Below are 72,089 nucleotides of genomic sequence, written 5' to 3' on the forward strand. Positions count from 1 at the left end.
TACTTAGAAACGTGACATTCTCCGAAGGTGAGACCTTAGTTAGAGGAACATCCTTTAAGCAGGTATACCTATCAGCTGACTTCAATGTAGAAAAGGTGCAGCTCTAATCTCAACTACTACAGGAAATTTTCCATGAGTGATCCCACCACCATCCACTATACTGTCACCTATAAGCATTGTCAGTCTCCTTTTCCAATACCTATCGAGGTGCAGGCCATGCCTAGTGAAACCTGATCTACAGATAGACCCAACTGACACCACTGAAATGTGATCCATGCCGTTTGCCGTCGTTCTGAACAATACATTGCAAGGCAAAATGGTTCAAATGGCTCTGAGCACTACGGCACTTAACATCTGAGGTCATCAGTCCCCTACAACTTAGAACTACTTAAACCTAACTAACCTAAGGACATCACACACACTTATGCCCGAGGCAGGACTGGAACCTGTGACGGTATCAGTGGTGCCGTTCCGGACTGAAGCACCTAGAACCGCTCGGCCACAGCGGCCGGCGTTGCAAGGCATCCCAGATATACTCAGTAATGTTCATGTCTAGGGAGTTTGGTAAGCAGCGGAAGTGTTTAAACTCAGAAGAGTGTTCCTTGAGCCAGTCTGTAGCAATTCTGGACGTGTGGTGTGTCGCATTGTGCTGATGGAGTTGCCCAAGTCCGTCCGAATGCATAATGAACACGAATGGATGCAGGTGATGAGACAGATGCTTACGTGCGTTTCACATTTCAGAGTCGCACCTAACGTATCAGGGGTCCCATAATACTACAACTTCGCACGCCCCACACCATTACAGAGCCTCCACCACCTTGAAACAGTCCCTTGCTGACATGCAGGATCTAGAGATACTTGAGATTCTCTCCATACCCGTACACGTCCATCCGCTAGATTCAATTTGAAACGAGACTAATCCGATCAGGTAAAATGTTTCCAGTCCTCAACAGTCCAAAGTCTGTGTTGACAGCACAGGCGAGGCGTAAAGGTTTGTGCTGTACCGTCATCAAGGTTATGGAAGTGGGCCTTTGACTCGGAAAGCCCATATCGATGATGTTTCATTAAATGGTTCTCACGCTGACACTTTATGGCCCAGCATTGAAATCTGCAGCGATTTGCGGAAGGGTTGCACTTCTGTCACGTTGAACGATTCTCATCAGTCGTTGTTGGTCCCGTCCTCGACGAATCTTTTCCCGGCCGCCGCGATGTCGGAGATCTGATGTTTTATCGGAATCCTGATATTAACGGTGCACTCGTGAAACGGTCGTACGGGCAAATCCCCACTTCATCGCTACCTCGGAGATGCTGTGTCCCATCGCTCGTGCGCCGACTATAACACCACGTAAAAACTCACTTAAATCTTGATAACCTGCCATTGCAGCAGCAGTAACCGATCTAGCAATTGCGCCAGACACTTCTCGTCTTATATAGGCGTTGCCGACCTCAGCATCGTATTCTGCCTGTTTGCATATCTCTGTATCCGAATACGCATACCTATACTAGTTTCTTTAGCGCTCCAGTGTGAGAAGTAGATGTTTTTCAGAATTTTAGTACTTTGTTATCTTGTGTATATTTCAATTGTTACTAAAAAAGAAAAGCAAAACAAAAAAGAACACAAGATACATTAAGTAAAATTTGGTAAAGGACGAAAAAAAATTTTTACTATATTCTTACGAAGAAAATAATACACGAAAGAAAACATTTAGATAGCAAAAAAGGTCCCTTTACCCAGACATTTTAAGTGTGAGGGCTTCGACCTGTCTCACCCAAAGCAGGATATTCATTGTACTATATTTACTACTATACTGACGTATGTTGCGATATTACCTCTACATGATTTGTGTCTAAGGCATGACACTACTATTTGCTACTGAAACTGCTTTCTCCGCTTAACCGCCCCGTAAGCGGAAGAGGAGACTCGGTAGGTGATCTCGTGCCTTGTCTCCCCGAAGGGCGCTTCGTATTTACGTTGTGCGATTGTGTTCGTGTATTTACGTTTTATTATACTCAATGTGTACGTTTAGGCACAATCTTATAAATTTCACATGTTTTACAATCTGAATGTTACACATTTTGCAAATTATACGATTGCATTTTTGAAAATAATGACCCTAAGAACTAAATAAATGCTTGTTTTACTTGTACAATGAGGAAAATTCATTATTTTATTTCTAGTGCTAACTAATGTCTAAATTCCATGTATGTATTACTTGTGGTACTGTTGCAGTCGTGTGATCTTCTACTATTCCGCATATTTATCTGTTGATATTTGAGTGTTCATGTCATCATATATGTGTCTATATGCCCAACTGTTTCCATATCATTGTTTGAATCTCTGTCGTCCCGTGCATCATGTTGTGGTGTATGGTGTGTTTCGGGTCGTGATCTAGCATATGGTGGTTCCTGGTTATAAGTCTTGTGTAGCGCTCATGACATTTCATCAGTCATGCGGTTAAGCATGCTGCACTTACTTGGGTCTCTTAAAGCTTTCTCTACGTCTTCGATTTCTGACACCCGTCTTACTTGTGTGAACGTGCCACATTTTAGAGTAAAGTGTAAGGGGGATCCATGTTGCCAACATTAACAAATATCACTTTGGCGAAGGCAAAGACTGTGTAGGTGTTTAGGCTGATAGCATTGCCCATCTGGAAATGAACCATACCGTCACTTGGATAAAGTGATTCCCGGACGTAACGGAAGAAGGAGCAAACACGACTGCCATTGTCGGATGTTTCGCATTCTTTTTGCCCATTTCTCAACCTTCCAAAGAATTAATTGGCGTTTATGTGTAAAATGCTGCCGTGCTATGTCATATACATTGTCCAGTCTTCCTCTTTTGAGCCAGCATGCTGCTGCTCTGTATCTAATGTTTATGTCAGTAGCGTATGTTTCAAGTACAACGCATTCGGCTTCCACGGACGTGGTGCCGAATACCCCTGATATTCTGAGCAATACATCTCTTTGTCCGTGCCTCACAACGGTTTTGTGGTTCGTGAGTTGACAGTCGATGTGCCCATCACCTGTTGCGAAACACATTAAGATTCAAAGAGGGCTGTATGATACATTCTCAGTGCGTGCTATGGTAATCTGTAATGAACTGAGTTTAGTGTGGCGAGTCTGTGCATTAGTCTTGTTGCTTTTTCAGCTGTAAGTCTTCTGTGCTCGTTGAAAGTCAGCAGTTCCTCAAGGCGCAACACTAGCTATCTCGTTGTTATTATCCTCTGTATGCTAGTGTTGTTCAGTCTAATGGTGAGGTTTCTCTGCAAGACCTCTTTGGCCAGTAAATGTACTGACTTGTTTGCAGCAGTTGTGAGCTAGTTATGGCTGCACTAGTAACTTATTTTTATAAGTAGCTGTGCAGCTTTGCTTTCGAGTTACATTCTCAAGTTCCAGGTATTACTACTAGGACGTCGTCAGAATAGGCTACGATACCCTTCACCCTATCATCCCCCTCCACATTGTTTAGGAGCGGTTTTATGGCAGTATCCCAGAAAACTGCCCCACACACTGACCCTTGTGGGCATCCTTCTGTTATTTTCTTGATAAGCTTTTGAATTTCTGCTTGCCACTGCACCATCCTAGTTTGCTAGTGTATAAGATTGTTCGTGTCTGCATCTCTCGTAGCCTTGCGAACAAGGCAGGCCACCAGAGACTGTCGAGATTCAGCAATTCGGTCTAAAACCATACTGATGTGGACTAAGGCCGAAGAGCGTCCTGTGCGACTGTAGTCGAATACACAGGAGCCTCTCCTGCATCTTAGCCCACAAGAAGTAGATGGGCCTATAAGTCTTTGGGTCTGTTGGGTCCCAATCCTCTGATTTTTTGATGATTACTACATTCATTGTTTTCCACATGGGACAGATCCTACCTTGCAGCAGCGCTTCATTCACTAAGTCTGCTAGAAAGGGGATAACCTGTGCAACAGAATTTTTTAGTGTTTCTGAGTGTATGCCACCTGGCCCGGGAGTCTTCTCATTCTTTAACTGTTTTATTGCTAATGCTACCTCTTCTTGGGCAAATGGGACAGTAACAGTGTCTTGTGTTGGTGTCATCCATTTGTCCTCTTAAGTGTGTGTGATGCTGCTGGGCATTCGCCTTTTCGTCAGCAGGGAGAAGCCTGTTCGGCAGGTACTCCACTGAACACCATCAGCTTCTTGTGGTTGTGCCGTTTGTGCGCCTAAGTGCTGGCAATACTATCGGCGCCGTTACCCAATCTCTTAGAAATTTAAATCGTTTCCACAATGTATTGTTTTGTAGGTCAGTCTGGACAAAAATTTTCCAATGATTCTCTCTCGTCTTGTTTAATTTGTTTTGAGGTTTTTGCTTTGTATCACGGTTTAGTTCCAATCTTACATCCCTCTGTTGTGCTGTTTTTTGCTTTTTGGTAATGCTTCCTTCTGTCTCTAGCCTCTTTCCTTAGTTTTATTCTCAGCGAACCAGGGAGTTTCTGTTTCGGTTCACGGTCGGTCTTTGGGATAGCTAATTGTTGTGCTTTTTGAAGCAGGTCCACCAGAATGTAAGCTTCGTAGTCTATGCTACCACTGACAGCAGGGATGGAAAATTCTTCAACGACGTCCCTTAACTTTTGGCTGTCAGCCTTGTTTAGAATAAGTCGTTGTTTTTGTTGATGTGAAGCCTGTGTGTTCGTGTTTGCGTATGTGTTTGTGTGGATGAGTATGCCGCAGTGGTCATTGTGTGCGGCATTTTCTAGTACTTCCTATTTGTTGACGTATATTATGGACTTTGCATATGCTAGTGAGATGTCAATATTGCTGGTACCTCTTGCATTGTTGCTGTACATAGGTGTCTGTCCTGCTTTGTTTAGAACAAAGAGGCTGCTTTCATTTATTGTGCCTCTATTGTCTCTTCTGTCTGCGTGTCACTGAGTCGACCGTACATTGACGATACTACGCATGAACAATCTTTTGTCTCTAGAAAATTGTGCTAAATTTCTTATTGTTTCGGCAAAATTCTCTATGTCGTATAAATACTGTGCATTCACGGATGGGGTAATCCAAGATTCTCGTCCATGCGTAATTTCACTGTGGCTACATGTTCAGAACATAGATGTTTTATTTTTGTCTCTGTGTAATTTACGTTTACTAATAAAATTGCAGCCTTCGCATTTTGGTTGTCGGCAACAACTGAAGCCGGTAAAAAGGAATACAAACGTCTCAAAAATGATACCGACAGGAAGTGCAAAATGGCTAAGCAGGGATGGCTAGAGGATAAATGTAAGGATGTAGAGGCTTATCTCACTAGGGGTAAGATAGATACTGCCTACAGGAAAATTAAAGAGACTTTTGGAGAAAACAGAACCACATGCATGAATATCAAGAGCTTTGATGGAAACCCAGTTCTAAGCAAAGAAGGGAAAGCATAAAGGTGGAAGGAGTATATAGAGGGTATATACAATGGCGATGTACTTGAGGACTATATTATGGATATGGGAGAGGATGTAGATGAAGATGAAAGGCGAGATATGATACTGCGTGAAGAGTATGACAGAGCTCAGAAAGACCTGAGTCGAAACAAGGCCCCCAGAGTAGACAACATTCCATTAGAACTACTGACAGCCTTGCGAGAGCCAGTCCTGACAAAACTCTACCATCTGGTGAGCAAGATGTATGAGACAGGTGAAATACCCTCAGACTTCAAGAAGAATATAATAATTCCAGTCCCAATGAAAACAGGTGTTGACAGATGTGAAAATTGCCGAACTATCAGTTTAATAAGTCACGGCTGCAAAACACAAAAGCGAATTCTCTGCAGACGAATGGAAAAACTGGTAGAAGCCGACCGCGGTGAAGATCAGTTTGGATTCCGCAGAAATGTTGGAACACGTGAGGCAATACTGACCCTACGACGTATCTTAGAAGAAAGATTAAGGAAAGGCAAACCTATGTTTCTAGCATTTGTAGACTTAGAGAAAGCTTTTGACAATGTTGATTGGAATACTCTCTTTCAAATTCTGAAGGTGGCAGGGGTCAAATACAGAGAGCGAAATGCAATTTAAAATTTGTACAGAAAGCAGATGGCAGTTATAAAAGTCGAGGGGTATTAAAGGGAAGCAGTGGTTGGGAAGGGAGTGAGACAGGGTTGTAGCCTATCCCCGATGTTATTCAATCTGTATATTGAGCAAGCAGTAAAGGAAACAAAAGAAAAATTCGGAGTCGGTATTAAAATCCATGGAGATGAAATAAAAACCTTGAGGTTCGCCGATGACATTGTAATTCTGTCAGAGACAGCAAAGGACTTGGAAGGGCAGTTGAACGGAATGGACAGTGTCTTGAAAGGAGGATATAAGATGAACATCAACAAAATCAAAACGAGGATAATGGAATGTAGTCGAATTAAGTCGGGTGATGCTGAGGGAATTAGATTAGGAAATGAGACACTTGAAGTAGTAAAGGAGTTTTGCTATTTGGGGAGCAAAATAACTGATGATGGCCGACGTAGAGAGGATATAAAATGTAGACTGGCAATGGCAAGGAAAGCGTTTATGAAGAAGAAAAATTTAACATCGAGTATAGATTTAAATGTCAGGAAGTCGTTTCTGAAAGTATTTGTATGGAGCGTAGCCATGTATGGAAGTGAAAAGTGGACGATAATTAGTTTGGACAAGAAGAGGATAGAAGCTTTCGAAATGTGGTGCTAGAGAAGAATGCTGAAGATTAGATGGGTAGATCACATAACTAATGAGGAGGTACTGGATAGAATTGGGGAGAAGAGGAGCTTGTGGCACAACTTGACTAGAAGAAGGGATCGGTTGGTAGGACATGTTCTGAGACATAGAGGGATCACCAATTTAGTATTGGAGGGCAGCGTGGAAGGTAAAAACCGTAGAGGGAGATCAAGAGATGAATACACTAAACAGATTCAGAAGGATGTAGGCTGAAGTAGGTACTGGGAGATGAAGAAGCTTGCACATGATAGAGTAGCAACAAACGGCACTGATTACGTATTAGTTTATATGTTCAGATGTGCTAAGAAAACAAACGTGGTTTCATTTTAAAAAACGTAGGTTTATGTTAAAAAATATACTTCCGTGCATTTTTGTATGGCTTGTATTAAACAATTACACTAGCCCCTCTCCTCACGTTCTGTCTGTGGAATTGGTTCGTCAGTATTTGATGTGGTTTACGAAATATATCCAGCGGTAACGTTATGTGACTCAGCCTGTATACCATTAAAAATTTTCTTACTAAATTATTGCCAGCTTCATTCGTGACCCTCTATTACTAACTTAGCATGTTGATGTCTTTACAACTGAAAAGCGCTCTGCAACCTGCGTTGGACTCTTTCTACGTGACGTTCATTCTACTGTAAGCAGAAATAGCAACTATCTTGCGCTATCGTTGCGAGCTTAGTTGTAAGTTTCCAGTAACTGCAGTGAGCAGTAACTTCTAGCATAATTTTACAGAGCTGAAGGTAAGTCTATGTAGCCATTCCAGAAAAGGCTGCCATCCTGTCACTTTACGTGTAACACAATCACTTGTGTATTTGAATTATGAGATTTGTAAATAGGAAGGTTCGGGTAAGAGACTGGGCGACACTACCGCGTGCTGCCACTAGTATGCTACGTTTGCAACATGATTACCCGTATCCGCTAATTAAAAGGCTTTAACACGCAGGTATAGAGGCACACAGATACAGCATGCTAGGTTTCCACAGTCGGCAGGCGAACATGAGAGGCGCCAGATCGTCGCACTGCTCATACGCAAGCGCCAGAGGGTGAACATCATATTTGCCGCACAAGGTCTTCCACGCGGTGTACCAGCAGTTTGATGTCGACACAGAACACGCGGTTGCAGCCGTCCTGGTGAAGTCTGGAAAAGCACAGTGATGATGATGATGATGATGATGATGATGATGATGATGATGTTTGGTTTGTGGGGCGCTCAACTGCGTGGTTGTCAGCGCCTGTAAAAATTCCCAACCTTTGCTCAGTCCAATCTCGCCACTTTCATGAACGATTATGAAATGAGGAGGACAATGCAAACACCCAGTCATCTAGAGACAGGTAAAAGCACATTGGGACGCTCACTCCGCTATGAAAGGCGCCCCAAGTAACATTCAGGGCAGTTCACGTCCAGCTTCGGAACTGGCTTCTTCATACGACGCAGCATTCGCCCGCAGCGTCGGGTAAGATTATGCATCAGCTAACTTAATACTTGTAAAGTTAATAAGGTTTTGTTTTTGGTGAAACTTGTAACAATTTGTGTGTTTAGACTAGATGTTCTCTAGTTCGTAACACTGCTGTATGTTGACACTTGGTAGTCACACTTGGTAATACATTTGTTTGTTGAGACTTGGTGGTCTGTCTGTTAAGAGTAACAAGTTAAACTGCACTTCTCAAGTTGTTTACCGCCATAGGGCGACTGATGGAGTTCTGTGTGAACACTAAAGCCGTTCTCAGGCTCACATAATCTACTAAAACTTCTTATCTTGCTTTGACTAAGGAGAATATGGACTTCAGTGTAACTTTGCTTCGATGTTGCATTAAATTTCAATATAAACCCTGATGGTTGACTTGTTTTCTACCCCTTGAATCTTCTCGTATCCAGACAGAGACCCAATTCAGTTCAAAATCTTCCAGCTTATAGTTTAAAGTTTCCCTTTAGCTGATAGAAGGAAGAGCTTACAGTATCTCTGCCAAGAAAATTCTGAAACCGCTCGCAGAACTGCAGAGGATAGTCGTTTAGTCCCCTTCACCTTTGCTGCAGCGACGCAGTAACATACACTCAATGCGCGTGATCTGGGTATAAACCGCGTTACTTGCTAACTGTTAACGTTAGGCCATGTGTTTACCATTACTTAACATGTTCGTGGAATTTAGTCTACTTCCTATTTTATGCTTATTAACAGTAAGTTGTTCATGTATCATACATTGTTACAGGGTATAGTCAGATAGCCTATCACACGATTTTATGGGTCTACATCTTGTAATACGGCCTCTATTCATACAGGGAATATTCTCTGATACACTCTTGCATGTAATCCGAATACGAAGCGAGACAAGGAGCTTACGAGTTCTTATTACGGAAGGAGCAATCCGCTCTAGAGATTACCCCGTAACTTCAGAGACTAGACGCAATAGTTTTGTACTGCATTCTGGATTATGTTGAAAACTGCGATAGAGTATACATTAAAAATGTTCAAATGTGTGTGAATTCCTACGGGGCCAAACTGCTGAGGTCATCGGTCCCTAGACTTACACTCTACTTAAACTAACTTATGCTAAATACAACACACGCACCCATGCCCGAGGGAGGACTCTAATCTCCGGCGGGAGTGGCCGTCCGATTCGTGACATGGCGCAGAGTATACACTGAGTTCATGAAGTCTAACAAGCAACAATAATCCATGCTGTTGCCAAGTAGTCATATAGAATGATTACTTTCATTTGTATCTCGCTGCATTTACAGGAACTCATTTCACTAAATCAGTGAGTCTCCTTACAAACCCTCCAAAATGACACCATTCGGAGGGCAAACCCTATCTCCAACGACAAAATTTCACAGTTTCTTGAGTTATACATTCTGAGTATTTTGGTACAAGGGACACATTCTCGCCAGTGGCTCGTTATAATACATTTTGTATTCCCTCTAGCGGACATTCGTACCAACACAGATGACATTGCGTAGGTCTCGCCGCGGATTAGTGCGGAAAAATACAACGGATGGCACGCGTTAACCATCATTCTGGGCAGAAGCGCTTCCCCACAATGTTTCCTTGCCGACGGCGATGGGCCGGGCCAGTCAGTTCTTATGCACAGATCGACAAACACGGTCGTGGCCTTCGATTCAGCCTGTGCTCTTGCTTCCGTATGCTTGTGCTTTCCTCTTTGCCATTCTCTTCATGGTCTTCGTACTCTCCACTCCTCAGTAGTTTGAACTGCATGTCGATTTTTCCTCTTCCCAGGTTTCTGGGTCGAGCAACCACTGTTGGCTGCCGCTGTGTCATTTGTGATGACAGGACAGCTGCGCGACACTGCGACGTGTGCGCTTGGCACCAAGCCCTACGTCAAATGTATTCGGAATTGCGAATACGGACAACCATCTTCAGTAGAATGGAATGAAGACAATGAAAATTTGGGCTGGACAGAAACTCGAGCCGGGATATCCAGCTTATCGCCAGCGGTCATCTTATCACTTGGCAATCGGTGCACGACTCACGGCCACACACAAACTTCCATTCGCCGTCAACCATGTGTCGACAGTCTGTAGTCGTACATCCAGTACGCATATACCCGTAACGCGAGACATGTTACTTGAAAGTCGTTTGTCCGGTGTCGGCGGATAAATACGATACTGGAGTTCCTGCGTTATTCTGAATCACGATGCAATGTTCCTTTAGACATGCATGCAAAGGAGCTTTGCATCGCAAATCAGAATAACACATGCACTCAAGTATCGTAATACCATAAGAGCCGCTGTGGTGGGGGAAGTCGTGGAGTTGGTGGTAGCCCGGCCAGAGGAACTTGTCATCTTAACCTTGCTGCAGCCGGCCGGAGTGACAGAGCTGTTGTACGCGCTACAGTCTGGAACCGCGCGACCGCTACGGTCACAGGTTCGAATCCTGCCTTGGGCATGGATGTGTGAGATGTCCTTAGGTTAGTTAGGTTTAAGTAGTGCTAAGTTCTAGGCGACTGATGACCTCAGATGTTAAGTCCCATAGTGCTCAGAGCCATTTGAACCATTTTGAACCCTGCTGCAAGCAGACAGCTCCCAACTGTCCCTCATGAGAGAGCAGATGCAATAAGTACGCGGATTTCATCCCTGGACGAAGTTCGTTCAGCCGACGCTGCTACCATAATTCGTCGATCTTGACGTGCGTGTGTACTATGGGGATGTCCGGAACCTCGTTTACAGGAGTGGTAATATACCACAGAGCAATGTTTTACGGCCAGTACACTGTCCACAATAAGAGCAACAGTTCGTGCAGGCATCTCGGAGGCCAACAAAGACAATCCATCCAAATGGCTTAAGCTGTTCAATTGGAGTAATTATCGTCGCTGGGGTACGGTTGTAGCCTACGATGAATAACGCAAACGCCGCTCAACTTTAAGCTCAGAATAATTGCTGTCTGCAGATTCAAAACAGTTGATGCACGGATGGGCCACCTGAGCGACATCTGATCGCCGATGTCAGTGGCAGAAGAGTCACTACAACCACACTACACTACACTACACTACACACACACCATACTACGACCACACAGTGCGCACGTATTATGCGCTGGTGCGACTGAAAACTGTCCTTGAGGGTGTTATATTCTTTCCCGGCAGTGTAATTTACAGAAGCACAGTATGAGGTGCTGTGACAAGATTTATCGGCATAAAAGGAGTTGAAAAAAAGAAAACAGAGCAGGTGGAAAAGGTGATATGTGTGACTGAGTTCGAAGGTTCTGGGTCTGCCTATTGATCAGAACATGAATTGGTTCAAATGGCTCTGAGCACTACGGCACTTAACTTCTGAGATCATCAGCCCCGAGAACTTAAACCTAACTAACCTAAGGACAGCACACACAACCATGCCCGAAGGAGAATTCGAACCTGCGACCGTAGCGGTCGCGCGGTTCCTGACTGAAGCGCCTAGAACCGCTCGGCCATACCGGCGGGTGGGGTAACTGACCGAGGGGGAAAGCATCACTTCAGAGAATTAGCTGGTAACTACCTCCACCACCTAGACACTGTTGTAAGGCGTCACAGTAGAAGGTGGCCACAGAAAAGCATGTCTTAGAAGAAGCAGAAAGTTTGATACTTGCTTCTGAGAACCTAAATGTCAGTGGGTGTACACAGGTTGGTGTGCTACCGCAGCAACCCCCCCCCCCCCCACCCACAAAAGGACTGAGGGCGGGCCAAGTGACGTAAAACAGCCTTGTTACTGGCCATAATAGCAGTGGGAGTTACGTTTAGCTTTCTGCTGAATGCTGTTGATACCAAACTTGGAGTTTGTTAATGTAAAATCCAGAAGCATCCCTTGCTATCGAGTACGAGTACTGGAGGAGGCGCCTCGGAGGTGCAGAACGACTCGCCAGATTGGCCGAAGATTGTTTAGTGCCGGTGGATTGGTGGGTCGATTATAGGAAAGCAGAAATAATACGCAGCTATGATTCTTTAAAAACCCACGTTCTTGTGTTCATAGAGGAGTTCTCAGTCAGATCGCTGGGGCGCCGACTCCGTGTCGCTCTTGGCCAGAGTCGGTAAGCTCCGACATACCTGTTTTTCTCACTTGGAGAGCTGCTCTAATGTTAGTACTTAACGAGCTGTTAGTGTTCGGTACTTCTGTTATCACCCATCCTGTCACTTTAGAAATGACTTCTGTTGTGCAACCAGTTTTCTCCATTGCTTTTTATAAAGTTTAGAATGAGACTTCATTGTCGTACTTAGTCTCATTGCAAATAAATAGAGTTAATCAGACCCCTGAATTCCATGAGTCTCCTACTGCAACCACCCTATCGAGTCCGAGAATCCGCGCCTCTCTTAGGTACCCTGAAAATGTTTGCCGCTAATCCAACTCATTAATCAGTCTTTCTGCATTTCTCCTCAATGCTCGGAAATTGCAGACTGATCTAAAACTTCCTGTCTTCGAGCTGTGTCAGAACACGAGACATACATACCATAAGGCGTCACAGGTAAATAAGTATAATCTTCCGACTTGCATCGCTAGCAGTGTTCTGTCTATAAACGAAGAAAGACAGAACAAAAGGGAAGAAACAAAAATTAAAACAGTATTTCCTTGGTTACAGCGACGACTATATTCATGTAACATACACGTTTACAACAGATGACGTTAACGAAAGGTGTTCGTAAACAGAGTAGCCTAGCGGAGTGATGTGTAGCGTTGCCCCCTACCAGCGAGAGTGGATGGTAGGATCGACAGGCCGGTCGCTACTCATGTGGCGACGTACGTCCTCTAGTAATGTCACATGGTCAACATTTGTCATTTACTTCTGGGATATTAGCCGAAATTTGCAATCCCATATGTCTTCTATCAAATCACTTGTCTCAGCGTGATCTACGACACTACTGCTCTTGCTTGTGAGGGCTCGAATCGATATTTCACAAGCGGGCCGGTTCGCGGATCTAGCATAGAGGATTAGCTGGTTGGCTGGTGGTACGATAAAAGTCCGAGAGACGGCGCGAGTAGTATGTCTGCAGCGAGAGACGCCATGTGATAAAGAGGGGGCGCCGCGCTTTGAAGAGGACAGGTAGATGCGGTGAGTGGGGTATGCGGAATCGGGGAGAGGGACCATTCCCTTGTCGGCAGGGTTGCTGTCTTCGTGATGGCGCGTGTGGTGTTTGGACACAGATATCACTGCTGGGAGGATTGACAGTCTTCAGGTGCTGATTTCCATCCAAGACTTCTTGGTAGCCGAGTGGTCAGTTGCCGCTTCCGAATCTGGTGAGACATGCCGTCTGATATTCACTTGTAAAGCAAAAGGTCTTACGCTACTTAGGAGCTCTAGTGGAGCTTAAGGACAAGAATGCTACCAGTTTTTGAGGTGTAATAAGCCACCACATAAGCCAGCCAATGTTCCAAATCAGTCATAATCAAAATGTTATATAAACGTGACTGTTAAGACATATCGCTATGCCTTTATAAGCCTAGAATTCTACCTTGAGTTCCGTGACCCTTATCGATGTCCTGGGAACAATGTTAAATGCCTGACTTGTGGTTGAGCTCCCAGTTTCTCCTAGCTTAAATTCAAAACCATTCCTAATGTGCATATACACTATTTGCGTGGACCAATGTAGAAACGTCACTCACGCTTCCCTTAAGTGGAAGTGGTTTGTTCCAATTTCAAATAGTTCATCCTTCTGTTCAATAATTGTTTGATTTATAGTTTTAGTCTGTTGTAGTTAATTCCATTCGTTGCCCTGGGTCAGCTCCCCGGTCAGTGGCGGAGAGCTTAGGGCAGGTTTCCGCAGGCCTGGTCGGCCATGCCTCTGAAACCACCCTGTCAGGGACCGGCTCACCGACCGACGTGCCGATGCTGGAAAAGCCAGGGGTAGCTCATGTCGGTCTGCTGGCGGTTCGAGGCCGGATCTGTAAGACAACAGTAACTCTATTTGATTTATCAGTTCTGATGACCGTTTACATTTAACTTTGTAGCTGACTCGAACACTCCTGTTGATAATTTACTAATCATTTGTTTGACGCCATGGCCCGTTTTGATCTTAAATTCCTTGTAACCTCAATTGCTATCATCTCAAGACTTAGTGAGTGCAGTGGGGCATTTTTCTCAATTACAGTAGTTGATTGGAAGGTAGTCAACAGAGTTTGGTCCGTCCCAGACGCGCATTTTTCTAGAGTTGTGCAAATCACTTCAGTTATTTTGAAAAGATAAGTTGTTATTGATAGATGGTTTAGTAACTGCCCGGTGCGCACTTTTTCCTGAAATTAATATTTAATCTTTAACCATTTTGAACAGACAAATTGTTGCTGACAGATAATTTAGTAATCACTAATCACATATTTTCTTAAATCTAAAGTTTTTTCAAATTCTTACGAACATCTGTGTTTCTGAGTTTTGCCACGTACTTTTCTTAACTATGGTTCAAATGGCTCTGAGCACTATGGGACTTAACATCTGAGTTCATCAGTCCCCTAGACTTAGAACTACTTAAATCTAACTAACCTGAGGACATCACACACGTCCATGCCCGAGGCAGGATTCGAACCTGTGACCGCAGCAGCAGCGCGGTTCCAGACTCAAGCGCCTAGAACCGCTCGGCCACAACGGCCAGCCTTTCTTAACCATAAATTGTTTACTGTGTAATCAGTAATCCGTTTGAGTTTTCCATGCAGCAAGAAATTTGCTGAAAAGTGTCCATGCACTCATTGGTTAAACCACGCATGAATGTCCGAAGGAACATCGCATTGAAACTCCGAAAAACACAGGCACTGCATTATCGTATTTATCCGCCGACATCGGACAAACGACTTTCAAGTAACATATTGTGACGCTGCGGGTGGATGGTAGCAGGACAAAGATATGAGATATAGGAATATTCACCGTCTTTTGCGAGAGCCTGAAAGCTATTTTTGTAGTGATGCAGAATGCAGTGGAGGATGTACTGAGTATAGTTCCAGTCTGCAAGTCCCCAGTCTTTTTTTGTTCACTGAAAGAAATGTTTGTACTCTCTGTTTACTCAACGGGATCAGGAACTGTGATTATAAATGAAAGTTTTGAGTTCTAACTGATCGATATATTTTATAAAATTTCACATTCATAATGTAATAACATTTCTGATAATAATGTCTCTGTCTTAAACCGCAATATGTGTGGTTTACAGGCGACCTCTCCGGTAAGGTCCCAACAAATGTTCTCTCGCCCTGACTTTTAATAATCGAAGTTAATTGCTCGCCTCAAAAGTGGAAAATGTCACCACTTGCCACGTGGTTTCGTTAACATTACGGGCGGCACACAAACAGTCACTTCCGGGAAATCTAAGCTATCCAAGGCGTTGTACAGTCCTCACCGTTTCACTTCCTATTTGTACCTAAAACAAGCGTTTAGTTAAGGCCTTGCTGTGACGTCACCCAAGGCAGCGCTTAAACCGGCGTTTGACTGACGCGGACCGATTGATAGCTGAGTGCGAAGTGAAGTCGTTTGTGAAATTTAAACGATCCAGGACGGTCTACAGTCCTCGGCAGCTCACTTTCTGTTATTACTGAAAACATGCGTTTAGTAACGGCCTGGTAGTGACGTCATCCGAGGCAGCGCGTAAGCCGGCGTTTGATTGACGCGGACCGTATGGTAGCTGGGTGCGAAGTTAAGTCGTGTCACTTTCAGGCCGTGTTTATATGTGGGCGCAGCGGATGGCCGGAAGGAACACCTGCCGTCATCCGCTCTATACCCAAGTAGCAGCATATAAATGGCCGCTTTCTCGGATACGTATCATTTTATAACACCGTTGTGTATCGATTTGAAATCTTCGTGATTTTTGTAGGAATGAAGTGCAGTAGGCTTTAATCACAGAAAAAGTTTTATCTCGCCTCCATATAAACTTTCCCGCCTACAATATTCAGAAAGGAACTGACAGTAGAACATGACTTCTGAACTACTACCTTAAGAAACTTTTATTGATTGTTATTTACATCAAAATTTAATAGATGTAATCCCGTGCTGTAGTCAGAACTGTCTATTATTACTATAACTGATACTTAATCTACTACAAATAAGGACGTTTTGTACCAATTTTAGTTTTCAGTCAAGTGCTCGAAAACTATTAGAGGTAGCTTAATGGGATCCCATAGTTAATGTTTTTATAACCAACTGAAGCTTATACGAACTTTTGCTTTATTATTTAGCGCCATTTCTTTTGTATACAAGACCATGTATTTAGAGAACACACACACAAATGATTGAAGCGATTTCATAAATTCACTGTAGCTCCATTCATTGACATATGGTCACGACACACTACAGATACGTAGAAAAACCCATAAAGTTTTGTTCGGCTGAAGCCGCACTTCAGGTTTCTGCCGCCAGAGCGCTCGAGAGCGGAGTGAGGCAAAATGGCGACAGGAGCCGAGAAAGCGTATGTCGTGCTTCAAATGCACTCACATCAGTCAGTCATAACAGTGCAACGACACTTCAGGGCGAAGTTGAACAAAGATCCACCAACTGCTAACTCCATTCGGCGATGGTATGCGCATTTTAAAGCTTCTCGATGCCTCTGTAAGGGGAAATCAACGGGTCGGCCTGCAGTGAGCGAAGAAACGGTTGAACGCGTGCGGGCAAGTTTCACGCGTAGCCCGCGGAAGTCGACGAATAAAGCAAGCAGGGAGCTAAACGTACCACAGCCGACGGTTTGGAAAATCTTACGGAAAAGGCTAAAGCAGAAGCCTTACCGTTTACAATTGCTACAAGCCCTGACACCCGATGACAAAGTCAAACGCTTTGAATTTTCGGCGCGGTTGCAACAGCTCATGGAAGAGGATGCGTTCAGTGCGAAACTTGTTTTCAGTGATGAAGCAACATTTTTTCTTAATGGTGAAGTGAACAGACACATTGTACGAATCTGGGCGGTAGAGAATCCTCACGCATTCGTGCAGCAAATTCGGAATTCACCAAAAGTTAACGTGTTTTATGCAATCTCACGGTTTAAAGTTTACGGCCCCTTTTTCTTCTGCGAAAAAGAACGTTACAGGACACGTGTATCTGGACATGCTGGAAAATTGGCTCATGCCACAACTGGAGACCGACAGCGCCGACTTCATCTTTCAACAGGATGGTGCTCCACCGCACTTCCATCATGATGTTCGGCATTTCTTAAACAGGAGATTGGAACACCCATGGATCGGTCGTGGTGGAGATCATGATCAGCAATTCATGTCATGGCCTCCACGCTCTCCCGACTTATCCCCCTCAGATTTCTTTCTGTGGGGTTATGTGAAAGATTCAGTGTTTAAACCTCCTCTACAAAAAAACGTGCCAGAACTGCGAGCTCGCATCAACGATGCTTTCGAACTCACTGATGGGGACATGCTGCGCCGAGTGTGGGAGGAACTTGATTATCGGCTTGATGTCTGCCGAATCACTAAAGGGGCACATATCGAACATTTGTGAATGCCTAAAAAAACTTTTTCAGTTTTTGTATGTGTTTGCAAAGCATTGTGAAAATATCTCAAATAATAAACTTATTGTAGAGCTGTGAAATCGCTTCAATCATTTGTAATAACCCTATATATATATACACTCCTGGAAATGGAAAAGAGAACACATTGACGCCGGTGTGTCAGACCCACCATACTTGCTCCGGACACTGCGAGAGGGCTGTACAAGCAATGATCACACGCACGGCACAGCGGACACACCAGGAACCGCGGTGTTGGCCGTCGAATGGCGCTAGCTGCGCAGCATTTGTGCACCGCCGCCGTCAGTGTCAGCCAGTTTGCCGTGACATACGGAGCTCCATCGCAGTCTTTAACACTGGTAGCATGCCGCGACAGCGTGGACGTGAACCGCATGTGCAGTTGACGGACTTTGAGCGAGGGCGTATAGTGGGCATGCGGGAGGCCGGGTGGACGTACCGCCGAATTGCTCAACACGTGGGGCGTGAGGTCTCCACAGTACATCGATGTTGTCGCCAGTGGTCGGCGGAAGGTGCACGTGCCCGTCGACCTGGGACCGGACCGCAGCGACGCACGGATGCACGCCAAGACCGTAGGATCCTACGCAGTGCCGTAGGGGACCGCACCGCCACTTACCAGCAAATTAAGGACACTGTTGCTCCTGGGGTATCGGCGAGGACCATTCGCAACCGTCTCCATGAAGCTGGGCTACGGTCCCGCACACCGTTAGGCCGTCTTCCGCTCACGCCCCAACATCGTGCAGCCCGCCTACAGTGGTGTCGCGACAGGCGTGAATGGAGGGACGAATGGAGACGTGTCGTCTTCAGCGATGAGAGTCGCTTCTGCCTTGGTGCCAATGATGGTCGTATGCGTGTTTGGCGCCGTGCAGGTGAGCGCCACAATCAGGACTGCATACGACCGAGGCACACAGTGCCAACACCCGGCATCATGATGTGGGGAGCGATCTCCTACACTGGCCGTACACCACTGGTGATCGTCGAGGGGACACTGAATAGTGCACGGTACATCCAAACCGTCATCGAACCCATCGTTCTACCATTCCTATACCGGCAAGGGAACTTGCTGTTCCAACAGGACAATGCACGTCCGCATGTATCCCGTGCCACCCAACGTGCTCTAGAAGGTGTAAGTCAACTACCCTGGCCAGCAAGATCTCCGGATCTGTCCCCCATTGAGCATGTTTGGGACTGGATGAAGCGTCGTCTCACGCGGTCTGCACGTCCAGCACGAACGCTGGTCCAACTGAGGCGCCAGTTGGAAATGGCATGGCAAGCCGTTCCACAGGACTACATCCTGCATCTCTACGATCGTCTCCATGGGAGAATAGCAGCCTGCATTGCTGCGAAAGGTGGATATACACTGTACTAGTGCCGACATTGTGCATGCTCTGTTGCCTGTGTCTATGTGCCTGTGGTTCTGTCAGTGTGATCATGTGATGTATCTGACCCCAGGAATGTGTCAATAAAGTTTCCCCTTCCTGGGACAATGAATTCACGGTGTTCTTATTTCAATTTCCAGGAGTGTATATATATATATATATATATATATATATATATATATATATATATATATATATATATATATAGGGTAGTCAGAAATTCACGTTGCAGACTTCTAGGACTTGGAGAGGGGAGAGAGTACATCGTATTTTGAATAGGTACCCATGTCCGGAAACGTCATCCAACGAGACTACAGAGCATCAAATTAACAGGCTCGAGCGTCTGTAAATGTACGTATACACGGGGTGATTCCGTGACGATGTTACAGACTTTCTAGGATGATGGAGAACGACAAATGTATTAATGTGAAGTGAGGATCCCTGGACCGGAAACAAATGAGTCGAAAGTTCTAAACGAAAACCGTTCTGATACCTCTGACAGTTGAATGCATGTACCGGTCCTTGTGTTGCGAAGAGTGTAGGTTTGGTACCTTACAGTGGTGGTAGTGTGGACAAAAACGAGAAAAAATGTCCAATAAACGTGGGATCTAAATTGCATACCTGAGGAGCTATGACCATTCGTTCATCTTCGTTAATGTGAAACACATCTCCCCTACTGAGCAAGTGTTCATAGCTGTTAAGTACGTACTTTATAGCTCACGTTCATTGGACATTTCTTCTCGTTTTTGTCCACACTACCACCACTGAAAGTTACCAACCCTACACTCGTCGCAACACAAGAACCGATACATGTATTCAACTGACAGAGGTATCAGAACGATTTTCGTTTATAAGTATTGCCTCATTAGTTTCTGGTGCAGGGATCCTTACTTCAAATTAATACATTCATCGTTCTCCATCATCCTAGAAAGTCTGTAACATCATCACGGAATCACCTCGTGTATACGTACATTTACAGACCCCGCGCCTATTTCTTTGACGCTCTGTAGTCTCGTTAGATGACGTTTCCGGACATGGGTTCCTATTTAAAATAGGATGTACTCACTCCCCTCTCCAAGACCGAGAAGTCTGTAACGGGAATATCCGACAATTGTCCAATTCTAGATGTGTTGGATGCCGCCTGATGGTTGTGGGCGTATGATGCGGTACCAAACGCATGTAAGCGAAACACCCACGGGTGGGGCATCGCCCCAGCGAAGATATGGGCTAAAAACGGGGAAATCCATTGAGACAAGAGACTTTGACAAAGGGCAGATTACTATTAAGCAGAGCTTGTAAACGAGTATCTCGAAAACGGTGAAGATGGTCGAATATTCATGTGCTACTGTCGTGAGAATATGGGGAACGAGGTAGAGCGACAGTGATACTACCACTGGGACCTAAATGGTTGGGCGACTACGACTCTTCACAGCACGTGGGATTCGGAAACTCGTCTGCTCTGTAAAGAAGAATAGATGGTTATCTGGGGCATCTCTGCCGAGAAAGTATGATGCTAGAACACGCACAAGTGTTTCTGAGCACACCGTTCATCGTACATTGTTGAACATAGAGCTCCGCAGCAGAGCACCCTGCGTGTCCACTTGTTGACCCAATGACGTCGTCAGTTACGATTGCATTGTGCACAGGACGATGGAATTCGACTGTAGGTCAACGGAAACATGTTGGCTCTTTGGGTAAATCACATTTTTACTACACTAGGTCGATGGTCGTCTTCACAAACGCCGTTACCGAGGTGGACGGCGGCTCGAAGCGTGCAGCGCCCAACGGCTCAGACTGGTGGGAGCTATATCACGCTATGAGAGCCATTCTCCAGCTCTCACATGCGACCTGTGGTGGTAATTGAAGACACGCTGACAGCTGCGAGCAACCTGCAGCTCTTAATGTTAGGTGTGTTCTCCAATGGCGATTTCATCTTTCAACAATATGAGTGTCTGTGTGTCCAAAACATAACCGTGCTACTGTAGTTTCAGGGGCATTAGAGTGATCTCACGCTGATGTCTTGGCGACCAAATTCGCGTGGTGTAACTCCTACGAAATCTATCTGGGAAGCTATCGGGTGCAATCAAAGCTGGACAAACAAGCTATTAAGCAGATAATCATAATTTTTTGCTGATCGGTGTGTGTTTACGCTGGCTGCCTCCCTTAATAGTAGTCAGGTGCACTGTTTGCTCTGGTGTTTCACAGGATACTTGAACTTCGTTTTTTCAATACCTAAATGTAGTCGGCGCATCCGTCTGTTTCCCGTTGTAAACCACCAATCCAGTAGCAACTGAGCAGTGCTGTTGCATGAGGGAAAGAGGTAGCGTGGGCAAATCGCTGTCGAAGCATTTGTCCTCTTTCCTATTTTACTGTCTCTTGAAATATTTGTCGAAAAACCGAACTAGCCTAACTGGGAACCATTCTATCGAAGGAGCAACTAAAATTCCTCTGCACATAATAATTAGCTTTTAACGACAAACAAACCGACGGTTGTCGCTGACTTGGCATGAATGGCTTCATGGGGAATATTTACACACATCAAAAAAGTTTTTGCATCACCCCGGTTCCCAGAAATCCTGAGGATACACGTTGACTGTGAATATTGTATGACAGACACAGTACTTTGTTCATGGATGTCACTAAATCTTCCCAAAGATGTAAACAACAATGCATGAGCAGCGCCCATTAGACGGAAGGTGTCCGACAGCCTATCACTTCCAGCCATTCCACCCTGAAGGTGGTACACGGTTCGTGCTGTCTGTAGTTAAGTCATGCCTAGACCGTCAAAACCGCAGTTCGATCGCGTCCGCATTGTTACTTTGTGACAGGAAGGGCTCTCAACAAGGGAAGTGTCCAGGCGTCTCAAAGGGAACCAAAGCCGTGTTGTTCGGATATGGAGGAGATACACAGGGACAGGAACTATCGATGACGTGCATCGCCCAAGCCGTCCAAGGGCTATTAGTGCAGCGGATGACCGCTATCTACGTGTTATGGCTCGGAGAAACCCTGACAGCAACGCCACCATGTTGAATAATGCTTTCGTGCTGCCACAGGACGTCGTGTTAGGACTCAAACTGTGCGCAATAGGCAGCATGATGCGTAACTTCACTCCCGACGCCCATGGCGAGTTCCATCTTTACAACCACGACACCATGCAGCGCGGTGCAGTTGGGTCCTACAACGTGCCGAATGGAATTGGCTTCACCTTCATTTCACCGATGAGTGTCGCGCTTCCCTTCAACCAAACCATCGTCGAAGATGGTCAGGCTGAACGCCTTACACACTGTCCAGCGAGTGAAGCAAGGTGGAGGTATCCTGCTGTTTTGGGGTGGCATTATGTGGGAACGACGTACGCCGCTGCAGGTCATGGAAGGCGGCTTAACGGCTGTAGGATATGTGAATGTCGTCCCCCGACCAATAGTGCAACGACGTCGGCAGCATATTGGAGAGGCATTAGTCGTCGCGCCCCCCACCGTGCACATCTTGTGAATGACTTCCTTCAGGATAATGAGATCACTCGACTAGAGTGGCCAGCATGTTCTCCAGACATGAACCCTATCGAACCTGTCTGGGATAGATTGAAAAGGGCTGTTTGTGGACGCTGTGACGCGCCAACCACTCTGAGGGATCTACGCCAAATCGCCCTTGAGGAGTGGAACGATTTTTACCAACAGTGCCTTAACGAACTTGTGTATGCCACGACGAATACATTCATGCATCAATGCAAGAGGAGGTGCTACTGGGTACTAGAGGTACCACCACCTCTGAAGGTCTCGCTGTACTGTTCTACAACACGCAATGTGTGGTTTTCATCAGCAATAAAATGGGCGGAAATGATGTGTATGTTGATCTCTATTCCAATTTTCAGTTCAGGTTCCGGAACTCTCGGTACCGAGATGATGGAAAACTTTTTTTGATGTCTGTATTTCGGCTGTCTCCAGCTACACATTGCACATTACAACGAGGAAATTGTAGCTATATGGGTAAGCACCAGAGAAGTTGTGCCAGAGGTCTCATTAGCAGTCCCTGTCAGATCATCGAAGTTTTGTACTCTCGCATTGGACTAGTGCTTGGACAGGTGTCCATACAGGACTGCCGAGAGCAGTTGGCTAGTGGGATGCACTGAGTCCTTATGAGACCACTTGAGAAACTACTTTACTGAGCAGCAGCACCTCCAGTCAAGAAAACTGACAATGGTGGTGTGCTGACCACTTTCCCCTCCATATCTGCATGGCATGACTCCTGTCCGTTGAGGATGATATGGCTGTCGGTCGGTTCCGTCGGGCCTTCCGAGGCTTCTTCGGACTAAGAGTACACACCGCTGAAATGATGTAGGCTTATAATATTGACAAGGGGAAAAGAAAATTCAATGTATTTAAGAAAACACGAGCAGGTAAAGGTTATATATTAGTACTCTTTATTTTGTTGATTAGTGGAGAGATTTAGTGGTCAGAACGGCTCCTGTGAAACGCCCACGGCTGTGTCTTTGCTATTCCGCGGTCTGATATTGGTTCACCGTCTTCTTATTACGGCAGAATCCTGGTGAGCTTCCTTTGCAGCGAAGCTGGCCGGTTCCACCGCTAGCGCGGATCCCTTTGAGAGAATGTATCGCAATTAACGATGCCGCGCAATCCAATTAAATCCGTTCTGCGCGCCCGCTGTGGCTGCTGTAACTGAAACCAGTCGTTTTCCGGTCGATATCAGCGCTCTAGCTATAGCAGAGAGCAACTGCGTGCTGCAGTGTACAGCCATTACCGGAAGACCATAAAGCCGTAATGAACGAAGGGATTCGCGCTGCAGACTGCGTCCTGTTAACAGAGTTTTTTTTTGTGTTGCACCTCTTGGTTGCCGGTACACACTTGTTATTTCTGTCAAGTAATCTGAGGAAAACTACGTAGTTTAAATTTAATGAGCAGTAAAGAAACTGCATTGAGGGAAACGCAGGATGAACTCATTCTCACTTACTTATACGATGAACAAATGCAAGCAGATTATTCCCATTTTCTCTTATGCATTTCTCTTTTCGGAAATGTGGGTGGATACACAGAGCAGCAAAGCGACGCAGCTCAAATCTGTGGCTGAAAAAGGAGGCTATAACTTTGTGTAATCTCTCATTTCAGCACTCGTTATATTTCACTGTGCGGTACGGCGAAATTTTAATTAGTACTTCTGTATTGCTATTTCACCCTGTCATTGTATAGACTGTGATTAATGGAAAACGCCTTTGTGAGACGTAATAGGCAGTTTCAATAACAGTGAAATGATCGACATTACTGGTGAAAGGGATAAATGCAATTTTCTCAGTAACGTCCGACTCTACAAATATGACACATTCATCCAAAGTACTGTCACTGATACTATAATCACAAGAAGAGCATTTTACAAGAAGGTTATTCATACAATGATTATGGCTACGGTTTACTGTAGTTTACAAGAATGATCTGTTTCGTTGGTGATATTCGTCTGTAGCGTCATTCATAAATCCAAATTTCCCCATACAGTCACAGTTCTCAAACATAGCCATTATGGCTGAATGTAATTATGATTCAACCAGCCAAGTTGTGAAAGTATTCCGTACATACAGAAACATCAGATCAAAGTTACTTAAAACATGTCTTGATATAAAATTCTACAAAACCTTTCTGCATTATGTTAGATTAACCATAAAATAAGAAGTGCCTGGTAGCAGAGACTTGAAATAAATAACATGATAAGTCTATTTTATCGCCCACAGCAGATCAGTGATATACAAATTATTTCTTCTGCACACTGTATTTTGCATTGATAATTATATATTGAGAGCACGAGGATACCACAAATAGTTCTAACTTCACTTACTTATGTGTCTCTACGTAACTTCATTTTATTTCATTTCTTCGCAGATTTTCATCACCTGGCAATACAAGTCTTTTCAGACACTCTCCACTATATGAGACATCTTTACAAAGTTAATACTGCAGGGAGAGAGCAGTGGAAGAGCATCTAACACTGACACGAAGAAGAAATCAGCAACATTGCTTCATTACACCTCCACTGCTGTATGTGTACCTATGACACGCCTTCACAGAGGGGATCGTGTAGAGTGGAGTCGCCAACATGGCACTTGGACGGTCGAATAGCGAGCGAACGTTCTTTTCACAGATGAGTCCCGATTCGGTCTGGAGAGTGACTCTCAGCAGATTCGCATCTGGAGGGAAGGTGGAACACCATTTCTGGTCCAAAACATTGTGGAAAGAGAACAGTATCGAATAGGATTCCTAATGGTGTCGACAGGGATTATGTTGACCACCCGAACACCTCTTAATGAAACTGTACGGGTGAATAGGCAAGGATTAACTACTGTCAAGTATCGTGACGAGTTCTTCGGACGTTATGCGCAGTTGTTGCGAGATGCTGTGGGCCCAGATTTCGTACTGAAGGACGAAAATGCTCGACCTCATAGGGCACTGTCGATTGGTGTTATCTTTGAAAGGGAATATATTGCATCAATGGCGTCGCCTCCTCGCTCTCCCGATTTGAATCACATAGGGCACGTCTGGAATGCTCCAGGGAGACGGCTTGCACCACGTCAGCATCCTACAACTTTCTAAGGCTTTTGGGCAGCTCTGCAAGAAGAATGGGCGTTTCTTCCTCAACATGAGGTTGATGATCTCACTCATAGCATGCCCCGTCGTTGTCATGAATACGAGGCGCGACAATAAAGTTATGAGACTGATTTTCTTTGCAAGATGTGTCAACCCCGCAAGCTTGCGTAGGCACAATATCTTTGACCTTAGTCTATAAGTTGCTTCTAGTGTAAGCGGCACATCGGGGCAACTGCTCAGTCGTGAGTTATGCTGTAATAAGTTAACACATGTTCGTGTCTCTCCTCACAGAAATGGAACCGATTAATACTGCGCAACGGTATGCCATTTCTCTTTGCGTTAAATTGGGCGCAAAAGCGACGACAACTCACGGTAAACTTCAGAAGCCTTTTGAAGAGGAGATCCAGAGACAAAACGCCGAAGGGATAACTCAGACCAAAAAAGGCTCGGATGTCAAAGTCAAAAGTGAAATGCATGCTTGTGTGCTTCTTTGATTCCAAGGGAATCGTTCATAAAGAGTGGGTGCCTCGTGGATAAACAGTTTGAAACGTCCCCTTTGAACAATTATACAGGACTGTGCTTAACCTGACACACAATATTTTTAGCGCAACGCAATCTGACTTTCAAAATTTCCTACTAAAGAATGGCCCTGACAAACATTAAACTATACCTTTCACAAATCACTTACCTCACAAAAATCTTCGCTGCTCAAGCTACTGCAATACAGCGAGCGCCACTACTGCCAGCTAAATAAAAGATTCAAACTATGGAAGGCACTAACTACTGATAGGGATAGTTAGCAAATGAAAGATATTAATAGAGAACAAACAATGTATTTACCTTGATATCATCACAAGTCATAATATATATATCAGTTCATGACAAATTAAAAAACTCCGCCATCTCTCTCCCCACATCCACCACTGCTGGCGGCTCACCTCCAACTGCGCAACGCTACGCGCTGTTCACATCCAGCTGCTGCTGCCCAACACTACAATGGCAGACAACAATGCAAAGCAGCCACAGACTGCACACAGCACAGCCAGTGATTTTCATATTGAGCGCTACGTAACGTTGCCAATAAGAAAACATAAACAGCCTACTTACATAGAGAAAACATAAACAGCCTACTTACATAGCCCCCATGCTCCCCACAAAAATTTTTACAAATGGTGTTGGGCACTGGCCAATACAGATTTGACAAAAATTTTTCACAAGTACAGTAACAAAGATATAAAATGCGCACACTTATTAATATTATGTTGGTCAAAAGATCAAAATTTCTCACAGTCCATAAAGACAGTCCTCATTGTTCATCACAGTGAAACTGCCGTTTCTTTTCTCAAAGTCTGAGCAGTAAAGAAAATGCACACGGAAGTAGTGGATTTCCACGCAGTCTTGAAGAAGTAGTGTTGTCCTTCCAATGGAAAGACAGTGCTGACTCTCGACATGCTGACAGGTAATGGGCCACAACAGAGCAAACCCACAGCAGAGTCATTCGACGTTTTGAAGAATATTGGTAGGTAGGTCATCACAGAACAGACCCACTGTAGTCCTGGTAGAGATTACGGTATTGGTGGGCCACCAGAGGTGCAGACCCACTGCAGTCCTTGTAGAAATAATGGCGTTGGTGAGTCAGCAAAGGTGTAGACCCACTGTAGTCCTTGTAGAGATATTGGTATTGATGGATCATCAAAGATGTAGACCCACTGTAGTCCTTGAAGAGATGGCCAGCAGCCATCTGTTGTGACTGTGCTGGTGCACAATCACCACTGAAGAGTCTTGCGGACAATATAGCAAGTCCATAAACCACCACTTGTGCACTCACAAAGTTTTTGAAATTGTTCTTAGAACCAGCAATGCTGTTATCCAGTCCCTTGCTGAATTATTAACACACGTGCAAACACTAACAGTCCCTACTTCTCACATATTGTCCATATACTATGACCAACAGAAACGTGTGCAGTGAAATGTAACTAACAAGTTAATAATATCATGAACTGGTGACAATTACAATTTTATAACATGAGAATACAATTACAAAGACACAGAAAACATCATTAAAAACATATATACATAAAAAATACAGATAACATTTGTAGTACAGGCTTTACAAAAGAATAGAAATAAACATATACATCAGTGGAATTATGACATGAGTACATACATAAAAGATCACAATAATTTTTGAAACATCAACTTCACACATGAGCATTAAACAGAATAAATAATGTGTAAGCATATTTATAAGGTAAATAACATATTATTAATGCCAATTGTATCTGAGGATAAAAGTATTCCTCATCATAGTGAATGTAGCTTAATATTAAAAGAAGAAAAAATTCTATGAAACTACACAGAGACAGGAAGAAAAGAAATACACAAGGGTACACACACACATAGTGGGATAACACCAATAGGAAAGGACAGGGTTCGTTTTCAGTGTAACATGTGGTACTGCAGTCCAACCCAAAACTTCATATATCTTTCCTCTTATTTCAACATTTGTTTCCACCAAAAAAATCCTATCCCAGCATGCTTTCTGTATTTATATGTTCACATATTTCTTACCTCATTATTTATTTCCAAGAAAATCCTACCTATACCTGCTTTCTGTACGGTTTTCGTATAGATTCTCAATGCATTTCTTCCAATTCATCGCAACTCATTCTCTTCTATAGACTACCCCCTCTTAAGCTAACTTAAATCTACTGAGCTCAGATGCGAAACTAAGGGATGAGGCAATGCAGCAGCACATAAAACAATTAATATAAGCAGCAATGACAAGAAATACAGATTGGCAAAGCTAGCAGCAGCAAATGTAATAACTTATATCAAAACATGACATAGCTCAAGCAGAAAAAATAGTACACTAAAGATAACAATGCAGATAAGGGAAATGTATAATCACATCTTAATGTCTAAGTAATTAAAATGGTGCACCACAAGAAGTTATTCTACCAAAAAGTTACCAATTACTTGAAAAGAAAATTATGAATGCAGTTACTAGTTCCTTCTTATTGTTCTTTCCTTTCCAAGTGCTCCTTTTTTAAAGAATGTGGATCCTAAAATAATTATTTAATAGATCTGTTGACAGAAAGTGTTCACATTAGCAAATGCATTTTATTTTATAAAAGCAATGCTGCAACACAGCTGGAAAACAGGTATCAAATGAAATAAGCAACTATGAAAAGCAAAGCATAAAAATATCATTCAATAGTCATGTGACATTTCGTAAGTTAGTAGCTCTCAACTCTCGTAGAAAGACGCTTGTCGTAATCAGGCGTGCAGATGTACGAATATTTCCCATCAATTCATAAGCATTTCAGTAATTAGCACAAAGTGCGAGTAATCATATGTTTTCAAGTAACGAGGGTGTCGCATTAGCGATGAAAGGCACACCCTAATGGCTTGTTCTCCAGGTGTTTGACACGTCCCACGTCCCCTTTTTTTTTCTACCTGTGCCGCTGAAAAGGGCTCGCAATAATGGCTTTTTCTCCAGGCGTCTGACACAGCTGGGTGCCCGCGACGCATTACGTGCAGGTGGTCACTTAACTTTCGTACGGAAATATTTACGACAGCAGTTTCTGCTACCGTTGTAGTCTCATTTAAAAATATTTCACAGGTCAAGAATTAGCGTTGCAAATCTGTAGAAACAAAATCCTATAAATATAAGTGTCCAAAAAAAAATATTCGTCAGCATTGTGATACAGTCACACATTTCATAACTCTTAAAGTACGAATCTTGGTTTCCAACAACCTTTTTCACAAGTCAAGAGTCCCTACCCACTATTCATTACTCCTTACCTTATTACACATATACGTATCCATCGACACTCGTCAATATTTCGTCATTATAAATATGAAGCATAATCAAATAACTCATATAGCCTCAGCCTATTAATCGTAAACATACCTCAGCAGCATAATACACATCGTCGTCGTAATAATAACATCATAACACCTCAGTCAAATCTCAAAATCGTCGTAGCTACCTCCAATAATTAAAAAAATTCTCTGCTCATGTCAAAAGTGTCATCTGCCTCAAACGTACTTTAAAAATCATAATCCCTTTACCAAATACATCATTCAAAGCTCTCATAGTATCACAATTGTTCCAAAAAAATATGAACAGTTTACAATGCACAGACAAAATACAGTTTCATAAGTGTGAAGTTATCCAGCTGTGTAATTACGTAAACATCTGTCACTGACGTAGTAAAAAACATGTTTATCTCTCAGTTAAATGATCAGATAGCTGTGTAATTTGTGTGTTAGAGAAATATGGTACCGATGTGTAAAGTTGTATAAGCAAATACCATATTAGCTAGGGTTCCTTGTGGTTGCCACACACATGGTACACAAAGTAAGTGTGTACCCCCCTGAGGATTAATGTAATTATACCCTCAGGTGTTACAAATTACAGCAATGGAATGAAATGTATCACGGAAAACTTTCTTTGTAATAAAAAAATCTTTGAAAATAAGTGTTTTAAGTATAAGATTAATCACTCAAATGCGTGTCCTGTAGCGCTAAATGCGCGTCTTGCTGTAAGATAATTCTGTGGAACTGTCGTAGTTATCGTCCTCTGTAAGCAAGGTTCTGCTAAAGTCAATGTACTTACCTCATGAAACACAAAAGTGAAATGCTTTGCGTATAGATATCTTAGTTATTACGCTTATTGCCGTGATGAGGAAAGTACTGTACAGTAACGTATTGTTATGCCACGAAAAAGGCTGTCTCATTGTTGCTATATCACAAAAGTTACTACTAAAACATGTTTTTCTTCCTAGAAGAATTCAGAAAACTGTGCAGATATAAAACAGATACTCTGCAAAAGCAACATTGTAAATTGTCACTCATTAGTAGCGTCGTGATAAAAATCGTGTAGCTGTCACATAAACTAACCTCTGTGTCATCTGGTATCTCTCAGAAAGTACTTTAAATCCGGAATGTATTTTCAAGTAAACCAAAATATTGCATTAAAATCTCATGAGCAGTACCAGTACATGTTCTATGTATGTAAGCCTGATAGTCGTTACGTAATCGTGCAACTAACAAGCAAGAATGTACAAATACAACACTGTGTCGTCTGTTCACTATAACAATGCATTCGTAATTTCTGTTTTAAAAATTTCTCTTGGTTCTAGACTGGATATTTCACTTCAAACATTGTTACATGTTAACAGATTCTAAATCTGACAAAGCATACTAGTAACGTGAAGTGAAACGTTTTATGGCAAAGACAAAGTTAAAAGGCAGATTATCTGTCAATAAATGGTTTTACATGAGAAATGTGGTGTAAACCTTTACTCTTCCTAGTACGCAGAATTTCAACTTGAATGCAATTATCATGCGGTATTCGTCCGTAAAGAATACTGGAATTTTGCTCAAGGTTAGCGTCAATGTTATTTTTCTCTGAGCCAGCCGGCGCACGCGGCTGCCTGCGGTGTGAGTCATTGTCTGTTTCTTTGTTGGCGCGCGTCGTTACTGGGATTAGGAGGCCTAACTTCCACAAATTCGCCTTGCCGAGAGGGCCCAGCTCTGTTTAAAGCTCGCCAGTTCTGATGAAATTGACGTCTGTCGTTATGATCATATCGTCTGTCGTCATGTCGGTAGATTCCGTAGTTTCTTCCTTGTCCGTCACGTGGTGGAGAATTTCTCCCTGAATCGTAACTGTGCGCCGAACTGTTGCGTCTGAAGTTATTCTGCCTCCCTTGATAATATTTATTTTGGTTCCCGTATTGTCTGTTTCTCTGATTGTCTCTGTGATAGTCATTACTACGGAAATGCGATCTTTCTCTGTAACTGTTACTCTGCCAATGGTTGTCATATGGGTGGTGTCTGTTTTGGTCACGATTTGCGTTGTAAGAATAGCCTTGTCGTGTCAAGTTATTACTTCTTTCATCGCGGAATTGCGACGGATGTGACCTGTAATTGTTGTGTTCCTGGTTTCGCGTTCCGCGATTGTCAGTGTCAATTTCTAATTCTTGTAAAAGTCCCTGAAATGCTTCAATGTCGTCTTTGCAACGCCCTGCCAAAATAATATGTCGTAAATGTTCAGGTAATTTGATTATGCAAATGCGGATGAGTTCTGAGGGGCTGTATGGGTTTGACAGGTACTGATTCTTGTGCAACATGTCTTCAAAATATTTCACAAGACTGGAGAATTCAGATTGTTCGAAATGTTTCATCATTATGATGCCATGTTTTACGCGGTCTTGTGTGGCTTGAGACCAATATGCTGAGAGGAAGGCATGGTAAAATTCTCCTTCACTGTGGCAATCGTGAATTACCGATCGCATTCTTACAGCTGGTTCATTCTCCAAGTAGCCACACATAAATTCTAATCTGTGCTCCAATGACCAGTTGGGAGGAAAACAATGAGAGAATTGATGGAGCCATGCTTGTGGATGAATGTCGTTGCCAGAATTCTTAAATGTTTTGAATTTACGTGTAGTAATGAACAGCTTATAGTCAAAATCATCATGTCGTCGAGTCGCATATCGGTCATTGTTAGGTCGTGTCGGCCGTTCCATCTCAAAATTCGGTGCACATTGCCAGATTCTTTCATAACTTCCGAAATGCCCTGTGTTATTATTTTGTGGCTGTTCCGTATTTCTGTATCCCTCTTCCCGTGTTGTAGCGCGAGTGTCCTCTGAAATACGTAATTCTTGTATTAACTGTGTCAGCTGATCTTGTACTTCCCGGATTTCTCTTTGGTGTTGCGTATTAATCTGATTCTGATTTTGTTTGAATTTCCTAATTTGTTCGCACTCTTCAGTGTCAGTGAAGGCTACAGGTCTTGTGTCATTCAGATCATCATCTACCTTTGTAGATAAGTTAGTGACCTGATCCGAAAGTTCGGCTACTTTCTCCGATAGTGAACACATTTCCTCAGTGTGTTTTTCTGAACCAAGTTTCAGAATGTCCATTTGTGTTGAGATCGAATCTACTGTGTCCTTTAAGTTTTCCTGAGTTATTGCAAGTTGCGTAACCGAATCGGTAGATGCAACTGAGTCAATTTTAGCTTGCAAGGTCTCATGATTTTCATGAACAATAATTTGCAGTTCTTTTATGGCTGCTTCGTGATTCTGTAATGCATTTTCATGCCGCGAAAAAATAGGTTGAAAATGCTCACAAATTTGTGTTTTTACGTCATTACAGACTTTCTGACATTTCGATTCAATGTTATGTAACTCACTAGTTAAATCTTCACGTGTTTGTTCAAGTGTGGTGTCTAACTTTTGAAGATTTTGTTCCATTGTGTCTAACTTTTTGAGATTTTGTTCCACTGTGTCTAACTGTTGCTGTGTTTGTCTCTGGTGTTGTTCCATTGTGTCTAACTTTTCAAGCTTTTGCTGTGTTTGTCTCTGATTTTGTTCAAGTGTTGTGTCTAACTTTTGTAGCTTTTGTCCCATTTGTTGCATTAACTGTAATAACAATGCACTGGTGTCTGAAACATGTTCCTCAGTGCTTTTTGGCAGTGAATTTGCACCGGCAACATTGACATTTTGACATGCAGAAAATGTGTCTTGACTTATTTGAGAAAACGGCGAGAACCCAAAACCTGAGTCTGCAGTATTTGCAATATTGTGTCCTGTCATTCCCGATTCCTGAGGCAAGCTGTTGCCGACCGATCGATCGATAATGCGTCCCTCTTCACTAATTGTTTCACTGTCCACGCCATTGTTTGCCGCCTGCTCCATTTCCCTATGAACAGTTACCAAATTACTACTTTGAACATCAGTTAATTCATTACTCGGTGGCGCTAACACACTGCTTTCATTTTCACTGTCATTTCTCAGTTTACTTTGGAGCCTAGTATTACGTTTTTCACACGCCATAATTGTCACAGTATTTCACACGACAACACAGAAAAACACAATTTGAAGATCAAAAATAAGAGAACACATTAACGTAGCACTGAAAATAATATTTAGTTAATTGCAAGCGCAGCTGCGAAAAACTTGCTGCAAATCTACATGCATGCCACAACTGTTTTACTGTACAACAATGAAAAACTACAACTACAAAGGAAATTCTCTCTATAATTACGCGCTAGCAATAAACAAAATCTACACTAATTACACAAACTACAAGAAAAAATCAGAAGATTCCAGTGAGGTATCCTCGGCTAAGGGTCGACATATGAAAGTCCCCTTTAAACAATTATACAGGACTGTGCTTAACCTGACACACAATATTTTTAGCGCAACGCAATCTGACTTTCAAAATTTCCTACTAAAGAATGGCCCTGACAAACATTAAACTATACCTTTCACAAATCACTTACCTCACAAAAATCTTCGCTGCTCAAGCTACTGCAATACAGCGAGCGCCACTACTGCCAGCTAAATAAAAGATTCAAACTATGGAAGGCACTAACTACTGATAGGGATAGTTAGCAAATGAAAGATATTAATAGAGAACAAACAATGTATTTACCTTGATATCATCACAAGTCATAATATATATATCAGTTCATGACAAATTAAAAAACTCCGCCATCTCTCTCCCCACATCCACCACTGCTGGCGGCTCACCTCCAACTGCGCAACGCTACGCGCTGTTCACATCCAGCTGCTGCTGCCCAACACTACAATGGCAGACAACAATGCAAAGCAGCCACAGACTGCACACAGCACAGCCAGTGATTTTCATATTGAGCGCTACGTAACGTTGCCAATAAGAAAACATAAACAGCCTACTTACATAGAGAAAACATAAACAGCCTACTTACAAGTTAACCAATATTACTACAAATAAATCTTAGAAAGACTTCGTAAAAGAGTTCTTCGTGTCCGTGCCAACATTGCTGCTAATTGGATTCTGCATCACGATAATGCGCCATCCCATACTGCTCTGTCAGTACAGCAATTTTTAACCTCAAAACAAATTCCAGTACTACCACAGCCATCTTATTCACCAGATATCGCTCCATGCGACTTCTTTCTGTTTCCAAGAGTCAAAATGGCGGTCAATGGACTCCATTTTCAAACAACATAAGATGTCCAAAAAGCTGTGACAAGGGTCTTGGAGGTTATCACCGAAGATGAGTTCCAGAAATGTTACCATCAATGGCAGAAGCGCTGGAAAAAGTGCGTGCAGTCTGAAGGGAACTACTTTGAAGTTGTCGCACCTTGTATATTTCTGCCAGAGGTAGCCACACCCCATACTAAGCACATAAACCAGTTGTCGGAATGTGAAAAAAACGAAGGAAATATATTATGTATGTTGCAGTTGTCTACATTCTGTATTCTTTACATTGTTTCTACTTTGCTATCACCTATTTATACTGTTCTGTGGCAAAATAAACACAAACTTGCAAACTTTCTGCTTGTTGCTTTAATTTTGAACACCAGCATATATTCACCTCTACCTCTTCCCTTTCAAACCATAGTTACACTGCGTCTATCGTTAACCTGTCCGTGGTTGTTGTTTCTATGGTTCCTACACTATTCATTCTGACGGAAGTTATGCGAGTGTGAAATCTTATGGGACTTAACTGCTAAGGTCATCAGTCCCTAAGCTTACACACAACTTAACCTAAATTATCCTAAGGACAAACACACACACCCATGCCCGAGGGAGGACTCGAAACTCCAAGCGGACCAGCCGCACAGTCCATGACTGCCGCGCCGTAGACCGCTCGGCTAATCCCGCGCGGCGGGATGTTATGATTTTCACGACAGTGGTCTTCGTCGATTACTCTTCCTAAGAACGATGAGAAGGATTTGTCGATACTTTCCACAAATCTTTTTGAGTCATCGGGTAACTTTTCTGTAGTTCCCAAATTATATCGAAATCCGAACTTCGATACGGTAAATTAACCAGTTTCCTATACCTTGCCCCATAAAACTCTCCCTCCTGAACATAATAAATTCTCTCCAAAGACTGTTCCGTAATTTTTAGGGTCTGTACTTCTCCTAGAACTTTGATCTTAGCTCATTGAATGACATTTCTTCAGTCCTTAGGTTGATCCTCCTCCTTTCAGGATCTCTTGCTAACAATATTAATTATATTTACTATTTCCATATCTGTGAGATTATCAGGAGACAGTCTTTCACAGTTCTTGATAAACTCTACTGGTGATCAGCCACTATTTTTTCGTAAGTTTCGAATTTCCCTTAGTTCTCCAAAACTTCATTATAGGCAATCCTGTCTATTACGTATGTGCTTACAGTCTTGATTTACTTTTCAAGATCATACAATTTTCCGAGAATACCCGAAATTTTGCTATGACATTTCCTTTCATATTCTTGTACTCTTTCATTTAACATATCCTCAGACAGTTCTCAGTTGATAAAACTGTTCTTCATTGCCTATAGCAGGTGCCCTTTTTAAAACTGAAATTTTTCCTGGACTTTCTTTTCCACGATAGGTTCAACTTTCTCTAGAACTTTTCTCTATTTCAGTGAGAAATATTTCATTAATATTATTGACTTCTCCTTGCATCGTATCAGATTAGGTTGCGAATCTCTATTTTAGTGTTTTTCTTTTCAATAGTTATCAAATCGATTTTGTTGTCTGCATTTTCTAGTTTGTGTTTCATTCTGACTGCTTGTTCCTTTATATGTTCAGCTTGTGCTTTAAATTGTTCATTTATAATACTGTTAGGTTGTTTATGAATCTGCTGTTTCACATTACTTTGTTGTGCGTGATTATGTATATTCATATGACCAGTTTGTGCTACGAAACTTTGCGGTACTTAATACAAATCTATATGTATCTGTCTGTTTTGTTTGCGATTGTTTTCCTCAGCTGAATCTTAATCTTTTGAATTAAAGGTTTCTTCGTCGGTCTGTGGTGGATTCAACGCATTAAAATTTTCATTTCTCTATTCAATACCTCCACCATAAATTTGCTGCTGTATAAAAGATTCCATTGTATACTGATTACCATAGCTACATGCTGTTCCTTCTGCCCTCTAGTCTTCCTGTTGTATCTGCCTGTTCTCTTCTGAATATTCTGCGGGCCTTTTCCAGTGCAATTTTAGATGCTATTTGAACCAAATGCACTAATTTAATTTCCCACTTTATTTTCCGCCTAATTACTGCAGTAGGTTCGTGTCACTGGACACTTTGTACCTGTACGGCCTTTATACTGCATTCAGTATCATTTTATTAAAATGTGACACGTAATGCTAAATATATCATTAACGAACGCTTTGAATAAATATATAGACAGTGACCACGAAAAAATCCTCTAACGTGGCGACAAATATAATAACAGTTAACTCTTTTACACTATTATTAGTGCTGTCACAGGAAAAAAAACATATTTTACATTAAAATGACCTGTTCGACGGGCACAAGATAACACTACGCGTGAAAAACCTTCTTTTCTAAACGTGGAATCCTGTCGGAATATTCGAATCACTACCTTCTCTAAGAATTCCTGTAAAACTTTCTCCCAAACTGGATTCTGTATCTTAACCCCTTTTACAGAGATTCTAAAAGTGAGTTTGACTGTACAGTGTACTCCTAAAGGGCGCAAGTCTCAGTCTATTATTTCGTATCCCGTTGGTAGTGCTACAGGTAATCAGGGATCGAACCAGTAACCTTTTAGTTTGAGGCCTTTTATTTGGTCACGGTTTTATATGAACGGTCGCCAGCTTAATTAGGCACGAAGTTACCGTCTTTGGGTTATTCTAAAGTGTAAATGAGATTTGCTATCCTGTCTATACTTTCCTGTAGTAACAGTTTCTCATGTACAGCATAAGAGCCTACTTTGTCAGCTCTAGAGGAATTATAATACAACACCCAGTTATATTAACACTTTCCCTGTTCTTTTTGTGGACAATGTTATTGAAGTGAAGTAAATGGAAAAATCGTCCATGAGGCAGTCTCTACCATTTAGATGCGAACAACCAGTTATTACTGTACGTTAGTTAAGGAAAATTACTATGGTACGGCACTATAACAATATTAACACATACGCTGATATTATCATTCTTCCATTTACAGACGTTCTCAGCAGTTAACGAAATGGTGGCCCCCAAATGGGGCTTTGTTTGACAATGGTAAAAACTTTTATACCATCTTCACTAAACACTATTCCCAAAACAAGAGAAATTTAAATGAGTAAGTTCTCTTTAGATTATAGCACCCTTCAATTAAGCAGTTAACTCTTTTTTACAACAGTATAGCAACTTTTACTGTATTCTCTTTCAGCATACTACGTTATATTATATGATTAGGATATACTACACTCAAAGTTATTTATCAAAATAGACAGATCTGTTTTTAAATATATATGATTTTCTATCCTATTTTTGTTTTTATTAAGTAGAGCATTTGTTTCATTTCGTAACTATGAGGTGAATTTCAACAAAGCGGTAGCTTCCTGAAAAACTTAAATTTAATGCACCACGAACGTTTACTGATTATATAAACTAAAACTTTTCAAAATATTTTACTACATTAAGTTTGCAAAATTCCAGTTATTCGTAATTTTAGGAGACTCGGAATCATTAGCACTGGGATAGGATTCTGTCTACGTACATATGTCATGAAAACTACGTACTTTGAGCCATTGTATATAGCAAGAAATTATTATTTCTAAGAACATAATTTTTTTTTAGTCCAAGCTGTTACTGTAGTTCTCAATAAAGTTCTTAACCTTTTGCTGCAGACGACGGCGGTGGCATTTCAGTGTAGTGGCAACTCGACCCATGCATTAGCAGCCGCGGCTCATGACGATTTTGCGCTTAATAAATTCTTGGCGTCGATTTATGTATGTAACATAGCCCAGTTATAAATGCCATGCCACTCCATCCGCGGCTATTTAGGCACTGACTGATGCGAAAGTCACTCACCCTAAGCTTAAGATGTTGCCGCTTTCGCTCCTGCCTACAGAATAACTTTACTCTTCTTCGTTCTACTCAACTGCAGCGCGCCAAATGAAATGATTTCACATTTGCACCTTCCAGCTTTCCTATTCCGTTTGACATGGGAACTACTACCTGTTTTACATTCTTCCTATACAACTCCAATGCACTCAGGATTAATCTGTTTCAAAATTGACAATATTTCTTATAAGACATTTACCTTACTCTGAAATAAATTGTTTTCAAAGAATGTTATGCGAAAATCATTTATGATCTCATCTTATTACAACTGATACATAAATGAGCTTTATAGCAGTATTGTTCAAAGCTATTAAACTTTCACAGATAAATAATAAAATTTATCATCGAATCGGGTAAGATAGGTAGTAAAGATTATTATTATTATCATCACACACGTCCAAAAAAAAAAAGAGTTTTCCATCACCGCGGTTCCGGGAGTTCCGCAACATGTACAGAAAATTGGAATAGACATTAACATAAACATCATTTCCGAAGTTCTTATTGCTCATGAAAACCGCACATTGCATGTTGTACCACCATACAGCGAAACCTTCAGAGGTGGGGGTCCAGATTTCTGTACACACCGGTACCTCTGATACCCAGCAGCACGTGATCTTGCATTGATACATGCCTGTATTCGTCGTGGTATACTGTCCACAAAATCATCGAGGGTCTGTTGGTCAAGATTGTTCCATTCCTCAACGGTAATTCGAGGCAGATCGCTCAGAGTAGTTGGTGGGTCACGTCGTTCATAAACAGTCCTTTACAATCTATCCCAGGTATGTTCGATAGGGTTCATGTCTGGAGAACATGCTGGCCACTCTAGTCGAGCGATGTCGGTATCCTGAGGGAAGTCATTCACAAGGTGTGCCCGATGGGGGCGCGAAGACGAATGCCTCGTCAGTATGCTGCCAATGTGGTTGCACTATTCAGCGGAGAATGGCATTCACGTATCGTACAGCTGTTACAGCGCCTTGCATGACCACCAGCGGCGTATGTCGGCCCCACATGATGCCACCCCAAAACAGCAGGGAACCTCCTCATTGCTGCACTCGCTGGACAGTGTGTCTAAGGCGTTCAGCGTGACCGGGTTCCCTCCAAACACGTCTTCGTCGATCGTCTGGTTAAAGGCATATGCGACATTAATCGGTGAAGAGAACGAGATGCCAATCTTGAGCGGTCCATTCGGCATGTTGTTGGGCCCATCTGTACCGCGCTGCAAGGTGTCATCGTTGCACAGAAGGAACTCGCCATGTATGTTGGAAGTGAAGTTGAGCATCATGCAGGCTACTGTGCACAGTTTCAGACGTAACACGACGTCCTGTAGCTGTACGAAAAGCATTATTCAACATGGTAACGTTGCTGTCCGGGTTCCTAGGAGCCATAATCCGTAGGTAGGTCATCCACTGCAGTAGTAGCCCTTGGGTGGCCTGAGCGAGGCTGTCTCTCTGTATCTCCTCCATGTCCGGACAACATGGCTTTGGTTCACTCCGAGACGCCTGGACACTTCCATTGTTGAGATCCCTTCCTGGCACAAAGTAACAATGCGGACGCGATCGAACCGCGGTATTGACCATCTAGGCATGGTTGAACTACAGACAACATGAGCCGTGTACCTCCTTCATGGTGGAATGAATAACTGATCGGCTGTCGGACCCCCTCCATCTTATAGGCGCTGCTCATGCGTGGCTGTTTACGCCTTTGGGCGGGTTTGGTTCAAATGGCTCTGAGCACTATGGGACTTAACTTCTAAGGTCATCAGTCCCCTATAACTTAGAACTACTTAAACCTAACTAACCTAAGGACATCGCACACATCCATGCCCGAGGCAGGATTCGAACCTGCGACCGTAGCGGCCGCGCGGTTCCAGACTGTAGCGCCTTTAACCGCTTGGCCACCCCGGCCGGCTGGGCGGGTTTAGTGACATCTCTAAACAGTCAATGTGACTGTGTATGTGATACAATATCTAGAGTCAACGCCTATCTTCAGAAGTTCATGGAACCGGGGTGATGCAAAACGTTTTTCGATGAGTGTACTTTAATAAAACTAAGAATGCGTCAGGGACAGTTGTGTTCCAAGTGCTGCACTGTATTCAGCGACAGCAGCAACAAATTTAAGACACTGTTCGCTCCGTGTGTTCCACCAAGACGAAGAGCATATTCTGCACAGGTTTTCCATGTTCTGCACAGAAGTCTACATGTTCTAGCCGAGAGTTTTCATTCCTCACTGTGTGTCTGGCGTATTTTGCCACACCCTTCGTCTTCGAACCCATACAGGATCAGACACAATCAGACTTCCATGGTGGTGATAAATAGCACAGTATATAGTTTTGTGGAACCGTTTCGTGCTTACAGATGAAAAGATAAGAGTTTTCATTCACTTTCTGCTTCAGTGAAAATGTTGACCACCATAACCTGCGAAAGTAGGAAACACAGCAGCCATACATCACAGTCGTCATGGGACTGCCTCTCCAGGTCTACAGTTTCACACCCTTCACCGAGAGTATTTCGTAATTATGCGAAATACGATCACAAAAACTTCACGTACCTGGATATGTCAGAAATATGCACTTTCCCACACATGTGAGAACGTGCCGAAAATTTCATTTTTAAATAGGGCGGAACAACTCAGAGCTAGCGCCTGCATGGCAGAGTATTTCTTAACAATTTGATGCCTGACAAACCCCGCATGCCTAAAGATTCATTTTGTTGATTTTCTGTTAGACACGGAACCTTGTATGTACTCCTGCAGTAGATTCGGCGTGAGATGGTCCCGAAAAGTTTCTGTGCTCTTGGCGCAGCTGCTTTGCTTGTCTACAAATCGATTTGGTAGACGTCACTATGACAACGCCTCTTCGTATCCCCATAGAATGCTTTTGTTTTCGTATATGTCGGTTTGCACTTTGCAGTTGAAAGCAACCAAAAGCTTGTCAGGTGTCAGGGATTTCCTTAAGTTGACTTGACTGTAGGAGTGCGTTACTAGCAAAGAATAAATATATTAAGACTTCATACATGATGCGACATTTTTAACACATCTCAGTTTTTATCATGGCTTATCTCTTGACCTATGTCTCGTAAAATGATATATATGTGTAGGCACATTCAGCGGACTACTGTCTGCAAAATGCGTTGTGAATGCAGTTTTGTAGCAAAGAAGAAAGAAATTTAAAAGTCTTGCATGATGCGACAGTACTTCACGCATCTCATTGTTTATGACGACATATATCCTGAACTATGTGTGGTACCACTATAAAATTTCGTTGGGGCATTTAAGTGCACATGTGGATACCGTTTCCAAAATTTATTGCGAAGAGATTTAGTAGCACAGAAGTAATAAATTTAAAAGTAATACACGATCCGGCAGTTTTTCTCGTATTTCACTGTTTATGACGTCATATCTCCCGAACAGTGATAGGCACGTGGCGTATAAGGGATATGTGTACCACACTTGTATCAAGTTAGTTGAAATCGCTTCAGAGGCTTAGGAGGAGATTTGGAACATAAATAGTTAAATTCTCTCCCTCTCTCTCTCTCCCTCTCTCTCTCACACACACACACACACACACACACACACATATATATATATATATATATATATATATATATATATATATATATATATATATATATACAGGGTGATTCAAAAAGAATACCACAACTTTAAAAATGTGTATTTAATGAAAGAAACATAATATAACCTTCTGTTATACATCATTACAAAGAGTATTTCAAAAGGTTTTTTTTCACTCAAAAACAAGTTCAGAGATGTTCAATATGGCCCCCTCCAGACACTCGAGCAATATCAACCCGATACTCCAACTCGTTCCACACTCTCTGTAGCGTATCAGACGTAACAGTTTGGATAGCTGCTCTTATTTCTCATTTCAAATCATCAATGGTGGCTGGGAGAGGTGGCCGAAACACCATATCCTTAACATACCCCCAAAAGAAAAAATCGCAGGGGGTAAGATCAGGGCTTCTTGGAGGCCAGTGATGAAGTGCTCTGTCACGGGCTGCCTGGCGGCCGATCCATCGCCTCGGGTAGTTGACGTTCAGGTAGTTACAGACAGATAAGTGCCAATGTGGTGGCGCTCCATCCTGCTGAAATATGAATTGTTCTGCTTCTTGTTCGAGCTGAGAGAACAGCCAATTCTCTAACATCTCCAGATACTGTAGTCCAGTTACAGTAGCACCTTCGAAGAAAAAGGGACCAGAAACTTTATTGGCTGAAATGGCACAGAAAACTCTTTATTCCAACGTTTAATACACCACCTATCAGGAAGTTTAACGCCATACTTCGTTCTAAATGCACGCTGAACAACTGTCGTCGATTCACTTCTGCCGTACTCAATAACACAAAATGCTTTCTGTTGAGCGGTCGCCATCTTAGCATCAACTGACGCTGACGCCTAGTCAACAGCGCCTCAAGCGAACAAATGTACAACTAAATGAAACTCTATAGCTCCCTTAATTCGCCGACAGATAGTGCTTAGCTCTGCCTTTTGTCGTTGCAGAGTTTTAAATTACTAAAGTTGTGGTATTCTTTTTGAATCACCCTGTATATATATATATATATATATATATATATATATATATATATATATATATATATATATGTGTGTGTGTGTGTGTGTGTGCCATAAACAGTGAAATACGAGAAGAACTGCCGGATCGTGTATTACTTTTATGTATATATATACATATATATATATATTTATTTTTCTGAGTAAATATAACAACAGACATTGTTTGCGAAAAGAAAGTAGCTACGTAACATGCTGCTCGTTACCACATCTTTATACCGAGAAAATGCTTCTGGCAAAGCATTTTTATAGCCCGTTATGCATTACTTTAACTTAGTAAGATACATTTATAACAACGTTTCCAGAATTTTTCGGTTTGCATTACCTAATTAAAAATTTCTTGCAATTCATATGCAGCTATCTCTGACATTTACCGTAGTGGCACAGAGAGTAGCATTTTAGTCCAAAGAAATATTAACGGAGTGTTTTGTAGACATTTTCGAATTTTGATATTTCGAGCGGGCTAAATTCTAGGTATCGGAGGATAGGAGAAACCCTACATCGGATAAAGTGATCGGAGGAAAGCAAAGGCATAGCATCTGTCATGAGACTGTGCTGAGTGAAACACTATGGTGTTCAAACCACCGTTCGAGTTGCGGATTTAGCTTGCTTTAGGCATTTCGTAGCGTAGTGGGGGAAAGCAATAAAAGTGTCATCAAGGTCATTGATGTAGCCGCATAAATGCTGGAGCAGTGCTTTTCTGTTTCAAAGAAATGCCTTTAACTTGTGTAGTACACGTCTTGCACGAAATACCGGAGAAATTAAAGTTGCTGGGTCTTAAAATGAAAGCATTAAGATCGCCCTTTGATCTTCACGTGTTTGCTTTGCTTTTGTTTTTCTCATGGTTTCGTTTGAGTATTTGTTGTTTTGTGTATAGTTGCACTTTACTTCATTATACAATAAATTTATGTACTGCTAACAGATACTCCTAGTTTATTACAAGTATGAAACCCATGTGTAGGAATCAACATTAAATTTTTGAAAGCGAAATAACTTAGTCTGGATTTGCTACTGCATTCAAGTTAAAATGTTAACAGTCTGTAATTCACCTGTCTCACAGAAATGCGACAACACAAGATCATAGGTGCATTACATAAATTTATGTTTGATCTATGCACTGAACGCTGTTGGTAAAGGTGCAGCGGATTGTGCAGTGCTGTGTGGCCTAATGAATTTTCCTCCTTTTCCCCTTACATTTGCCAAATATGATGAATAGGTTGCTATACAATGTAAGCATCATTCTACAGAAGAGGCTGGAGGAGAAAATAACAGCACTTGTGATATTTCGACAGCCTTCCGTGGATCCTGCCAAGACAGGGCCATACAGCTCTGATCTGTGTAACAATATGTACAAATGGGGACAGACAAAGCGTTTAAGGTATTGCTGTCATGTCTAATCATTGTAGAAGTAAAATAAAAATAAAACTGAACTTGCAGAGAACTGTATTGCAAACTACAGTAGCAGCAATGAAGGCTTGGAGATGGCAGGTGTTCTCAAGGTTTTCCAAGAATGTGAACAGTTGAAGAAGGTAAGATTCGTCAGTTATTTGGGAAGTGGAGATTCAAAAGCTTCGAAAGGAGTTGAGGAACAAAGGCCATAAGGAGAAAATGGAACTATCATTAATCTGGGGTGTGTAGATCAAATAGAAAAGTGAATGGTTACGAGGCTGCGACGACTGAAGGGAGCATACAAGGGAAAGAAAAGAAATTGGAACATGGCAGAGGTTGGTTGGTTGTTTCGGGGAAGGAGACCAGACAGCGAGGTCATCGAACTCATCGGATTAGGGAAGGACGGGGAAGGAAGTCGGCCGTGCCCTTTGAAAGGAACCATCCCGGCATTTGCCCGGAGCGATTTAGGGAAATCACGGAAAACCTAAATCAGGATGGCCGGACGCGGGATTGAACCGTCGTCCTCCCGAATGCCATGGCAGAGGATTAGATAGTAAGAAAAGATGCACAGGATGTCTCATAGATATGAAATGTACTTTTTCTCAGCTTCTAAATGTCAGAAGTTGTTCAAAATAGCAGGATGCACTAATCTGGTTCAAAATGGCTCTGAGCACTATGCGACTTAACTTCTGAGGTCATCAGTCGCCTATAACTTAGAACTAATTAAACCTAACTAACCTAAGGACACCACACACATCCATGCCCGAGGCAGGATTCGAACCTGCGACCGTAGCGGTCGCTCGGCTCCAGACTGTAGCGCCTACAACCACACGGCCACCCCGGCCGGCCACTAATCTGTGCATTGTGCATTTTTAACACAGGGATTTTCCTGTTTTGTAAATTTCAGAGAAGTTAGAGCCTTATGTAGATAGAAACCTGTAGACGGTTTCTTATTTGAATTCCCATTTTTTACAAAGATAATTATCTTAAGATTAATCAACATTTTAGAAGTTCTTCTGTTAATGTGGTTAGAAATGTGTGACCTACAATCCATATATTTTAGAAATTCTCAATAGTTTCTGATAAAAGATACCTATCTTATGGCTAAATTTTACGTTATATAAAATAGGGATTACCAACCTGCCTGGCCCCACCCATAAGTCGTGTGTTCTTTAAAGCTCGAGTGTAAAGAATTTCAAGGAGATGTTACTGGGAGTACTGTTTTAAATGGTGGGGCAGATGGCTTGATGCGTTTCTGTCGCACTATAACAGTCTGAAGAGTGTCGAGAAGTTATCTTTTCCCAATGACGATGATACACTGAAACAGTCAAGTCAGTTCGTAGAAAACTAGAGTCATCTGAACCGTCTTTCTTAAGACTGACTTAAGAGATAGCGATGTAAACCAATGCAAATGTGAGTGGAAATACGAACACTCACTCGCAAGTTTGTCGACAAGAAATGTGACCAGGAATTTTCCAAATGAGACAACTAGTATTATCTTCAGAATAAATCATGTTCCACCGTAAAGTTTTTATTTTCACAGAAGAAGTCAATGAAACAACAGATATCTGTAATTACACTTTTATGGTATTATATACGGAGTCTGTTTACCCGAAAGAGAGAACACCAATGACTCTTCCATTAAAAATTGCGCGGAAAAAAGAACTTGTAGGTCTACACATTAATATAATGGCAGTATTATGGAAACCATTGTTGATAAAAGTTCATTCTTTGGAGTGTATTCTGAAATATAAGATTATGTTATCTAGGAGAATGTGTTTACAGTAAGATGCAGGCAAGCGTTTGATTTGTGAGATCAACTCAGTGTTTGAGTGGAAATCACAGTAATATTTGGTGGGCGATTCTGAAATCGACTTTGGTGCACTGACCTCTTTAAATTCGAATGAAGTAAAGAAAACTTTTAAAACGTGAAACACACTTTCACACAAACAGGAAAGCTACCGGTCAAACGATATTCTTTACAATATGTGATAAAATACTGAATAGAAACAAGCAGAAATCGTAAGCGCATTTTTATCATTGGATTTATAAATTGATAATCAAGTATTTGAATGTGTAAAGTGTTCCTCTTTTGTACTAGATTGATTTTTTTGAGTGGGCAGTCGATATATTTCTAATCTAGATTTCTCATTTTTCGTTTTTGAGTCATAATCCGTCTGGCTGGTTCCATGTGGCCCGCCACAAATTCCCTTTTTGAGCCAGCCTCCATGCCCTCAGTTACAAGGAGTATTTGGAAGGTTGTTTCGATTGGCCAGAAAATGTGAAAATCAAGTACATTTTATTTTCAACAGTTAGCTACAACTTCCAGCTACTTATCTAAATAGTCGCCGCCCCTACATAGACATTGTCAGAGCATTGTACCAACTTTCCAATACCATCGCCATGGATGGCAGCTGCCACTGCTTTCCACTAATTCTCTGCGCTGGTCTGCAGCTCGTCGTTTGTGCCAAAATATTGTCGTCATGGCCAGAAATTCATGTCAGCAGATTTGACACTCACTCAGTGGAAGCCAATTTTGGGCTATATTGTGAGTCATAAAACACCTCCCACCGAGCATTTTTATTGCCCCTGCAGAATGCGGCTGGGAACTGTCTGGAAGAAGGAAACACATGACAGTTACGTTATGTGGGCTGCATAGCTTCAGGCAAAATTTCTCACCAGGCCCTCATACTTGGCGGATGACACCATTTTCTAGGCATTCTTACATGCTCACTGTGCACTCAGAACTGAAAAGTGCGACGTGACACAATGTATTGGCTTACTAGAAACATTGTCTAATACATCTGCGCAAAGCTTCATCGGATTGTCAGTGAGGTTTCCATTTCGTGACCGATCGGAACTTTCTTTCCTATTAGCCCTCGTATTTGCTGGATATATTCCAATCTCTGTCTTCCTCCACAGTTTTGACCCTCTATAGCTCACTCTACTACGTTGTAAGTCATTCTCTGACGTCTTGACGGATGTCCTATTAACCTATCCCTCTTTCTTGCCAGTGTTTTTCGTATATTTCTTCCTTCATCGTTTCTATGTAGAACTTCTTCATTCCTTACCTTATCGGTCCGCTCAACTTTCAACATCCTTTTGTGGCACCACATCCAAAAAGCTTAGATTCTCATCCTTTTCGGTTTATCCAGATGCACGACACACTACCATACGGTGCTGTGCTATAGGCGCACATTCTCAGAAATTATTCCTGTGTTTAAGACCGATCTTTGGCAGTAACTGCCTTCTTTTGGCGGGGAACGCCCTCTTTGTCAGTGCTAATCCACTTTCTGTGTCCTCCACACTTCGTCTGTAATGCATAGTTTTGTTTACAAGGCAGCAGAATTTAACCTTTCTTAACGCATGTTTCTGGAATTGTAGTGCGTAAGTGCATATATAGTTTGGTAATCTTACTACGTCGGGGAAAAAAGTCAACTGTCACCCATCACTATTTATTTATATCCTTGATGCGTATCAGAGATTTAAACCTCTCTCATCAGATGGACATCTCAGTTAATGTGGAAGGTATGTGTTGTGTTATGACCTTGGGGCAACGTGTGGCAGTGTCCCCAGTGTTTATTGACTGCTTGTTAGTCCACATAAATTCATCTAATGGTGGATGGTAAACTTCCGAAACGCATTGTGGAAATAAATACTGTAAATGGGGGTTGGTAACAGTTAACTTGTAGTTTCATTCGGTATCAATATTGATCACGATAAAGATTAACCATAAACGTTCGTATTTCAGTACATATCACTCTTCCATCTAATTATCAAATTTGTTGATCTGAATAACTGTAAAACAGGAATTTACTTAGCTAATTGTTGTCGGATACAAAACTGTTCTAGTCAGGTACACAGTTCATGGTATCAGTGTATCACGGTTTCACAAAGTCTTTTCTTTATCCTTTTTTTTAGGATTGCGGTGCCTCTGCCGCATTACCAGTTATGCTGTAAAGAAGTGAAGTAATGAATATTGCAGTTGCTTGTAAATCCAGAACGTAACCATAGGTAGCCTGAACGGTAAAAGAAGTGGAGTAGAAGAGGCTTCTCAATTTTAAATATAATTTTTAATACAGAGGCGTTAGAAACGGTAGTGAGGATAAGTAATGTGAATGAGGGCCATACTGAGGGGCTGCCGGATCGCCCCTGTGAAAATGAGCGTAGCAGCATATGACACGGCGTATTTCAGAGCAAGCCGGCAGCGCCCAAAACGTATATCCCGAGTGGCCAAACAAGCCATTTTCCAGCAAGCACCCAGTAAACAAACATTGCCCGCTATTCCCCAGGTTTTCCGCAGCCTTTGTTGACCACCCCCACTCCAGCGCAACGGAAGCGTAGCGTTGCTGTAATTGGTAAATACCCACACCAGGGCTGAGTGTAGCGTTTCCGTTGAACATCCGTTGGCGCGCATTTTGACGTGAATGTAAATCTGTGACGCTGCATGATGATCATCTCTCTATTAAGTTTCACTGCTATGACTTTATCAGCCCCCTTCAGCGTACAGTTCGCAAGACTAATTTGTTTTACTAGTCTCAAACAGAAACGTACAGTTATTTTATAGCCTTTACGTTTTATGGCGGGAATGCAAGCTGAGCGTCATCCAAAATTAAAGTTTTGAAGACATGAACGAAGGAGAAGCATTCATCAAGGAATTTAAGGCACACAGTGGAGGCCGTTGCGTTTACGAAGAATGCAATAGGCAAAAAATTGCAGATGGAACAAGACAGCTATTAAAGAAGGACCAACAGTTTCAAGGAAACGATACTAGGGATATGACAGAATATACTAAAATAAAGAAAACTTTTTGTGTCATTGGAGACATCTGACATGACAAACTTATGATGATCGTGCTGAAAGAAAAAGAACTTTTGTGGCAGACATTTTCATTTTGTATAATGACATAAAACGTACTCTACAGCATCGATAGATACTTTTCTATGTACTCACTGGTGAATTTTAAACATTTTTCGTGACGCTCCTGAAGCTTTCCTATGCCTTCACCAGACACAGTTGCCGTCAAGTTATTCAATCGTTCACGATCGACCTCTTTCAGTACTTTGTCACCTCTAAAGCGAATTCTACCAAAATATTCCTCCAATTTTTTCAACCGATAGTAGTCATTCGAAAGCAAGTCTGGGGTGCGTATTGGATCTACGAAAACATTCAATTTCCAGAGCCAAACCAATTTTTCGTCAACGGAGCGACCGTTATTATGAAGAAGCACAGTGCCACTGAAAAACAGCCACTCGGTTCGTTTTGAACGCTGCCGCGTGATCGGCGAAGACTTTGGCAGTAGCCTCTGCATTTTCAGTCTCTTCTCTAGAAGTAAAGTCGATGGGTTGGACGCCCTTTTCATCCCAACACTCTGTACTCATAATGTATTTAGTGATGAAAATCTCCGTTAGTGCTGTTTTGGCTTTGTCGGGGTACGGATGATGCCGTTCCATTGATTGACACTTCCATGCTTTACGATTATGCGTAACGCACAGCACCGTGTAATCCCATACATTATTATCATCCTTAGAGCTACAATATCACAAAGTTAGCATGAATCTTATATAGACGGATGAAAACAGAACACACACACGTGGATAGAGTTGTGCCACAAAAACGAAAGATCGTAGGCGCGTTTCTATATCTGGAAGATAATTTCTATTACAATTTAGCGCCAATTTTATAAGAGTGTTACTAGTGGTGCCACTATGGGGTACCAAATCAGGTTTGCTTCAAATACACTCTGTAAGGGCGTGAGCGTTAGTTATGTTTGAGACTGGACGTCATGAGTTGATGTTAGTCACGAACGCCTTTGGGGAGACAAAACGCCATTTTTAACACCTCGCTGACTTCGGGATAGTGCAATAGGGCTACGAGCACCTGATGTACCTTCTGCGATACTGCAGAAAGACTTGTCAGAAATGTAGCCACTGTACACGGTTGCTGGCAGCGGTGATCACGAGAATGCACGGTCACGTTCCAATACCGACATGGAAGACAATCGTGTTCGATGTACGACTCTAGTGCATCGCATTGAGTCTGCAGCAGCAATTTGAGCAGCAGATGGCACCACAGTAACACAACGAACTGTTACAAACTGGTTATTTGAAGGACAGCAACAATTTCCGACTTCAGTAGTGTCAGTCGAGAGCTCATTGGAGGCTGGGGTGGAGGTCTGTTATGTTTTCCGATGAAAGCTAGTTCTGCCTCGGTGCCAGCGACGGCCATCTGTTGGATAGAAGGATGTTAGTTGAGGACCTGCAACCAACCTGTCTGCATGCTAGGTATACAGACCTACACCGGGAGCTAAGGTCTCGGGTGCGATTTTGCATGACAGCAGGTGCACCCCCGTCGTTATCCCACGCACCCTGAATGAAAATTTGTACGTCACTCTGATTATTCGACAAGATGTGAGGCCATTGTGAGTGGCATTCCAGGGGGTGTTTTCCAACAGGATAACGCTGGTGTTTTCGAACAGGATAACGCCGGACACGTACCGCTGTCATGATCCAGTGTCAGTATGTAGCATTGTGCTGTTCGCTCACCATAGCCGTCTACAGCTGAGTGCATACGGAACATCATCGGACAATAACTCCATTGTCACCCACAAACAGCGCTAACCGCCACGGAGGCTTAGCCGAGCGGTCTGGGGCGATAAAGTCAACGACTGTGCGGCTGGTCCCGGCGGAGGTTCGAGTCCTCCCCCGGGCATGAGTCCTTAGGATAATTTAGATTAAGTAGCGTGTAAGCTTAGGGACTGATGACCTTAGCAGTTAAGTCTCATAAGATTTCTCACACATGTGAACATGTGTGAACAGCGTTAACCGTCCGTGTGTTGGACAGATCAAGCGCAACAGGCATGGAACTCCATCCCACGAACTGACATCCGGCATCAGTATGGCACAGCGCATGCACGTTTGCACGTTTGTTTTCTGTATGTTACACCGGTTATCTTGCAATGGCTCATCTCGCGCTTAGATTAACCTGTGATATTGTTGTTGTTGTTGTGGTCTTCAGTCCTGAGACTGGTTTGATGCAGCTCTCTATGTTACTCCATCCTGTGCAAGCTTCTTCATCTCCCAGTACCTACTGCAGCTTACATCCTTCTGAATCTGCTTAGTGTACTCATCTCTTGGTCTCCCTCTACGATTTATACCCTCCATGCTGCCCTCCAGTACTAAATTGGTGATCCCTTGGTGCCTTAGGACATGTCCTACCAACCGGTCCCTTCTTCTTGTCAAGTTGTACCACAAACTCCTCTTCTCCCCAATTCTATTCAATACCTCCTCATTAGTTATGTGATCTACCCATCTAATCTTCAGTATTCTTCTTTAGCACCACATTTCGAAAGCTTCTATTCTCTTCTTGTCCAAACTAGTTATCGTCCATGTTTCACTTCCATACATGGCTACACTCCATACAAATACTTTCAGAAACGACATCTTGACACTAAAATCTATACTTGATGTTAATAAATTTCTCTTCTTCAGAAACACTTTCGTTGCCATTGCCAGTCTACATTTTATATCCTCTCTACTTCGACCATCATCAGTTATTTTGCTCCCGCAAATATCAAAAATCCTTAACTACTTTAAGTGCCTTATTTCCTAATCTAATTCCCTCAGCATCACCTGACTTAATTCGACTACATTCCATTATCCTTGTTTTGCTTTTGTTGATGTTCATCTTATACCCTCCTTTCAAGACACTATCCATTCCGTTCAACTGCTCTTCCAAGTCCTTTGCTGTTTCTGACAGAATTACAATGTCATCGATGAACATCAAAGTTTTTATTTCTTCTCCATGGATTTTAATACCTAATCCGAACATTTCTTTTGTTTCCTTTACTGCTTGCTCAATATACAGATTGTATAGCATCGGGGAGAGGCTACAACTCTGTCTCACTCCCTTCCCAACCACTGCTTCCCTTTCATGTCCCTCGACTCTTATAAGTGCCATCTGGTTTCTGTACAAATTGTAAATAGCCTTTCGCTCCCCGTATTTTACCCCTGTCACCTTCAGAATTTGAAAGAGAGTATTCCAGTCAACATTGTCAAAAGCTTTCTCTAAGTCTACAAATGTTAGAAAAGTAGGTTTACCATTGCTTAATCTTTCTTCTAAGATAAGTTGTAGGGTCAGTATTGCCTCACGCGTTCCAACATTTCTACGGAATCCAAACTGATCTTCCCCGAGGTCGGCTTCTACTAGTTTTTCCATTTGTCTGTAAAGAATTCACATTAGTATTTTGCAGCTGTGACTTATTAAACTGATAGTTCGGTAATTTTCACATCTGTCAACACCTGCTTTCTTTGGGACTGGAATTATTATATTATTCTTGAAGTCTGAGGGAATTTCGCCTGTCTCATACATCTTGCTCACCAGACGGTAGAGTTCTGTAAGGACTGGCTCTCCCAAGGTTGTCAGTAGTTCTAATGAAATGTTATCTATTCCCGGGGCCTTGTGTCAACTTAGGTCTTTAAGTGCTCTGTCAAACTCTTCACGCAGTATCATATCTCCCATTTCATCTTCATCTACATCCTCTTCCATTTCCATTTCCTGTTATATTAACAAAGGTATTCCCGGAGTTTCAGTGCTACACATTAATTACTTTTTGGTGTTGCGACATTTTTCCTTGTATGTCCTCTGACTATACTTTCATTATTAGCTTGTTGTACAGTCAGGGTTTGGTGCCTTGGCATAGTCTTTTCTTCTCTTGCTTAGCGTTGTTTCTTGTGAACGACCGGACTGGAAAAGACTGTGAATTTTAAAGGTGTACAAAAAGAATTAAATTATAATAATGCCAGTATTTACTTCAGCCGTTTGTCATGTGGCTCATTCCTTGTCCTATTCTGTTTTTGAAACATTTTTCAGAAAGTTGTTCCATCTCGGTTGTCTTAATATGATGACGCAGTTGATCGGCCACCCTTGTCGCGGTTTATGTCCAAACTATACGATTAAAATTAGAGCTGGCAGTCACTTAGATTTTACTCGCACCAGGTCTGCTATTGTTTTGAGAAGTCATACTTCCACAAAGTCAATATAGACACTGAAGTTCTGAGAAACTTTTTCACATTCACATATCATCGTGTTAAAAATGGTCCCCCGTTACAGGTTTTGCCAGTTTTGATTGCTCTCGTAATCAATATAATCGTATTTTTTCTCTTTTGTTTATCTTATTCCTTACAAACAACATTAAAAAAATTAACATTCGGAGGGAGAGCGATTATAGCCCGATCGGTACCAATGTGGCTTTGAAGATCCGCACCAACCTTCCCGTACCGAGTGGGAAACTTCAGTGCACTTCCAGTTCGTCCTTTTTAATGTTCATCTGCACAAAGTCGAGGAGCGCACGTGACACTCTTCTGTATCCCAAATCCTCACAAAAAATGTTATAAGGAGCTGATGGTGAAATTTCAGAAAAGAAAGAGCTCAGTCCAGCATAGCGAATCGTCCAACGTGTTGAACTTTTCCTCGGACTTTGATTCGAATTCATCAGCCGTAGCTGAAGGTCAGAGTGGGCTTCCTTCATCATGAGTGTCATTCGTCGGCCTATAAACATTGAAAAATGATTGTTTAATGGTACTTTCAATTTACTTATAGTTTTGTTTTCTTTCAGATCGTGTAACAGACTCTGTAAACTTACAGCAAAGTATCCTGTAGTGTGTAATGAGCAGAAGGGGTAAGCTCTTAGGATTACCTCTTCGTGAGGTGGTGCTAATCGCTATAGTAACCTGTCTCACCTCTGTCGTTGCGCTTGTTTCCATCCAGTTGCAACACTACACGTTCAAACATGCCTTATGGGCGGCGATGTTTTATTTCGCTTTTTGTTCTGGTCGACGAAGCGAGGAACCTGCAACAGTAAGGAGGTGGAGCCTGCAGTTTCGGAGATTTTTTGTGAGATTATCTACGTTGTTTGCTGTGGCTGCTACTCGACAACTTTAAATACATTAGTATTCCCACATTTATTTAGCTAGCATTACGTGCGCTCAACTGCAGATGAATTGCGAACGTGACCTAGTACTTAGGCGCGACGTATTGCAGAGGTGTAAGTACGGCAAAAGGATCTTCCATATTTGTGGAGGCCGCCATGTGAGGTATGGCGAAGATACTGACGTGGAAGGTGTATCGATCGATAGCCGTATGCCCGCCATTTTCAGTAGCCGCAATGACTTGGCTGGGTGAGCCTCTCGCGTTTGTTGCGTAGCGGTATATTCGTAATTGTGGTTCTATGATTACTACTCAGAGAGCATTTCGCATTCGGTTCGAACTTGGCGACATGTCGAGTATGCGAATAAAATACTAGAGCGTGTAGTTCTGCGTTGAAAACTATCTCTACTGGCCGACCTCGAAATGTAATAAACCCGAAAAATGTGGCGCATGTGAGAGCGTCCGTCGAGCAATGTCCTAACTTTTAACGTGCAGCTGCCCTGGTATTGTATGAGGCGTGTGTACGAAGAATCGAGCACAGACATTTTCACATGCATCCAAACAAAATGATGGTTACCCATGATTAATTGAGAGAGATTTTCAAACGTGTAGAGCTGTGTGTGAGGAAACTCTCCAGAACATCCCCTCTGGCACTGATTTCATCTGTTGAGGTCCACTTCCACTTCTCGAGTACTGCCGATACTGGGCAGTAGAAGACCTTCTAGAACTTCACCAACGACCGCTTCACAGCCATCGCGCGACAGTTTGGTACACCGTTGCTGAATTTGGTGTTGACATCCGTAATTTTTCGAAGAAGATAGCATAATGGAACGGTTGAGTCAAATGGCTTCTGTCGCGTGGTGAGACCTTCGTCCGACCTAAGCCAAACCAGTTTTTTGAGGTCCACCAAGAGGGAGAATTTTGGTTCCAACGAGACAGAGCCACAGCTCAAACTTCTAGGCATTCTCTATAAATTCTGGCAGAGTAGTTTCGTAGACGTTATCTCTATTTACAAGAAGACATTGCCTGGTCCTCAAAGTCACACGATCCATCTTGTGGATGCATTGAAGTCAGTAGCTTTATAGGGTTAAATGTGGGAGGCGCCACAACAAATTTGCGACTTCGTATAGAGAGAAGGCATCCACAGCGTGCCTTGAAAGAGAAGGTAACTTTCTGTGCTTTACGTATAATTTCCTTGACATACTGTAAATTAGTGAAAAAACTAGATCTCTCTGCTGTGCAAATCTACTCTACCAGATTCACGGTTTGAAAAATTTACATGAACCTCCCTCCCCCACCTCTCATCACAACCCCGTCTCTTTGCTAGAAGAGACGTTACAAATTTGAACCAAGAGGTGAATAACGACGTGGTAAATAACTATGTGGTCGATGGAGGTAAGTTTTCACCTTTACTTCAAAGGTAAGTGGTCAGAAGCTATCAACAGTAAACGCTTTTCGGCCATCATACGATTAGAAAGTATGCAAGCCCAGAATGGTCTAGTGGGGGTTCAAAGTTTGGTTTCGAATGAAATAGAGCTTTACGTTCAGTATCTTTAACTACCGAGAAACAGCTTAATTTTTGGGAAAGAGGGGGGGGCATATAGTAAACGGTTTGAATGTTTATACCCGGAATATCAATTCTAACGCAAAAATACTTATCCTTGGTAGGAAGTTCCGTAGTTTCTAAAAAACGTTTATTGTCTTTGAATGACATTGTTTCCCATGGAAAGAGTCACTAAGAGATCACCCCCTTGTAGCACGAGTATGTTTGAACAGATTTGACAATATGCGTTGGACAGTGGGTTAACTCATTACTGAAGTTTCAAATATTGTTGTGTAATTGTTCCAGGTGAATGTTATGTTATGCCTGTTCATTTGTTCGGTCATTTGAATTTAGTTTTATCAGCAAAAGATCAAGTGTATTGAAATTCTGTCACAGAGATAATAAATATATTTGACTAGAAGATGGCTTCAGAATGAGGTTTTCACTCTGCAGCGGAGTGTGCACTGATATGAACATTCCTGCAGATTAAAACTGTGTGCCGGACCGAGACTCGAACTCGGGACCATGCCTTTCGCGGACAAGTGCTCTACCATCTGAGGTATCCAAGCATGACTCACGACCCGTCCTCACAGCTTTACTTCTGCCAGTATCTTGTCTCCTACCTTCCAAACTGGCAGAAGTACAGCTGTGAGGACATGGCGTGAGGCGTGCTTGGGTAACTCAGATGGTAGAGCACTTGCCAGCGAAAGGCAAAGGCCCGAGTTCGAATCTCGGTCCGGCACACAGTTTTAATCTGCCAGGAAGTTTCAGAAGATGGCTTATCTATTCGAAGTAATTTTAAGAAAAAAAAACTCAAATTTTACACAGAAGTTTATTATTTGCCTGCCACGTCTACATAGCAAGAAAAGAGAAAGGAAATTATCCCAACAGCAATAAATTAAAAGCTTTACCATTCATTCATAGCTTATAATGAGAATATGAAGTAAACTACGTTCTGTCTGTGTCTACATAGAATGCATTTACCTGCTTGTAGTTCTGCAAATTTAGCATTTACCCTTTAAAACTGACTATTGGTTATGCACAAATTGTGCTATGATTCCCAATTACAATATAATTTTGTTGCAGAGTTAAAAAAAATTAAAACCAAAAGGAGAATACTGTAAATATATCTTTTTTAATTATTTTATTTTATATTATTGCTCCACTTTTCGTGAAACACGCAATACGCACAAGTCGGATAGAGTCTTAGAATTGTTCATTGTTTTTTAGATGAAGCCGGCCGGAGTGCCCGTGCGGTTCCAGGCGCTACAGTCTGGAGCCGAGCGACCGCTACGGTCGCAGGTTCGATTCCTGCCTCGGGCATGGATGTGTGTGATGTCCTTAGGTTAGTTAGGTTTAATTAGTTCTAAGTTCTAGGCGACTGATGACTTCAGAAGTTGAGTCGCATAGTGCTCAGAGCCATTTGAACCATTCTAGATGAAACCGAAAACTGCACATTTCAGAACCTGCTGTTTTGAGCGGTTATAAACTGAACGGCGAAAAGCTGCATCGTATGAACGCTTGCCACGTGCGGACGCTGTCGTAATCGGGCTGCAGTGCAGCCCTGAAGGCGCGCGCCACGTGTACTCTGCCAACAGAGGGGCGGTTGTGGGACTGCTGAACACGCGGTCCACTGGCCGTTGCCCTGAGCGGCTGTGGACTGGTTCTCTCCCGGCGCTGCACTGCTGGTTCTAGCTTTCGTTAACAACTTCAACCTTTTACAACGCCTGTCTGTTCCTTGCACCTATGATGCTTGTTGTGTCTAGACAAGACAGCCTAGACACAATGAGAGGAAGCCGAAAGGCACGCGCTAAGCTAAAGCAGGATGGCGTGAGGTCTGAAACAGGATACGTAATGAATGCTATAAAGAAAAGTACGTAGCTCCTGGAATACTTAACTTTAATCCATCCTTTTGGTACATCTGGAGATTGTGGCGATACAAGTGAGACTCTTTAGATACATGCAATGTTACTAATGGCGCCTTGCTAGGTCGTAGCCATTGACTTAGCTGAAGGCTATTCTAACTATCTGCTCGGCAAAGGAGCGAGGCTTCGTCAGTGTAGTCGCTAGCTACGTCGTCCGTACAACTGGGGCGAGTCTAGTCCGTATCTCGAGACCTGCCTTGTGGTGGCGCTCGGTCTGCGATCACACAGTGGCGACACGCGGGTCCGACATGTACTAATGGACCGCGGCCGATTTAAAGCTACCACATAGCAAGTGTGGTGTCTGGCGGTGACACCACAATGCTCATTGTTTTTGGTACTGTACACCGTGAGGCCACCATATGGAGTGGATGTTCCTTTGTATCTCAGAAATGTACGACCAAGTAAACTAACTTGTACAACTAACTGCTTTTATTTCCTCCTCTACATTGCAATCCATTTTAACACTTCTTCACACTTGTTCGAAAGAAGGAGGAAATTAATATTAGTTACTATTACCTACTGTGCTGGATGGCAACAAGACAGCTATTTGAAATTATGCAACAAATTTGTAAAAAGAAAAAGTCAAAGTTTAACAGATGTTCTTTTTTTAATTTTTTTATTTTTTTAACTGATGACAAGTTTCGAACCATTCCTGTCCATTTTCAAGTCATCGCCGTACCTCTGTGCTGTAAGGGAGCCGCGGCTGATAACCAAATGTGTCCTGCTCTGAAAAGAAACGGCACCCCATCCCATCACTGTTGGCTGTCGGGCCGTATGGCGAGCGACACTCAGGTTGGGTCCGTCTCTAGACACGTCTTCGGGCTAGAATCCCATTGAATAGAGTACAGTTGTCTTCTGTGATGTGTCCCCTTCGAACCGTGTCCTAATTACGAATGAACATACGTCTGGAGACACCCCGGAGAGAGTGTATCTCGGCAGCAAGGAGCGATGGTTGCGGTATCATTTCTTTTCATACCAGAACCGTCCGCCCCCGGTAGATGAGTGGTGAGTGGTCAGCGCGACGGAATGTCAATCCTAAGGGACCCAGTTCGATTCCCAACTGGGTCTGATATTTTCTCCGCTCAGGGAGATGATTCGAACCTGCGACCTCATAGAGGCTTCAATGTACTCACCAATCTGCTCTCTAGTATGGATTTAACGGTGGAATTCCCGTTGAACTCTTAATGTTATCGTTCTTGGTTTTAATTTCACCGAGGGTTGCTTTGACTTTTCAATATGCGAAGTTAGCCATTCTGATGACAATATCTTTTCCGATTCCTTCACATTATTTATCTACCCACTTCGTCTTAGCTTCTCTACACGTCCTGTTTATTTCTTTAATACGTAAGCTGTATTCCTGTATTCCTTATTTTCTAGGACGTTTTTGTACTTCCTTCTGTCGCCGATCAGCTGAAGCATTCACACTGTTACCCATGATTTCTTCGGAGCTACCTTCCTAGCACCTATGATTTTAGTTCCAGTTTGTGTAATTGCCCTTTTTAGGGGCGGCCATTCCTCGTTAGCTGAACTGCTACACCCTCAGAGAACTTCAAGCTTGTCTCTTCATTCTGTAATATATCCGTATTCCGCTTATTTGCGCATTGGTTCATCCTGACTAGTCTCTCTGACTTCAGCCTATTCTTCAGCATTACTAGATTGTGGTGTTAGTCTGTATCTGCTCCTGGCTGAAATTACTCCATTGAGTTTATAATGAGCTTTCTACCTGTGCCTTTGCTCGCATACCCACCAGTTAAATGTACTTCACATACGCACTGAAAAAAAACCGGAGCACCAAGAAGGATTTGTGCGACATAAAAGGAAGTTCGGAAGTTCGTTTCTACATCTGGAAGATGATGTCTTTAAAAACTTGGCGCAATTCCCGGAAGAGTGGTGCTATTGGAACCAGTGTGACGATGCAAATCAGCTTTGTTTTAAATACACGATGTGAGGGTCGTAAGCGTTAGTTACCTTTGAGATTGGACGTCGAGAGTTGGTGTTGGTCAAGAATGCCTCTAAGATGTCAAAGACGCCATTATCAACACCTCACCGTGTTTGAACGAAGTCGTATAATTGGGCTATGGGAAGACAGATGTTCCTTCTGCAGTTTTGCACAAAGAGTTGGTAGGAATGTGACCACTGTACATGATTGCTAGCAGCGGTGATCACGGAAAGCTTCGCTCGCAAGGGGACCGGGCTCCAGACGGCCACGTGACACTAACGACAGGGAAAACTATGTGCTCTGGCACATCGCACTGCATCTGCAGCAGCAATTTGGGCCGCAGCTGGTACCACAGTGCCACAAACAACTTGAAACATCCCCTTGGAAAAATTTATAAATGACAATGCTGGAAAACCTCTTACGTTATTTGATTTTCTAACAGCTGAGCAAAACTGAACGTACTCAGACATTTCTCTCTTTACTTATTCTGATCATCACTAAACTGACACACAATATTTTTAGCGCAACGCAATCTGACTTTCAATAATCCCTCCAAAAGAATTGCCGTGACTAAAAATAACCTACACCTTTCATGAATCACTTGCCTCACAAAAATCTTCGTTACTCGAACTACTGCGATACAGCGAGCACCAATACTGCCAGCTAAAAAAAAGATTCTGACTACTGAAAGGCACTAACTACTGATAGGCATAGTTAGCAAATGAAAGATTTTGATAGAGAACAAACAATGTATTTACCTCAATAGTGTTTAAAAGTCATAATATATATATCAGTTCATTACATCCAGTCTTACAAATTTCCTTTTTCTGACGGACACACGTCCAGATCATCACCTCTCAAATCTCCGCCATCTATGTCCCCACATCTACCACTGATGGTGGCTCACCTCCAACTGCGCAACGCTACGGGCTGTTCACATCTAGCTGCCCAACACTACAATAGCGTATATTCCAACAATGCAAATCAGCCACAGACTGCACACAGCACAATCAGTGATTGTGATACAGAGCGCTACCTGGCGTTACCAACATAAGAACCTAAACAGCCTACTTAGATAGCCCCCATGCTCCCCACACAAAAAAATTTACAAATTGTTTTGGGCATTGGCCAATACATATTTGTTAAATTTTTTTTATATAAACGCTAACAAATATATCAAATGCACACACATACCGATACAATGTTGGTCAAAAGCAAAAATTTTCTCTCAGTCCATAAAGACAGTCCTGATCATTCATCACAGTAGTAATTGTAGTTTTTTTTTTTCGAAGTCTGAGAAGTAAAAGAAAATGCACACGGAAGTAGTGGATTTCCATGCAGTCTTGAAGAAGTAGTGTCCGTCAGAAAAACGAAATTTGTAAGACTGGATGTCATGAAATGATATATATATATTATGACTTTTGAACACTATTATGGTAAATACATAGTTTGTTCTCTATCAAAATCTTTCATTTGCTAACTATGCCTATCAGTAGTTAATGCTTTTCAGTAGTCAGAATCTTTTTTTTAGCTGGTAGTAGTGGCGCTTGCTGTATTGCAGTAGTTCGAGTAACGAAGATTTTTGTGAGGTAAGTCATTCATGAAAGGTATAGGTTATTGTTAGTCAGGGCCATTCTTTTGTAGGGATTATTAAAAGTCAGATTGCATTGCGCTAAAAATATTGTGTGTCAGTTTAGTGATGATCAGAGTAAGTAAAGAGAGAAATATCTGAGTCCGTTCAGTTTTGCTCAGCTGTTACAAAATCAAATAACGTAAGATGTTTTCCTGCACTGTCATTTATAAATTTTTCTAAGGGGATGTTCCAAAATGTTACAAATGGTTTACTTCAAGGACAGATCCAAGGCAGATCCCCTGTAGTGTGGATTGCTCTGATCTGAAACCGCCGCCATTTGCGACTGCAATTGTGTCAGGTGAGAGCTAACTCGACTGCAGGGTGGAGCTCTGTTGTGTTATATGACGACAGCTCAGTGCAATCAAATGGTTCAAATGGCTCTAAGCACCATGGGACTTGACATCTGAGGTCATCAGTCCTCTAGACATAGAACTACGTAAATCTAGAACTCCTTAAACCTAACATCACACACATCCACGCTCGAGGCAGGATTCGAACCTGCGACCATAGCAGCACCGAGGTTCCGGACAGAAGTGCCTAGAACCACTCGGCCACTGCGTCAGTGCCATCGATGGCCGTGTGTTTGTTAGGAGGAGGCCAGCCGAGGGCCAGCAACCAACCCGTCTGTGCTTTAGACACACTGGACCTACACCTAGAGCAGGGCCGCACAAGGTGCATGCACCGGTGCATCGCACAGTGCAGAGTGCAGACGACGGCTGCGCTATGTTGACGACGGTGCAGACCCCCCACTCCTCGGCTTTGCGCAACAGCGCTGCCTCTCACTTCCTTAGCTTGTGTCGCTCACGCCGCCTGTCCCGACCTGTTTCCAAGCTTTTACCCTGTTGTCTTCGTCATTGCCAAATACTAATGTACACTAGGTGGAGAGCTTAGTTTGGTGTACCGGTACAAAAGAGATTTATATAATAACTGTAATGGTATCATTTTAAATTTGGTTTCAACACAAATGTATCTTCCTACGTGCTCTTTATTTTATTTGCACTTATGCTACTAAGATCTGGAACAAGAGATTGGCTGACAGCAATTATGAGAGAATTTTTTAAATTACAATTAGAAATACTCGCACGCAATCTAGTTTTTGTACAAGACAAAACAGAAAAAAACCTTTCACATACACAAGTGGAACCAAACACAGAAATAATCTTCGCTTCTTCTCTGTGTAACTTGGGAAATTCTTCCTTCGGCAAATTCTGGTAGAATTGGAGCAAACCTTTTGTATTGTAAAACACATCCTTTCGGTGAACATCGCTTTGCAAATCAATTAGTTCCAAATGTAAATCTGAAGGCGCACTTTCAATATCCATCTAAAGAGGTTTCACAAAAACATCGAGAACTGGCTGCAGGTAGGTAATTTCCTGAAACAATATCAAAGCCAATGTTAATAAATGAAAGTAATGTAAGCCGTTGTTTTGAATTACTAAAATGCGATAGATTTTAATAAACATGTAATGTGTACTATTGGTTTTAATGTAATGTTACACTTGCATATGTAACGCAATCTCCTTTATTTAGCTGTATGTCATATACCGGCACATTACCTGGAATCGGTCGTTAAACGTATTTTCAAGGGATTGTAGCATCGCGACGTATTTCCCAAAGCGCACACCTTCCTGCACAGATGCTGTCAAACAAACACATAGTACCATTTTGATTAGAGCGGTTACAAAAATCAGGCTATTGTAATAAAGGTACAATTTATATCTCGCTTACCTAGTTCAGGAAAGTGTTGCGTATTTTTCTCTGAAAGGTTAGTTTTTAAGGAGCTTCAGTTTATACTGGAAAGCGTTTATTTTGCTGATCATATCGTTGATGAGATTGTTTTCTTTTTGGAGTTACAGAATTATATCATTTAGGAGAGTCATAATAACTGCTAAAAATCCTAAATCAGCTACCCATTCAGGGTCATGAAAAAGTGGCTCCGGACGTCCTTTGCTCTCCAAAAACTGAGCCACAGTGTGGCGTAGTCGAAAAATCCGGGAAATCACTTTCCCTTTGCTCAGCCAGCACACCTCAGCATTGTAGGGAATATCTGAATACTCCTCTTCAAAGGAAATCAAAAATTCTTTGAATTGACGATGAGTGAGTCCATGAGATGGAATGTAGTTCAGGATACGCTCCACTACCTTCATCACATCTTGAAGACCGATAACTTTCGCACAAAGAGCCTCTTGGTGTGCAAAACAATGAACGGAAGGTAAATTCGGCATGATAAGCTTTTTCCGCAGTAGGCCAATAAACCGTTTTGCTTTACCGCACATTGCTGGTGCCCCGTTTGTGGTTACGGAAAACAGCTTTTCACAAGGGAATCCTGTTCCTTCAGCTGCCATTTCAACAGCTGCTAAAATATCTTCCCCTGTAACAGTGTCCTTCAACGAAATAATATCCAGGAGCTCTTCCGTTACATGTAGGTCGTCGTCCACGCCACGCAAAAATATTGCTAACTGAGCCGTGTCGTTAATATCCGTGGACTCATCAAGTGCGATGGAGTACGCTAGGAAGTTTTCAATTTTGGGTGCCAGTTGTTCATGCAAATTCTCAGCAATGTCGTTGATTCTCCGATGTATTGTCATTCTGGAAAGTGGTATTCTGCTGTACGCGGGAGCTAATGTGGGATTCATTGTCTCTACTACGTCCAGCATAATGTCTTTTATTAATGGCCCGTCCATAAATGGCCTCCCAGCTCTTGCTAAACGTAGAGCAACTTTGTAACTAGCTCTGAGAGTCCTTTCGCAACACCCCTCATCTTCTTCACCCTAAAGTAGAAAAAAAAGAGATGTGTTAGAAATAATTTATGCGAAAACGAAAACTAAGGAATCTAAACAAATGTTATTTCGTTTCGCATGACCTTTAACCAAAATATACATGCTAAAGTACTTGCAACAAACCTCGTTTGTAGATACAGAAATCTCTTCTGCAAGAATTTGCAACTTCCGTAATTCTTCCTCTCTGGCATCCCCTGTAATATCACTATACTTTTCTGAATGCAGTTTGCTGTAGTGCCTTTCAATAGACGATTTTCTGACACACATAATTTGTGTACCGCAGATTAGACATGTGTATTTATCGTCACAACGCACAAAAAAGTGTGAGAGTTCCCAGTCCGGTTTAAACTGATTTTCGGCAATTTTCCCCTTTTTTTTTTTTTTTTTTTTTTTTGGAGCAGATGGTTCCATTATTCCGGTAATTGCCTTGCGCTTACGTATTCCTATGTTGACTAAGCCGTCTGGCAGCGCATTCGGCAGCGCACAGCGACGGCCTCACCTAGCTAACCGAGTTGAGGTGAAGGACACCGAGTTGAACCGATGCACTGTGCAGGCACTCGCTGCACGTCGCTTCGCACGCGTGCGGTTTTCCGTGTTTGTGCGGCCCTGACCTAGAGTTACGGTCTGGAGTGCGATTTCGTAGGAGAGACGGAGCGCTCTCGCGACTATCCCACACACTCTAACTGCAGACTCGTATATCAGTCTGGTGCTTCGGTCTGTTGTGCTGCCAATCATCAATAGCATTTCCGGGCTTGGTTTTCCAGTAGGAAAACGCACGCCCATTTACCGTTTCTATAACCCAACATGCTCTACAGAGTGCCGACATGTTGCCTCGGCCTGATCGATTACCAGATCTGTCTCCTAACAAGCATATATGCGACATCATCGGACGATAACTCATGGATAATTTCTGTATAGACTGGCCAATCGCAAAAAAATGGTTCAAATGGCTCTGAGCACTATGGGACTTAACATCCCAGGTCATCAGTCCCCTAGAACTTAGAATTACTTAAACCTAACTAACCGAAGGACATCACACACATCCATGCCCGAGGCAGGATTCGAACCTGCGACCGCAGCGGTCACGCGGTGCCAGACTGAAGCGCCTAGAACCGCATGGCCACACCGGCCGGCGGCCAATCGCAAGAGACGTGGAACTGCAGCCCACAAAGTGACATCCGGCACCAGAACAACACATTGGAAGCATTTTTTCATGCTTGCAATAAACATTCTGGCAGTTACACATGTTATCAATGTACCAGCCCTTCACATTTACCGAGCGAGGTGGCGCAGTGGTTAGACACTGGACTCGCATTCGGGAGGACGACGGTTCAATCCCGCTTCTGGCCATCCTGATTTAGGTTTTCCGTGATTTCCCTAAATCACTCCAGGCAAATGCCGGGATGGTTCGTCTGAAAGGGCACGGCCGACTTCCTTCCCCATCCTTCCCTAATCGGATGAGACCGATGACCAACCTGTCTGGTCTCCTTCCCCAAACAACCAAACCAACCAAACCAAACCTTCACATTTGTAACGGCTGATCTCGCACTTTCTGGGTGACTGTTATTGAACTATACGACAAAAACGTAAATTAGTTACAAACTACGGCGTGCACATGATTTATTCAACATGTAAATGTAACCACAGACATTCGGATTGGGGATTATGACATGTTCGAGATGCCTGCAATCATTGCCGATGATGTAGCGCAGACGAAGAGCGAAATTCTGCAGGACTCGCGGAAGTGTTGGAACATCGGTGCTGTCTCTGACCTCTTGAATCGCTGTTTTCAGCTCAGAAATGGTTTTGGGATTATTGCTGTACATCTTGTCTTTAATACAGAGCCACAAAAAGAAGTCGCCTGGGTTCAGATCCAGAGGATATCACTGCCAATCGACGTTCATGCCAGTGGCCTCTGGGTACCCCAGAGTCAGAATACGACCCCAAAGTGCTCTATGGGATCGAGCTGCATGTTGCATGAGCCACATATTGCCGAAATCAGGATCACTTTGGATAACTGGGATGAAATCATCTTCCAAAACCTTCACACACCATTCCGTAGTCACCGTGTCATCAAGGAATGTCTCTCCAATTATTCCGTGACTGAACATTGCACACAACACAGTCACCCGTTGATGTTCAAGTAACTTCTCAATCGCGAGGAGCGGATTCTTTGTTCCACAAATTCACCAATTTTCCTTATTGACGAAACCATTCATTCGAAAGGGGACTTAGTCGTTACACCAAATCATATTCACATCAATGTCCTGTTCATCAGTTCTGTGAACAATAGTATTGGCGAAACGTAACAGCTGTTCCTTCGTCCTGGGGCTTTATGACTCATGGGTTTGAATGGTTCAAATGGCTCTGAGCACTACGAGACTTAACATCTGAGGTCATCAGTACCCTTCTGGAAAAGTCATTAATTGGTTTTCTGCAAATGGGCTTGCTCTAAACATTGAAAAAACACAGTACATCCAATTTTCTGCTGCAAAAAGTACAGTTCCTTCAGTAAATATAACACATCAACAGAAGTCAGTAGACAGGCTAGAGCATACTATGTTTTTGGGAGCACACATAGATGAGAATCTTAATTGGAAAATTCATATTTTGGATCTTCTAAAGAGACTAGGTTCAGCAACTTTTGCAGTCAGAATAATGGCCAACTCTGAGGATACAGAGATTAGTAAGCTAACATACTTAGCATACTTTCACTTTCTGGTGTCATACAGAATAATATTTTAGGGGTAACTCAAGATTTAGACAAAAAGTATTCACTGCTCAAAAGAAATTCGTTAGAATAATGTGTGGGGTCCATAGTCGCACAGCTTGTAGGCATCTTTTTAAAAGATAGGGAATTCTTACAACAGCCTCACAGTACATTTACTCATTAATGAAATTTGGTCTCAACAGCATTGGACCAGTTTAAAAACAACAGTGACATTCATGATTATAATACCAGAAAAAAGAAAGACTTACACTATTCTTTACTCAACCTATCTTTGGTACAGAAAGGGGTAAAATATGTTGCTATAAAATTTGTTGACAAATCACCAGATGAAATAAAATTTCTGACAGACAGTAGTAATAGCTTCAAAAATAAATTGAAATCATATCTCCTTGACAACTCCTTCTATACCATAGATGAATTCTTGAATAGGAATAAATAAATCTATAAATAGAGTATATGCATTTTGTGCCATTTAAGGTAAAGGGGTAAACAATAGAAATATTTATCCTTAACTCTATTTTGAAATATATACATACATTAAAAAATCTTGTTTCACATCATAACGGCTACCGTACTGTGCGACTGATCAATGGAACACGCGACTAACTAACTAAATAACTAACCCTAGACCTTAGAATTGCTTAAACCTAACTAACATAAGGACATCACACACATCCATTCCCGAGGCAGGATTCGAACCTGCTGGGTTTGAATCTTTTATGGGAAAAGATGCAGGTCTTGAACAACGACCTGTCGCAATGTCTCCTGATTGATTTCCACCTGTTGTGCAACTCGTCTGGTCGATTTCATGAGCCTGGTTTTAAGTACAGCGCGTGTCTTCTCAATGTTTTCAGGCGTTTTCACATTCCTTGGACGATCGACACCGGCGACACTGTCATCACGAACATTATCAGTTCTTTCAACTTTGACCGGTGCTCTTCATCTTGAACCAGGTCGCAAACTTCCTTTGAGCCGAAGTTGGGCTGTTATTCCGCGCATAGATGGCCTTTAAGGGGCTCTGGAAAGGCTCAAAATCATGAAAAGTTCAATTTTTACTATTTTGCGTTTTCTGAATCTGCAGACCATTACCTTTTAATAGATATATAATTTATTCAATTCCGAAGACTACAACTATTTTTAAATTTTTTTTATATGTGTTCTACATGGGCGTGATCCACTGTGGCGCTGTTAAACTGCTGTCAAATGGTGTTATTACTAACTTCCGTGTTCATCAGGTACATTTTAGTGATGTGAGACAAAGTATGTGTTGTGGCTAACCTGTGATGGTTCAATATATATCGCTGGTGTGATTATCGATTGTTTCATGTTTATTTACTCTGTCGTTATCTCGAAAATATTCGTTATTAATTCTGTTTCTTGAGTCTCTGTTTTGTTGAAGCATGATAATGAGTAAAAGTAAAGTTATTAGAAATCCTCTGAAGGCTTTTAAGAAAAGGAGAAATGTTGGAAAGCCAAAGGTATGTGTTATTACTGTAAAAAATAAAAACGATAACCAAGTGAGTGAACCTAACCTCTCAAGTACACCTGCCCATAGCAGTCAAAGTGGGAAAGAAAATACTTCACAGAAGAAGCTTGGTTCAATGAGTGAAAACTATGAATGTTTTATGGGCGAATCGGATGTGAATGAAATATTTGATATGTCGGTTCTCAAAGGAATTTTTTCAAACTGTGTAAGATGTATTCATTGTAGTGAAGTTGGTCTGGAACTCTCCATTATAAACCACGTAGGACTTGCTAGTGAAATATAACTGAAATGTGATAAGTGTTCATACATGACCACCTTTTGGTACAGTGTTGCAGTAACTGCAACTGAAGAAAATGGTAGCAAAATCTACGAACACAACAACGAGCGATGCTTGCTTTAGACAAGGAACTCTTTAGGGCTGCAGACAGGGCTGTAAAGAGTCTAGAAATACAAGCAAGAGTAAACAGGAGGAGGAACAAGAGGAAGCTGGAGGAGGAGTTTGCAGAGGATGAAGATAATCCATCCTATGGACCTGGAATGCACTAAAAAGTTAATCCAATCTTTGTCGCTCGATTCCCAAAACTTTTATTTTCTCACACTAATTACATGTTTTCTAAGGATCTTCCAAACATATTTGTTTCAAACTTTCAGTAAATGTTACACAGTACCTTCTGCATAATTTAACACAGCATTTTTCCAAAAAAACTGTATATTTTTGAATATATAAATAAAAAATTGCAAAAAAAGTTGTGAATTTTCATTACAATTGACAAAAAATCATCTTTAATGACTGAACTAAAATTTTGTAAAATCCCTGTGTTAAGTTGTAGCCCATATTCCAATAAATAATCTGTAAAAAGTTCAATTTCCTACCTCAAATACTTTGTGACGGAAGATGTAATTTATAAGCGTTATTTTAACATTGCAAGTATAGGGCGTTCCGGAGCCCCTTAAAAGCGTTATACGCTCAGGCACGCTGTTCCATGATATTTTGACGCGCAAGTGGGTGTCAGCAACAAGCGCATGCGCATACGCATACCAGTTCCCATCACGCCCCGATGCCGAACGTGCGGTTTGAACTTCCTAATACAAACCATTCGAGATTTTATGTCATATAGTTCTATAATTGTCACTGTACAGTGACCTGTGATCTCGCAATGTTAATCACTTGCATATGTTACCTGTACAAATGTATTCCTGAAATATCGTTGCTCTACATTAACTATGTTCTTTCGTGTTGCAATACTCTTCCATCAGTGAATTTAACGTATTTCACGCAAATTTGTACAAATATTTCACCTGTGCGTTTTCTACTGAATTTTACAGTGTACTTTCATTTTCACACAGCTCAATGTTTACGATGTTGTATCGCCTGATGTGTTAATATGAGTCGCACTATGATACATTTTTCTGATAAATTTAGCTGCATAAGTTGGATGCTATCTGCAAAATATCTTGCGAAAAGAAGCAGTAATAAAGTTATAGTAAATTAAAAGGTTGTGCACGAGGGGACAGTTTCTCACGCATTTCAGTATTTGGCGTCGTATCTTGTGAACCACCTTCCGTAAAATGATACAGTCTTACTGGTATACTCACAGTGAATACTATCTGAAAAATGTGTCGCGAATACATTTAGTAGTAAAAAAGTAATAAATGAAAACGTCGTGCTTCATGCGACAGTTTTGCTTCATGAACAGCGAAAACATACTAAGTGACACCTTTCATCATTTTGTGAGGAATGTCAGCGAAAAGATATTTCGAAAATTTAGAATTACGTGTTAATTTTGTTGCAAGTTACTTAGTCCTCTCATTCTCAAATAATGTATGAATACAGTACGGATATTCGTACGTCGTGGGCTACACTGCTTTTTTGCCCTTCCTACTCCACAATCACCTGCAACCATCTGATATATTGTTCTTAACCTCATAGCGAATATCTTAGACAATAAGTGGTATTTAAGTGACGTTTCGTTGTAATAGATCCAGTGGATTAGGAGCAGATGTGTGACATAGATACATACATACATGTAGGCCTACAACCATTTTCATAATATTTTTAAACACCTAGACACGATGTTACGAGAATGATAATCATTCCTGTTATTCACGCTTCCTGAAGCAATGTTATTCGTTGATGCGATACAACTGATGGAAGGCTGAAAGAAACTGAGGAGATCTGAAGTACGGGCAGACTACTAATCTACCGCCTCAGGTATACAGCGTGGAGGAAAAAATCGCACACTCGGACTTCACAGAGCGTTACCTCACATACTGGCAATACAAATATGTGTGTCACAAAATTTCGTCCTGGCATATTTCAGGCAGTAAATGGACGTTACAAATTGGCAATCTGGCAACACTTAGTCACATGTACAGTAACTACTTCTACGGTAACTACAGGGCTATTACAAATGATAGAAGCGATTTCATAAATTCACTGTAGCTCCATTCATTGACATATGGTCACGACACACTACAGATACGTAGAAAAACTCATAAAGTTTTGTTCGGCTGAAGCCGCACTTCAGGTTTCTGCCGCCAGACCGCTCGAGAGCGCAGTGAGACAAAATGGCGACAGGAGCCGAGAAAGCGTATGCCGTGCTTGAAATGCACTCACATCAGTCAGTCATAACAGTGCAACGACACTTCAGGACGAAGTTCAACAAAGATCCACCAACTGCTAACTCCATTCGGCGATGGTATGCGCAGTTTAAAGCTTCTGGATGCCTCTGTAAGGGGAAATCAACGGGTCGGCCTGCAGTGAGCGAAGAAACGGTTGAACGCGTGCGGGCAAGTTTCACGCGTAGCCCGCGGAAGTCAAAAAAATGGTTCAAATGGCTCTGAGCACTATGGGACTCAACTGCTGTGATCATAAGTCCCCTAGAACTTAGAACTACTTAAACCTAACTAACCTAAGGACAGCACACAACACCCAGCCATCACGAGGCAGAGAAAATCCCTGACCCCGCCGGGAATCGAACCCGGGAACCCGGGCGTGGGAAGCGAGAACGCTACCGCACCCCGCGGAAGTCGACGAATAAAGCAAACAGGGAGCTAAACGTACCACAGCCGACGGTTTGGAAAATCTTACGGAAAAGGCTAAAGCAGAAGCCTTATCGTTTACAATTGCTACAAGCCCTGACACCCGATGACAAAGTCAAACGCTTTGAATTTTCGGCGCGGTTGCAACAGCTCATGGAAGAGGATGCGTTCAGTGCGAAACTTGTTTTCAGTGATGAAGCAACATTTTTTCTTAATGGTGAAGTGAACAGAGACAATGTACGAATCTGGGCGGTAGAGAATATTCACGCATTCGTACAGCAAATTCGGAATTCACTAAAAGTTAACGTGTTTTGTGCAATCTCACGTTTTAAAGTTTACGGCCCCTTTTTCTTCTGCGAAAAAAACGTTACAGGACACGTGTATCTGGACATGCTGGAAAATTGGCTCATGCCACAACTGGAGACCGACAGCGCCGACTTCATCTTTCAACAGGATGGTGCTCCACCACACTTCCATCATGACGTTCCGCATTTCTTAAATAGGAGATTGGAAAACCGATGGATCGGTCGTGGTGGAGATCATGATCAGCAATTAATGTCATGGCCTCCACGCTCTCCCGACTTAACCCCATGCGATTTCTTTCTGTGGGGTTATGTGAAAGATTCAGTGTTTAAACCTCCTCTACCAAGAAACGTGCCAGAACTGTGAGCTCGCATCAACGATG

This window comes from Schistocerca americana, chromosome 5 (assembly GCF_021461395.2).
Source record: "Schistocerca americana isolate TAMUIC-IGC-003095 chromosome 5, iqSchAmer2.1, whole genome shotgun sequence".
NCBI classification, from domain to species: domain Eukaryota; kingdom Metazoa; phylum Arthropoda; class Insecta; order Orthoptera; family Acrididae; genus Schistocerca; species Schistocerca americana.